This window comes from Pipistrellus hanaki (genome assembly GCF_964339955.1).
Source record: "Pipistrellus hanaki genome assembly, chromosome: 3".
Classification (NCBI taxonomy): Eukaryota; Metazoa; Chordata; class Mammalia; order Chiroptera; family Vespertilionidae; genus Pipistrellus; species Pipistrellus hanaki.
In genome coordinates this window covers 22,447,192-22,517,936 of record NC_140505.1, presented here as the reverse complement: position 1 = coordinate 22,517,936, position 70,745 = coordinate 22,447,192, and the positions used below count along the sequence as shown (strand labels likewise).

Genomic DNA, 70,745 nt, shown 5'->3' with positions numbered 1-70,745 from the left:
AGTTTCCTGTCTCTGCACTCATAAGACCTTTCTCTCCAAACATCATGTTCTTTAGGGATTTTGTACCTTAAAGAGTTGTGTCTTTCTTACACTTCTGAAAATTCCATAATTTCCCCCCAGATCTGAGGATCTCAATATTCTTTAGGCACTTTGAGTTTTAGACCTATATTCACTCATTCTCTGAACTCACCCATATTCACTCACCCCTCATTTTTTATTTATTTAATGATGTATTTATTTGCTTACACATCTGTTAATATATTTGTTGACCATCTTATATAATAAAAGCCTAATATGCAAATCAACCAAATGGTGAAATGACTGGTTGATGGGGGGGTGGGGTTCAGGGTGGGGGGGTGGGGCCAGTGACTGGGCAGCACCAGGCCAACCAAGGTGAGTGCCAATGGGCAGAGGGAGGGGATAGCAATTGGGAGGGGTCAGCGAGGAGTGACTGGGGGGAAGCGGGGTCAGTCTGCCCTCCTCTCCCTTTGGGGAATGGGCCTAAGCCATCAGTTGGACATTCCCCCAAGGGCTCTGGGACTGTGAGAGGGTTACAGGCCAGACTGAGGGATCCCCCCCTTTCCCCTTAAACCCCCCCCCCCCCGAGTGCACAGATTTTTGTGCACCAGGCTTCTAGTCTATTATAATGAAGTAAAAAAAGAGATATTTTATATGATTTTGTAAGAGAAATGTATTAGTAAAAGACAGCCTGCCTGGTGGTTTATTGAACCCTTGTGGTAGATTGCAAAAATGGTCACACTTTCACCCCCTTCTTGGATTCATGCCCTTCTATGCTCTAATTCTGACTGCCCTGCCATTCAGGGACTGGGCTTTGTCACATGACTTGCTTTGGCTGCTGTGAAATGAGCAGAGGCTGATCAGCACTCCTATAGTGGGATTTGTCCTCTCTTGCTATTTTTGGAACCCTGTGACTGCCAGCATTTGAAGAAGCCTGGGCTAGCTTCTGGTGATGAGAGACACATGGCCCAGGTGCCCCTGTCATCATGGCCAACAGCCTACTAAAGACCAAACATGTGAGTGACCCCATTGTGTTTTAGGGTACTAACTACCTGATACAACATTCCTTCTCATTATCCTCGAAGGGACTGTGATAAAGGAGGATCCCATATCTTTCCAACCAAAAATTTATTCTTGCTCCATGACATGCCCATATGTACAGTCCCAAATAATTCTTCTATAGATTTTTAAAATCATGTTCACACTTTCCTGAAAGCCACTTGCTCTCTTACAACCTCTGGGCATGAAATCAACAATAAATGTTGATTGGATTCCCTGTCAGAGATAAGACAAGACACAAGATGTGAGTAGTTACCACCAGATTCTGAGGTCTGGTGGAGTGGATACACCAGAGGCAGAAGTGAGTATGTGAGGGTCGGGGGGAACCTTCCGAGGCTCCCTCAGAGGGCACAGGCAGCTTTGCAGACTTGAGTCCACTCTGGCCAGTTCAGAGTGCCACAGTCACCCACCACCCAGGTGGATCCTGTGTCTTTAAAAAAGCCAAAGGTGGCTATCCTGCTGCAGGCCCCCAGGGGACAATAGCTCTGTTCGCCCATTCAAGAGTCCTTACTAAGTGAGGCAGGGTCTCAGTTTCCAGGGCATGAGTGTCTAGCTGAGGAGACTGTGCTTTGTTATTCAGAGGGGACAGTCCCAGACGGTCAGGCTGGAGCCTGCTCCTGGAGTGCTCTGTGACACAGTGGTCCCTGCATCAGTGAAGGGAAACTCTCAGGGATAGGGTAGTGTGCTTGGTTCTTCAAAGAAGGCAAAGAGGATGAATAGGGTGATGCTGGTAAGTAAACAAATGATACTGATAATGACTGGAGCAAAACAATGATAATAGCAGCCGTAATAGCTGGGATCAGGGTATGACAAGCAAGCTCTGTGAGTGGAAGTGAGGGGACTCAGCACTTCGAAGCTGGGTTTTTGCATGCCTGCCTTGGGCCGAGAAAATGCAGAATTTATATTTGGCACCTCTCTCTCTGACTCTCCCCTCTCCATCCGTCAGGCTTCCCTCACCCCACTCACCCTGACATTGAACACCCCATGTCCCTCTCCCCAAATGAAAGCGTCCCCATCCTGCCTTAATCCTTTTGGGGTCTGTTCTCTACCAACAACAGTTGAGCCCAGATAAGGGCAGCTCCGCTAATCTGTCGGTTACTGCGCGTGTTCCCGCCCCAGATAACAGAGCTCATTACTGCAGACACTTGGCAGGGCTTTCGAGAAGGCTCTGAAGCAGCAGGCCTGAGGCTGGAATTTCGTTTGTACATGAAGGTCACGGAGCAGCACTCAGACAGATGGGGTCTCAGAACCTCTCAGACCAACCGGCACAGAGGTGGCAGCTCAGCTTCCTCTGTGTGTCTGTCGCTGACCTCTGGGAGCACACAGTCTGATCGGCTGCAGTGGACAGGCCACAGGCTGTGGGGCCAAATGAATCTGACCAGGCCTCTCCTAAGCTCTGTGACTTAACCGTCTGACCCGACGTCTCCGGACCTCAGTGTTTTTCATCTGCAAAGTGGAAAAGGGATACTCCCCTTGCAGGCTCGCTGTGAGAATTAGAAAGAGTACATGGGAAACCTTTGCCCACTGTGGTCTCCCAAGGCGGTGCTCTGGGGGCTCCTCTTGGCTGCAGCCACGGGGGTGACAACGCAGAGGGCCCCGAGGTGGCAGGCCTGCGGGGTCTTGGGTCTGGAGCTCCAGTGCTGGTTCCACCCCTTACTAGGTGTGTAACTTTTTTTTTTTTTTAATATATTTTATTGATTTTGTACAGAGAGGAAGGGAGAGAGATAGAGAGTTAGGAACATCGATGAGAGAGAGTCATCAATCAGCTGCCTCTTGCGCACCCCCTACTGGGGATATGCCCGCAACCAAGGTACATGCTCTTGACCGGAATCGAACCCGGGTCCTTCAGTCCCCAAGCCGATGCTCTATCCATTGAGCCAAACCGGTTTCGGCTAGGTGAGTAACTTTTATAAAGTTGCTTTTCTGGGCTCCACTTCCTTTATCTGCGGGAGACAGTACTAGTCCCTATGTCGTGGGGTTGTTATAAGGATTAAGTGAAGTATTTCAGATATGTGATAGAGCTGGCACTGTGCCTGGGTGGCAGGAAGGTCAGAGAGGACAGGCCTTTGGGGCTGGGAAGGACTTTGCAGGCTAACGGCTGCGGGCAGAGAGCTCAGGGCTGCAGGGGGCCCAAGTTGCTGGGGGAGAGCAGGTGCCTGCCCCTTGCTCCTCAGCTCCAGGCTGGTCGCAGGGCCTGAAGGCTCCAACCATGTTGCTGTAGGAGCCAGAGCACTGAGGGCTGCAGGGCTGCCAGAGAGCTCCCAGGAGGGATTGCCAGGGGTGGCCAGAGAGGTTTGGAATGAGACGGAAGGAAAGGAAACTCGGCCTTTGTTTGGCTCCTACTGTGTGTGGAGACGGAACTAGACACTTTGATATACGTGATCCCATTTATCCTCAGGGCCTGACACCAGGTGTATTGCAGGGTCCACTGGGAGAGTGGGTGATGGGACACTTGTGTGCTGGACGCCAAAGCTCGCGCTCTGCCCGCCGCAGCAGAAAGAGCCGTTTCCCGGGCACCATGGCTGAGTCACGGCCTCTGGGTGGCTTTATTTTTTTTTTTTAAATTTATTTTTTCTATTTAATTAATTAATTAATTAATTAATTAATTGATAAAGGTATCACATATTTGTCTTTTAGTCACAGCACTATTTGTGGACCTTGCAGTTGTGAGGCACAGGACAATAAGCCTCATAAGACAGGTTCCTGGGACGCTTCGAGGTAAACTTTTGTGAACTGCATGTGTAATTTTTGTTCATCAATTAACAGACACAGGCGGGGCCGCACCACCTGACCGTAGGCAGAACCTGGGCTGCGGCCTTTACGCACGGACGTGGCCACTGAAACCGCAGATGCTAAGGCATCTCACTCCTCTCCCCCAGAAACTCTCCCTGACCACAATTCCGATGGCAGTGTGTTTTCTTGCATGCTTCACTTTTTCCTCCAGGAAGGGTACAAAGATCGAAAAAAACAAAACAAAAACCCCAACATAAAAATAAACAGCAAAAAACCTCAGTGAAGTGAGATGAGAATGGCAGCACAGGGCATTCTGGTTAGCTGAGGCGTCATTGTTGAATGTGGCTTTTCTTGTCGCTCGGTGTGGGCTTTTGTTTGCCTGTACAGCATGGAGAATTTGTCACCGAGAGTGACAGCCGGTGACTCTCTGGCTGAGGGGATCCTGTGTGTCTCCTGCTGTGTGAGGTCACAGTTAGTTCCCGGAGTGTCGGGGCCGTGGGATAAAGGGGCCCAGCAGGTTGGTCTGCCCCTCAGTGATTTCCTGTGGCCCTTGAAGAAGAGGATTTCAAGGGGCAGGGCCACCCCTGCTCTGTCTTTGCAAATTTCTTCTCAGTGAGCCCAGGCCTGGGTGATGAATGCAGCTGTAGGGCGGCCCCAGGCAGGAGGGGAGGGGCAGGAGGAAGCCATTCGGAAGAGGCCTCCACTTTTACCATCCCATCTCCAGAGAGCGAGGTCCTTCAGCACTAACTAGGATGCTGGTAGATATCCAGGTCCAAGGACCTTTTGTTTATTCACTCATTTATATTTCTTCCTTCCTTCTTTTCACTTTCCTCCTCCTCCTCCTCTTTTCTTCTCTCTTTCCCTCTCTTCCTCTCTCCTTCCCTCCCTCCAACCATGTATGAAATTGTACACGAGTTGGGGGGGAAATATACAAGACGAGGTCCCTGCCCTTTAAGAGCCTTTCATCTAGGAACATGGATGAGACAAATACACACATAAAGCAGGGCATGAAGCAGAGCATAAATTGCCACGAGCATTCAGAGATGAGATCTCACCAATCTGGGTCGGGAAGGGGGTGGCAATTGAGTTGAACCTGGAAGGACAGGGGAGGGGCTTTGAAATAATTAAGGAAACAGGATTAGCCTTTCGAGACACAGAAACAGCAGGCTAAAAGGTGGAAGGCGGGAAGCCTGTGGTTGTTCAGGGCAAGGTGGGCTGTTTGGTTTGGCCATGGAGTGGGAGGGAGTGGTAGGTAAGGCTAGAGGGATGGCCATGGAGTTAAGCTTTGCTGCAGTAGGAGTCAGGATCCACCCCAGGCTTCTGGGTAAGCGTGTGGCATGCCCAGAGCTGTACTTTGGGATGACAAAGCTGGCAGAGACAGTAGCATCACCAGGGCGTCTTCATGGCTCTTCTCAGATGCCCAGGGGGTGAGTCCACACCCACTCTCACTCCTTGAGCTTCTAGGGGTCCTTGCTGGAGCCCCTGTGGCCAGGCTAGGCCAGCCAGCCACTCCTCTGCCAGTTGGCATCCTGCTCTTCCTGTCCCATATCTTTCGGCAGTGGCCAATCCATGCCACACACGTTAAGGTGGAAAACCAGTGAGAAAGTACTGCCCGGTGTGGTCATAGGACTAAGGGATGGATAGCCTTTATGGGAGAAAAACATTGGCCAATAGAACTCTCAAAGTCTCTGAGAAGCAGAGTTTGAGGCAATTAAACATTGTCAGTGACAATGAGAGGGACCACTTGGTGAGTATAAAGGTCCCATTCAGGACTGTCCTTTTAAAAAAAATTTTTTTTAATTGATTTTAGAGAGGAAGGGAGAAGGAGAGAGAGATAGAAACATCAATGATGAGAGAGAATCATTGATTGGCTGCCTCCTGCAAGTCCCCTACTGGGGATCAAGCCTGAAAAACAGGCATGTGCCCTTGACCAGAATCAAACCTGGGACCCTTCAGTCTGATGCTAGTGAGAAGGCTCTAACCACTGAGCCAAATTGGCTAGGGCAGGACTATCCTTTTTAATGAAAGGTCAGATTACTTCTTATGGTACTACAATGAGTGTTGAAAGGAATTTTGTCCACAATAATTATCCCTCCCCATTCGGTGCCTTAAGTGGAAACCGTTAAGCATTCTTTTGGTTTAAGGAATATAAACTCCCAGCATGTAAATCCTGTCTCTGGAAAGAGTAACACATTGAGAACTGTTGAGTCCCTAACACCTCAGTACAAGTAGACTCCTTAGGTTAGCAAATCCTGATGATACTAGCTTCTGAGAGATCAGTGCCCAGCACTGGAAGGATACAGAGCATTTTTAAACAGTTAGCAAGCATCTATTGTGTGCAAAGGTCTAAGCTGGAGCTGGGGCTGGGGGAATAAAGATGAATACATCCTAGTCACTGTGCTGTAGACACTAAAGTGTCCTGCCACCCAGCAAAGAAGAAAAAAGCATTGCTACCATTTTATAGGTGATGAGGGCCAAGTATTACCTGGCAGACATTGGTATGCTTTTAAATGCATTATGTCATTTAAAGGCATTAATACACCCTTATAAGATAGCTACTAGGACTATCACTACTTTAGGCTGAGCAAACACGCTCAGAAACATATGTCAATAGTGTTAAAAATCGAAAGAGGAGGTCTAGAGGGATGCAAGGGGGTTGGAGAGGGGCTGAGTGCAGTGTTTATATCATAACTATGCAGTTAAGAAGTGGAAAGGCCATTCTAAACTGCTACCTTGGTAGTGAGATCAGTAGGAGAAAAGCCAATCAGACTCTGAGGCAGTAGAGCAAAGTGGATGGGAATCAGGGCAGACCTGAGTGTGGGGTCCTGACAGGGTGGCTAGCCATGGGAGGGGCTGTGACTTGTTCACCCCAGAAGCCTCACACCAGCATAGTGCTTGGCCCATGGGAGACAGTGCTCACTGGATTTGCTCTTCTTTTCTCATGAGTGAATTCGGAGAGCAGGACCCAAAGCAGCAGTTGTGGAGGCCTGTTACATTTGTAGGGTTAACTCACACTGAGCCCAGGTCACCTCCCAGATGGGCCTGCCATCCCTCACATATAGGAGAGGATCGACCTCGTTCCTTCTCTCAGATGCCAAGCTACATTGTGAAGCAGCTCTCAAACTAGGTTGAGAATAAAAGCCTCCCCTGGTAGGGCCTGGGAGGATGTGTATGCACATGTGTGTGTATGTGTGTGCACGTGTGCACTTGTGCACACAGCCAAGCTCTGTTGGTCCCTTGCAAACATGAAGGCTTTCTTTCCTCAGAGGGCTGGTGACAACCCAGCCTCTCATTTCCAGGTTGGAAAAAGAGCATTAATCTTCTTGACCTGCACCCCTATGCTCATAGCAATACAATTCACGATAGCTAAGATTTAGAAACAGCCTAAGTGCCCATCAGCAGATGAGTGGATTAGAAAACTGTGTTATACCTACACAATGGAATACTACACTGCTGTAAAAGAGAAGGCTCTCCTACCATTTGCAATAGCATGGATAGACCTAGGGAGCATTATGCTAAGCGAAATCAGAGAAAGATAAATATCACATGATCTCACTCATCTGTGAAATATAATGAACAACGTAAACTGATGAACAAAAATAGATCCAAAGATAGAGAAGCATCTATCAGGTTGTCAAACCTTAGAAGGAAGGCAGGGGTGGGTGGAGGCAAGGGAGAGAGATCAACCAAAGGACTTGTATGCATGCATATAAGCCTAACCACTGGAAACATACATTAGTGGGGTGAGGGAATGAGTGAAGGGGTGGGGTGGGGGAGCAATGAGGGGTTAAGGACACATATGTAATACCTTAATCAATAAAGAAAAAAAAAAAAAAGAGGCAGTGTCTTCACACCTCATAGCTGCACCCCTCACTGTCTCAAGAGCAGGCCACATCCAGTCTGCTCCTTGCCCCAACTCCAGCCTTCCCCAACCTGCAGTACCCAGCAATCTCTTCCCCAGCTAGCCCAGATGTCACCCAACTTGGGCTCTGCCTTCTTCCTGAAACCTCCAGCTAATTGTTTCTCTGGTGGTCGTCCTGGCCTCTGAGGGCCTTGCCCTCTTGTTGGGGAGTTGCCACTGTCCTACACAATTCAGATCTCAAGGGAAATGCCACTTCTTCACAGTCCTTCCCTGATGGAAGCCCTCCAGACAGAAGCATTTGTTTGATTTTTGTCTGTAGCACTTCCCACTTTACTAACACCTCGCTTGTGTGTGTGTGTTTTCTTATCTCACTCCATTAGAAAGTGAGGCAAGAAGAGAATGTGCCTGCCTGTTCCATATGGTGGCTCCATGGCTGAAACACTGCCTGGCACATTGTAAACCCTCAAAAAAATGTGTTGAGTAAACTGATGAATGAATGAACCCTCTTTCCCCCTACATACTAACCAATGCCTATTTGCTGGTGGGTTAGAACAGCAGCACCCAGCACTGTGAGGAGAGCAAAGGATGGAGCAGTGCAGTGAGGGCCAGAGGCAGGCCCGGGATTAGGGTTTGGGGTTCTTAACTCCACCTGGTGGGTGTCTCTGGGCAGGTGGACCAGTCTCCCTGAGGCTGTATGACTCTCCAGGCCCTTCCTCCTAGGATTCCAGAGCTTGGAGGTAGGAGCATTAGGGGCTCCCTGGCTTGGCCAATGGACCTGCCTTGGCAGCCGATGCCCTGCGTGCAGGGGAGGTGTTCCAGCGTGCCCTGGGGGCTGCAAGCCTCTTTATGGAACCAGTGGAACAGGCATCATTAGGAGAGGAAAGGGGAACAAAGAGCAACCTTCCCAATTATTAATAAGGCAGCAGCCCCATCCATCTTAATGAGACAAGGCGGAAAAAAAACCAGCCGCCAGGCAGCCAGCACACAATAGGATACAATAGAGACCTTGCTTTCTTTTTCAAAAGGAGGAAAGAAAGAGAGACACATAGAAAAGAAAAAGCAACACAGACTGGAAAGCGGTTCTAAACCATCCACCCCTGGCCCTTGAGGAAGGTGTCACCCTGATCTGCAAACCACAGTTGTTTGAGAAATGCAGATAGTGCATGGTCCTTTGCTGGGCCCCGGGGAGTGGGAGGTGGGGGTGGGATCACGCAGGGAGGGGGGGGGGCAACTTCTATGGCAAGTGGTGGGGGAAGTGGTACCCATCCTAGCAAGAGATTGAGCTCTGGGTGCAGTGTGGCTCAGTGTAAACATGAAGATTTCTACAGCTTAGTTTGATTCTAGCTTAGTTTGATTAGTTAAATGAGGCCCAGTCTAAGGATCTAAGTGGGAAGTTTGCTCTACAGCTTAGTCTGATTAGTTAAATGAGGGCTCCAAATGATTTGTTAACTTTTCAATTAAAGCTCCTCTCCTCCACCCCCACCCCTTCCCCACCTTCATGTTATGTTAAAATTTGAGCCCTGGATCTGTGTTCTTCTATTTGTGAGCTGTGAGCAAATCCCTTAATGAGTTACCCTCAGTTTCTTCAGAACAAACTTACCTTCCAGAGTCGCTGATAAGATTATATTGTGCTAATCATGGACAAACAATTACCCAAGTGTCTGACACAGGAAGGCGTTCAGTAGTAAATCTTAATCGAATCAGAGCCTGAACCTTATTTCAGCTGGACAGGTCTCCGGGAGGTGGGGGTATCTTGACTGTGGATCTGTCTGAGGTTCACATTGATTCCCCTGACCCGGCACAGGGCCCAGCACAGAGTAACTGAATGAAGGACTAAGAGGCCAGATGCTGATGCAGAGGTGAAAGACAATGCTCAGCACTCACAAGCCGATGCCCTCCGGGGGCCAAACTTAGATCCCAATTAGAGGAAGGATTCCTGCCAGTGATCGCTGCACTCTGCCAGGATCCTCATCAGTTTGGCGGGAAATCCTTGCAAGCTCTGCTGGATCCTGCACATGCCCAGACACACTCCCAGATGTCTGAACCGCTAAGCTCTCTCGGGGATGACACAGCTTGTCCAACGTTTCCTCAGAGCCAACATCCCCAGGCCTGTGCAGGAACTCAGGTGCTCTCTGTGGCACTCGCGCAAGCATTTTCACCCTCTCTCCCATCCTGGGACAGGGTCAGTCCATAGAGGAAAGGTGTGTTTTGTGTGGCAAGTTATTACGTGATGGATTCCTGCAGCCCCGAAAGAGTGGCTGCCAAGAACTCTCCTGGTACAACAGGTATATGACCTTCCAAATTTGCCCTCTTGGCATGGCCATCTTATGGATGGATTACCTCAGGAGGAGTTTGTTCTATGCCCAATGTGGCCAGGAGGGTGAAGGGGTCAGAGGTCAGTGTGCGTTCAGGGTGTTAGGAGCCTGGTGTCCACCAATGACCTACAGTGGGACCTTGAGCAGGCCGTTCAACTTCTCTGAGTCTGTTTCAAACCCTTCTCTCTCTGCTCCTTGGTGGAAACAGCTCAGAATCTCTTCTCTTTGGGGGATGTATGATGTAATGTAATGAAAAGACTGGGCCTGTGATCTCCTGGAGAGGGCAGGAGGCCCGGACAAAGCACACTGGGGTGGTGAGAAGTAATGGGGAGCAGCTGAGGAGGGCGTGTGTGTGAGGGAGAGTGAGGACACCCATCCTGTACAAAACCTTGCACGTAGTAGGAACTCATTAAGGATTTGTTGACTGATTGTTGGCCTACGGGCTCTCTCTCCATATTTCACTTCGGTGTGGTCTGGAAGGAAGATGTAGAGGATGACTCCACAGGCAGCATGACCTGGACAATGGGGGCAATTATCCAGAAAATGTGAGCCATCGCTCACCCCTCCTCCCACACTCAATCTTTGGCAATAATTACCTGACATTTCAAATGAAGCAGGATTTTTAAGAACGTATGTAATCGAGGTGAAGATTGGAGACTCATCCTGTTCCTTCTTCCTGAGAAAAACCTTTATGCTGTTCGATTTGCCCATCTACTTTCTTTAAAAATTAAGTTAGACTTTTATCTTCTTTTTTAAAAGTGCTATGTGGCCATTGTAAAAATTTTAGAAAATGAAGATGATACTAAACAATCAGAGATACTTAACATTTCAGTGTACTTATTTGCAGATATTTTTTAAACCTTTTTCCTTCTTCCTTTCCTTCTCTCTCTCCTTTCTCCTTCTTTCTGCAAAAGTTGAATCACATTATATGTTTGTATTCTATTTTCTTCATATGCCACTCATTTATTCATTCACTTATTCATTCAGCAAGCCTTTAGTTATTGAGTGCTTGAAAGTGTACCTGGGCACCGTACTTTGAGGTATAGTTGTGAATAAAACTCATACAAATCTCTACCCTTGGGAAGCTTACATTTTGGTTGTGGTGGTGATAGGGTGACAGAAGGTAAAATAAATGAACAAAATATGTAGTGTGTTAGGAGATCATAAGATGTAGGTAGGAAAATAAAGTAGCCAGATATAGCAAGTGGTGGAGAGGTCTGTGTACAATTTTAAATAGGAAAGATCTCACCAAGTAGCTGATGTCTGAGTCCCAACTGGCAGGGCAATAGTCTATCCTAAAATACTTCATTTCCAGTATCCAATCTTCTGGTGCTTAGACTTTCTCAAGGACACTTTCTGTAGGCAAATTCTTGTATTAGCCATATTAATAATGCAATAAATGAGAAGGAAAATGCAAAGAAAAGTGCTGAAAGTTTATGACCAAGTCCTGGGCCTTTTATTCAGAGTGATCACAGTGTGTCCATGGCAGAACAGAGAATGAGTTGGAGGAAGGCAGGGTGCGTCGGAAGTGATATTGCAAGTACTTGCTGGTCACAACTACACCAATGTGCTAGCTCTCTCATCTTTTTACATTAGCATACTGCATCATAGGACTAAAACAATCCCATCAGAACAGCTCAATTTCGCATGTTGGCTTTGCTCTGTTCCCACTGATCTTTGTCAAAGGTTATAATTTTCACTAACATTTGCACTGGGCTCTTCAATTTTCCAAAAGTCCTGATGTTTTTGTAGTTCTTGATACAGAATGGGGTGGTAAAGTAAAGAAAGGGTGGCCAGAGTTTCCAATTTGTATAAAATTTCAAAGTTTGAAAGAGTCTAGAGTCTCTCTGGTCCAATTTCCTCATAGTTGAGGACTGAGGCTCAGAGAGGTAAAGAGATTGGGAATGCCACTCAGTTAGCTCAGCTTGGAAAACTAGACTAAGTCTAGTGCTGCATGCACAGCAGCGGTGTCTCACACAGGTTGTAATCACAGCATCATTCCCTTCCAGCAGCCAACCTGGTTTTTCCCACGTAAAATTCCAAACAATAAAAATTGTCCTGCAGTCAATTACTGGTACCAGATTTCTCAAATTAACAACAACACCTGTCTTGCCTTTTTTCGGAACAGTAACTTCTTCACCTGCCTCAGGATCTGTGTGGGTTCTGTCTAGGGATGGGCAGGTGGTTTGGTGTCAGCCTGTTGGCACTGGCATTCTTTGAGTGTGGGTTCCAGGAAGTAGCCTGGTGTTGGTACCCCTGGGCCCATTAGCCAGCCCCTCCTGAGGCTCTGAATATGGACTTTGTCTCACGAGCTCCATTTCTCTCTGAGTGGACCAAAGCCAGTCATTTGGCAAAAATCAGCTCAGTTGCCACCATTGTTCTTAAAGAGGCAGAGCTGAATGGGCCGTGAGACTAATGTATTCTATTATGCCCCTCAGGCTGGCCTCTGAGTGTTGGGGAGAGGGCTGCATCCCACAGGCCTCCCTCCCCCATACTCCACTCTCCAGCCCTGCCCACCCTGGGCCCCAGAAAGGAGCTGTCCAGCCAGCACAGGGGCCAATGGGTGTCTCACCTCCCAGGAAGAGCCTTTGCAATCACCTGTGGGGAAGGCATCCCAACTGGAACCCTTGGATGGGAAGAAATGGTGTTGAGAGTGGCTGAGGGTCCAGTGAGGGAGCCAGGAATGGACACAGAGAGGCAGCATTAGCTATTGGGAGGGGCAGGAGTCCACGGGGATAGTCTGTGGAACCGGGCACCCTGCTCCTGCCCTGCCTCCCTCACACTTCCACAGCTCCACTCTGCAGGGCGCATTCACCCATCATGCAATGCGTGTCTGCTGCCCCTTCCCCTCTGTGAGCCATTTCCCACCAGGAACGTTCCTCCTCCAGAGGACAAGAAGGGTCACGGGATTTGATTTGAGCAGCCTGCAGACCTCTCACTCCAGGGTCAGCGGTGCCTGCACCAAGAGAAATATGATGTGTGAAAGATAAGGGGAGAGGGGTTCGGAGACAGAGAGCCTGGTCGCACACATTTATCATAGAGGCCCTTTTAAGCACAAAGAAGGGGTTTGTGTGAGTCCTGGGTCACTACCTCTGATTCTTGTGTTTGACAAGCTAGACCTCCACCCCAAACTTCCTCTTGTCTTGGAGCACCTCAGGGAAGCTGGGCCAGGGCAGGAAGGAGAGGGGGCAGTGTGGCCTGGCCGTAGCTGTCTTCCTTAACTAGACAGAGGTTTGGAAATGTGACTTCCCATCCCCGGGGCTTGGTGCGCTCACACTGCAGAGGTTTCTCTCCCTTTTGCACTTCATTAGTCCCTGTTTTTTTGTTTGTTTGTTTTGTTTTTTGTTTTTCCTCCCAACCACCCCCTTTTATTGATTAAAGTATACTTGTGGTTTTTCTTTCTTTTCTTCTTCTTTTTTTTTTGACAACTACACAACCTTTGGGAGAGCTATCAGAAGGCTGAGGGCCTACTTCTTAGCATAGTTTGGGGGAGGTGGGGGTGGGCAAAGTGATAGGGAGATGGAGCGAGCTGTCCCTCAATCTGACAGAATTGTTTGATCTGAGAATACGGGATGTCTGTGTGCCTGATGCCGTGACGAGTGAGGTGGGGTTCTGGTGGCCTTGCCTGGGGCTGTGTGCCTGGCCTGTCTGGTGGTTTCTCAGAGTTGTGGACAGCGGGTGGGCAGATGGATGCTTGAAGAGGAATCCCGGTGTCCTGACTAACTGGCATCTCAGCCCCAGTCCTTCCCACACCCACTGTCCCCAAACCTTCCCTCTGTACACGCTGCCCCCTCGGTCACCTCCAGCGGTATCTTTCTTCCCCACCTCTGTGATTTTAGGGTTTTGGGAATCCGTCTTAGATAGCTTCTTTCCCACATGACCCAGCAGAGACAAAGGTTGTGTCAGGAGAAAAGAGAGGATAGAATTAAATTCCAATCTGAAATCCCCCCGAATTGTGAGGAGGCCTTGTCCTTGGGGGTGGGGATGGAAATAAAACAAAAAAATCGGTGAACTTGGGTGAGTTGAAATCACACAGGATGTAAAGCATTTTATCCTCCAGAAAGAGTATTTTATTCTTCTGTCAAGGCGCCAAGGATAATGGTAATAAAAGAAAACGTAAGTGATGGCGGTAAGGATTATTATGACCATTTAGGAAGCAGCCGGTTACATATTTATGGACCGAGATGGCTGCAAACCCCTTCACACGAGGAGTTAATGTGGAACTTGGAAAGCGCTCTGAGGCTGAGTGGCTGTGCTCTGGGAAGCTGTTATTTATGGAGCTTTATACTGTGTATTAAGCAATTTGGTGGTCTAGACTCCAGTTACAAATAAAGAAAGAACAAAAGGGTTTGATAGACAAATTATGCTTTCCTTGGGGTGGGGGAGACTTGTCACACTCTAAGTGTTAGAGGGATTTGAGAAAAGGCAATGTTTGCACAGCGGCGGATATTAAATATGATAGAGTGTGAAATGGCTGGGAGATTACAGAAGCTTCCAGCTATACATACTGTTGCTTATGACACAGCCCGTGGGGAAGAAAGCAGGGTCTGTGGGCTCCTGGCTGCTGCAGCCAGCCTCCAAGGGGCTAAGGGGGCAGGGCTTCTTTGCTGCCTACCCGTTGTAACACTGCCCATCCTTTGTAACACTCCACAGTGTTGCTTCCTTAGCAGTTGCCTGTCCACCCTTTCTGCCTGAGAACTTGATTTCATTGCTAAAGGATTGTCTGAATGCCCTGAACGTGGGATACCTGAGGAACCTCCCTGACTCAGTTTCCTCTCCTGAAAAGTGGGGGTTCATAAGACCCTTCCAGTGGGATGCTCAGTTGGGTGATACGAGCAATGCAGGTGCACGTGTGTGACAAATCCACTGACACGTAGAAATAGGGTGTTTCACAACCATAGGAATGGAAACCGAAGGAAGATAGACAAACTTATAGACACGTGGAAGAGCTTCTTAGAATATTGCTTCTTGGTGACCAATACGCAAAGGATTCGCCTTGGAATCTTGTAATATGTAAATTGACCTGGGGTGGGAATAACGTTGCTCCCAGCTCCGAGGTGGTAATGCACATGGCGTGCAAACTGCAAAAGGCTGCAGGGAGGTGACTTCCCCTTCCCGGGGCACTGTGCCTCAGCCCCTCGGAGCAGGGCCTTGCGGATGGGGACTGTTATGCAGGCGGAGGGAGACTGGGCCCAGATGGAGACTGGGGGTGGGGAGGGGGTGGCGGGGTGGTGGGGTGTGAGATCACCAGACCCAGAGCGGGAAGGAAAGGTTCTCCTGAAGGGCCAAGGACTGTGATGATGGGCCCTCTTCCACTTTTCCCCCCAACACCTCATTAATATCCGAGTTTGTTCTCAGCTCCAACCCTTGAGGAAGGCGGCAGAGCCGTCTGGCTCGCCTGCCACGAAGGGTTAGGTAAATAAGCACATGGCTCCTGGGGGAATGTGTCTGCTGCCACCGCTGCCCCCCTCTCCCTCCCGCAGCAATCTCAGCAGATTTACAGGCCTCCTGTCACCGAAGCATGTGCAGCTTCACCTTCACTCCCAGATCACCAGGTGAGGGCTCCTGCTCTGTGGGGTTCCAGCGAAGCCTCAAGCTCTGAAACCAGGATGGCTTCTCCCGCCCACACTTCAATCCCAGGTGCTGTCAAGAGGCTCCCAGAACCCCCAGTTTCTAGACCCCAGCCCGTTTTTTATGTAGGATTGCATCAGGGTCTGGGGTCAGTGTCATGTATGATTTATTGGAAGTTCCATTCTCCTTTTGGAATTGGCCACTACATTCAGCAACCCATTCTTTACTGAGCAGCCTACTGGTGCAAGCTCTGGGATGGGAGGAGAGACAACACAAAAGTCGCAGACTCCCTCTGTCTTTGTAAAAGGCTCCAGTGATCAGCTCTCCTAGGTGGGATTTTCCTTTCCTGCAGACAAAAGAACTATGTGAGTGATTCGTGCTTACTGCCTTGGTTCTCAGGAAACTAGTGCAAAATCAATGTTCAAGTGTATTGTCTCTCTTAGCCGGATATTTCACATATCTCCTCCCTCTACTGCATGTTTATGCATTTTTTTTTGTGGGGGGGAGAGGATGGAGGGCCCTATTGAGCACCCACTGTATGCCTAGCACCACGCTAGATGCTGGATGCAGGGACAAATGAGACAAGGAAGACAAGATACTGGCTCTCCAAAAGCTCACAGTCATGTAGCAGATGCCCCAAAGCAAGCGGTTACAAAACATCGAGGCAAGTGCTGTAACGAAGGTGCTCTGGGTGCCAAATCAACTCTGAATTTTTATGAATTGTCCAAACCCCAGACAGCAGGTCAGGCCAGTTCTTGAGTCAGGGGGTGGGTCGGGATCAATAAGATGGGCATGATATTTGCACCTCCACAGAGGCTGAATGGAAAAGATGCCAGTCCAAGCAAGTACAGGCCTGTGCTCCATGATGTCACATATGGAATATCACTTCAAACATTTCACATTTTCCTAAAACCCTATGTGCCTCCCTGACACTAGCTATTGATAACTCATGTATTTTATTACGTGAGGTAGCAGGGTGGGCATTATAGCTCTGATTTACAGGTGAGAACGCTAAGGCCAGAGGGAGGAAGTGCAAGTCACCTAGCCTGTAAGCAGAGCCGAGGCCACACTTCATATTTGCTGACCTGGGCCAGGATTCTGTTATTTGCGTTGCACCAAAGCCACCACCACCTAGCCATAGGCAGGAGACCTCTCTGTACAACTCCTGATGGAGAGGATTCTGAGCATATCTTTGGAGAGTGTCATCATATCACTGGTGATGTGATAATGGAACAGATTACAAAGGCTCCTCCTTCCCCCCAGTTTTCCTAAGAGAGGGCAGGAAGGAGCTCTGTGGGTGGGAAGAGGCCACCAGGTAGGCACCTGGGAGGCCCTTCAGTGACCCTGCCCAGCCCGATAGTCAGCTCTGGGTGGCAGGGAGAATGAAGAATGCCTCCTTGAGCTGATGCTATGAAGCAACAGGCAGCACACACATGCTGGCATCTGGCAGTGTGGGGAAATCAGAACCCTTTTGCAATGAAAAACACAAGTTGCAAGTTGTATTTTGCCCCTGTTCTCATATTCAAGCACCCTGGTTTCTAGGAGCTCTGTCACATCAATAGCATGTTTAAAGAACCATTGTTCTAGAATTTTCTCCTCTAGACACACATGTCTTTGCCATTAGCAAAAAGGAGACTGGGCTTTGATGTGCAAAGGTTTGGCAATATGAAAAAGGACATCTCTCGCCCCCCTCCCCATAACACACACACACACACACACACACACACACACACACACAACTCCATGCAGTGCTAAAATACAAAATCTTCACCAGTCCACCATGGCTCAGTGGTTGAGCATCGACTTTGACGCAGGAGGTCACAGTTTGATTCCCAGTCAGGGCATATGCCCAGGTTGCAGGCTCAATTCCAAGTGTGGGGTGTGCAGGAGGCAGCTGATCAATGGTTCTCTCTTTCATTGATGTTTCTCTCTCTCTCTCTCTCTCTCTCTCTCTCTCTCTCTCTCTCTCTCTCTCTTCCCTCTTCTTTCCTCTCTGAAACTAATCAAAATATATTTTTAGAAAATACAAAATCTTCAGGCTCTTCTGCCTGCTGCCTTTGCACAGTATGTGAACTGACTGGTGGTTATCCTCCTAAAGTGCAGGTGTGGGATAAAGTCTGTCAGTGGGATTGAGACCAGGTCCTGCCTTTCCAGCTGGGCCTTGGAAGGAGCCAGAAACTGGGTTTAGGGTTCTGGGGTCTTATTTACACCCACACTCCCTGTCTGTCCTTGAGACAGTTGTGTCACCAGCATGGCCTACGAGGCTTCTCTCTGAGGCAGTAAGACCATGTGGGCATGGGGTGGGGAGTTGGGGATTGTGGGTGATCAAAATCAATTGGGTGTTGGGGGGGGGGGTGGTCAACCAGACATAGGCTAGGGAGTTCCATGGATGGGTTTGTGAGATTGACTCCTGACTTGAGACTCCAGGTCTGGTGGAGGTGCAGTGGCTTGGATATAATGGTGGACAGACCCAAGTTCTCCCACCATTTGGGGAAACTGTGCAAACATGAGTGAGAGGTCAGCCAAGCCTGGAGGCAGAGGTGAGAGGATGTTATTTCCTAACACAACTCTTTCCAAGGAGGGAGTAAACAGACACATTTGGCGGGACTGAGGGCCTGGCCGGAGGGGAAAGGACCCCCTACCTCACAGCATTTTTCTCTGAATGCCCCTTGAATTGAGACACAGTTGCCTGGTCTCCTGCAGTCTGTTCTCGGTGAGGAATGTCTTCCCCAGCTTCTCCGCTGAGCTCTACCAATTGTTTAGGGATTAACCCTTTGCCATCCAAACTCTAGCTTTATCTCTCTCCGTCTCTGTCCCTCCATCTGCACCCCTCGGGCTTCAGTGCACCTTTCACAAGCCTAAAAATGACGAAAATTGCATCTGCAGATGCGTTTTGCATGCACGGTGGAATCACAATCTCCGTATGGGCACGAGTGCTTTAAGAAAATAGTCTCGCTTCTTCACAAACTCAAGTAGCTTTCCTTGGAATCTGTCCATCCAAAAATTTGGTCTGCAGCGTCCAAAGCCAGATCCCCTGGAGCCTTACAAACAAGCTGGCTGGCAAGGCAGCGCCTCCTACAGTGTCTGCCTTAAGCAATAGGAGGATCTGCGGCCCATTTGCCCCTCAGAAGCAGGGTTTCCTGCATCCGGTGCCTCCTTTCACCCCCACTTCAGGGCACATGCAGTTCAGACCCGCGAACTTCCTAAGCCGCTCGCTGATGTCTCTTGTCCCTGGGGCCAGTCATAGCCACAATCAGAATTCCCAGGAACTCCGAGGCGGAGGGAGGCAAGGAGACTTCTCTTCCTGGGGGGCCAGGTGAGAAGGCCCGGCTGTGTTTCTGCTAATACTCTCCCCTTGCTGTCTGCTGGGACAGGGACCCTTGGTTTTGACTTGAAGTTCGTTCCTGGGCCAACCCTGAATGTAGCATGTGTGCCTGAGTGATGGATTCGATATTTACACACACCACCCTGATAAGTGCACATGTGTTTTTAATGTTTTGGCTTTCTACACTACAAACATGTCAATGTGGATATGCCTGCACACACAGACATGCTGTCGGGCTGGGACTTGAGTAGTTTTTCTCTTTTTTTCTTTTTCTTCCTATTCTTTTCTTTTTCTTTTTAAACTGCCCTCCCATAGCTAACACCTTTGCAAGCAATATTTCCCACCACACTGAACAACACTTACTTAATGCCTCCGGGGTTGTTGGAGGGCCACCATCCAGTTGTCCCTCCCAGAAAAGTCCTGCGTTTTGAAACCATCGAACAGCTCTAACCACGCACCTTCCTCGGGTCTTTGCCGGGAGCCCCCAGCCCGGCCCGCTGGGAATTGAAAAGCAGACTTCCGTGGCTTCTGCCTTCCCGAGCCCCGGTTTGTCCGGGGGAAACACGACTTGCCTTTTGAATTGCAACTACAGAGAACAACACCGAAGAGGTGAGCTGCTTGCCTGGGAGGCTGTTGTTTGAAATGAGGAAAAGGTGTTCTATTTCCCCTCCCTCTTATTTTCCTTTTTTCTCTTTGTTTCCCTTCTTTTATTTGCTTATTTAAAAATTTTTTGTGTGTTTAAAATAAAATAAAATAAAATAAAATAAAATAAAATAAAATAAAATAAAATAAAATAAAATAAAATAAAATAAAATAAAATAAAATAAAATTTGTGTTTGAAGGGGTGCTGACCTGCGTATAGTTCTAGGAAACACGAACCCCGCTGCCAGGGAAGCGATTGGCTGATGGAGCGGGTGACGGACGTGCTCCCTGAGAGCGGCCCGCCGCAGCCGCGCGCTGATTGGCTGCGCGGGAGGCTCGGCGGCTCCGCGGCGGGCGCACCGGGCACTCGGGTCCTGCAGCCTCGGGAGTCGGTGCCGCGCTCCTGGGAGCCCGGGCAGCACTCAGGCCGCGCGCTCCCCTCCCCGCAGCAGGCCGAGGGCCGCCCCCGCCGGGGACCGGGCCGGAGCTCGCCGTGGAGCCGGGGGTCCGGGTGGGGACGGCGCCTTTGGTCGCCGGAGGAGACTCCCTGGAAGTTCGCGGCGGGACGCGCGCGCGCGGGGAGACCGGCCGAGCCAGAGCCCCGACGCCGCGGGAGCGGGTGCGCGGAGCCAGCATGGGCAGCGGGCGCGGGGCGGCCGGGGGCGTGCTGCTGGCGCTGGCCGCCGCCGGGCTGCTGGCCGCGGGCTCGGCCAGCGAGTACGACTACGTGAGCTTCCAGTCGGACATCGGCGGCTCGTACCAGAACGGGCGCTTCTACACCAAGGCGCCGCAGTGCGTGGACATCCCGGCCGACCTGCGGCTGTGCCACAACGTGGGCTACAAGAAGATGGTGCTGCCCAACCTGCTGGAGCACGAGACCATGGCCGAGGTGAAGCAGCAGGCCAGCAGCTGGGTGCCCCTGCTCAACAAGAACTGCCACATGGGCACCCAGGTCTTCCTCTGCTCGCTCTTCGCGCCCGTCTGCCTGGACCGGCCCATCTTCCCGTGCCGCTGGCTCTGCGAGGCCGTGCGGGACTCCTGCGAGCCGGTCATGCAGTTCTTCGGCTTCTACTGGCCCGAGATGCTCAAGTGCGACAAGTTCCCCGAGGGGGACGTCTGCATCGCCATGACCCCGCCCAACGCCACGGAAGCCTCCAAACCTCAAGGTAAGCCCTCCCGCCCCGATGCCCCGGGCGGCTTGGGAGCCCGGGATTTGCCGGGCTGCAGCGGAGGATGCGGGAACGCCTTTCCCCGCCACCCGCATCCCCCGGCCGCCGCTGCACCCCGGAGTTCGGTCGTGCGCCCTAGAGATTGCTCTTAGGCTGTGCAGAGTGATTTCTCACCGCTTCGCCCCTCCCGGTCCAGGTGCATGGACCTCGGGGCTTGTCCTGCTGCGACGGCTGAGCCTCCCCCCTCCCTTAAACGGGGTCCCGCTTCTGGAGCCGCTCTTCTCGGGGTCCAGTCTCTCTTTTCCATACCTGAGACAAAGCCTTAAGCTCCAAATGAAAGGAGAGCCCGTCTCTCCTCCGGGAGAGAACCGAGTCCCCGTCGCAGTGTTTAACACCCCAGACAGGATGTGCCAGCAGGGAAAAGCCCGATACTGGAGAAAACCCAGGAAGGCCGAGAGCATGCTAAGGAGCAGCTTTATTTTCGTAGGTTCCATGAGGATTCAAACAAACAAACACACACACAAACAAACAACTTTTCCCTTAGCTAGTCCTTCAGCCCAGGAGCATAAGCTGCAGTTCTGGCTGAGTTAGAAAGTTTTAGAAACCCTGCATTTCTGTTTCCCCACCCCTTTCCAGGTAACACTTTGGGAGGGTTGGGGGGGGAAAGGATGGAAAAAGTCTCTTCTTTCTCATTCTTGCATACCCCCTGCTTCTCTCATTTACACCAATCCTCAGGTAATTAGAAAGATAAAAATGTAATTAGTTCATTGTTCACCTCTCCTTGGGGAGTGGGATTTCTGAGTCTTGCTTAACTGTCTCAGGGACCACCCGAGGTTCCTAGAAGTCCCTGCCACTTAAAGGGCAGTTCTTGAGCGGCGGGGGTGGGGTGGAGGGGGGTGGTGGGTGGTGTGTGTGTGTGTGTGTGTGTGTGTGTGTGTGTGTGGAGGGGGGAGATCTCCGAGAGGCAACAAAACAAAACAAACCAGCAAAACCCCCAACTTGGTGGCCTGACTTTTATAGGAGTGAATTCAACCCTGAATTCTTTGGAAGCAGAGTTGAGATTTAAGGATGTGGAGATAGTCTGAGATGGGGAGCCATACCCAGGTGTGCTTAGCATACGAGCTGGTGTCTGGAGGGCTTTTCAGGTGTGAGGCTGGCTGCTTGCTGATTTCACCCATCCTCATGTGATGCCATAAAGAGATGTTCCCCCAGAGTGAGGATGGGGGTAGGTATGGGGAAAGGGGCACTCTGAAGTTTGAATGCACTCACTTATTCTGGGAAGGGAGGGAGATCAGGCTGAGGTACTTGATGTTGGGTGGCATGGGTCCCGGCCGGTTGGAAAGGCAGCAGCCTGCCTGCAGTGGCAAAGTCTGGGCACCTCTTGCTCTCCGCTTCCTGGGTGTCTGCACAGGGTTAACCTTTGGGAAGTGCAACCCCGAGAGCTGAGCAATTACCTAGCGCAAACAAAGCACGTTGTGTTCTTCTGTGGAGCCTTCCCTGCAGCCCACAGCATTTTCCTTCTTCCCTTCCTCCGCCGCCAGCCGCTGGGGGATTAGCCCAGCCCAGCCCTGCCCGGGAGGCTGGGGCCAGCTCATCTTTCTGGGACAGCTAGTTGGTGGACATGGAGACCTTTGGGGGAATACTCTCTGGGGGGAGATGGGAAGGCTGGCCGGGAAGCCTACTTAGGAAGAGGAAAGAATCCTCCCAGCCGAACTCCAAAAGGCTGGGTGTCTTGAAGCCCTTTATTCTTTGGCTGCTGTTCCACTTGTCTGCTTCCTCTCGCCGGGCCTTTTCGTACATCTTCCCCTCTGCTTCCTCCATCCCAAGTAGTCACCTTCCCAAGACCAGCTGCTGAACAGAGAGGCTGTGAGAGGTCCAGTCAGGCGTGGGACCAGGGAACTGGTTCTCCTGCAGCATTTTTGGTGAGAGCCTCTGCTTTGAGAAGGAAGCTGGTCAGCCTCAGCACTACAGCCACTCAGTGGGAGCCCCACAGGGCTTCTCTGAGGCAGGATGGCCACTGGAGGTGGAAAGGCTGTGTGTGTGTGTGCATATGCATGTGTGTGTGTGTGTGTTTGTGTATTGGGACAGGCCAAGATGACTGCACTACTGGTCGTTATAACCTTATGGCTGGTAGCTCCCGAATAAGAACTGGTGCTTTTGGGTGGCAGTAAGTATATATGCACTATTTTATTGTTTTATTCTTAAAAATTAAAACAAGAGTTTTCAAATCATCATCAGATCTCTGCATGATTTAGCTGATTTCTGTTTACATACTTTGGGGTATTGGGCCTCCCTTTGTGGACATGTGTTATTAAAGATAAACTTAATTATGAGAAATGAGGCAAAATACATGCCCCCTCCCCCCACTTCCCAAAGGCCATGGCCTGAGCCTCATCAAGCATCTGTTATGGGAGAGGCGATGGCTCTTTCCCCAGGAAAGTCATTTCTAAGTCTTGCACTTACATTAGACCTGTGCACTCTGCTAAGTCCTCCCCACGCCCTGCCAGGTTTTACTGATTGAAGTTGTGTGTGTGTGTGTGTGTGTGTGTGTGTGTGTGTGTTGGGACAGGCTGAGATGACAATGAGCAAATACTTTTAGTTTGGTCTTGTTGTTGTTTAGGCATGTTGTGCAGTAAATCAGCCTGGCTGTTCTAGTCACAGATCACAGAGGCCACAGTGTGAGCGTCATGACCAAGAGCCTTCTACAGAGCCCTTCCCCATGTATCCAGGAGCTGCTGGGGAGAACTGCTGTGTGTGTGTGTGTGTGTGTATGTGAGAGAGAGAGGGGGGGGGCAGAGAGGTAGAGGAAGGGCTGTACTATGTTTGAGAGAGAGGGGGGTAGAGAATGTGCGAGGTGCATGTGTGTGCGTTGATTTTTAAAAAATCCACTTAATCCTGATTCCACCTTGGGACTTTCTCTTCTTTATCTATCAATAAAACACAAACGTTTTAGGTTTTGTTTTCTTTGCTTTAAACGTTACTTTAAATCCACTTTAAAAGGGGTTTTGTTCCACTTCTCAGATAGATGCCTGGGTGGATTTCTCCTGCCGAGGCCGCCTGCGGGGCCCCAAGGACAGTCGGAGGGGCACAGATTAATATTGCATTACACATTCCACCTTCTCTGGACCGAGCTGCTGGTGCTGCAGAGTCTGCTGCTGCTCCAGAGTTGGCTATAAGGAAAGCAAGATGGGGGGAAGCCACGCTGAACTCACCTCAGCAAGATCCTGCAGCCAGCCCTGAGCGATGCTGCCTGGCTGCCTGCTGGCCAAAGGTCACTGATGGCACGGAGGGAAGTGCCCCTGTGGGGAACGCAGTGTGTCTACACCACATGACGCGAGTGTGTGGAGCAGATGGAGACCTGGTGTTTACATTCTGATGGCCCTGGTCCCGCTACTTGTTTAGTCAAGGTTGTTTTCATAGAACCTTGCAATGTGATCGTTTCCACTTTTTTAAAAAATAAGGAAACAAGGAAAATCCCACAGCAAAGTTGATGCTCCCACTATAAGTAACAACGTGCCTTCCCATATTGCGGGACTTCCTTTCCCTGTTTTTCTCCCCAGGGAAGCAAGAACCATATGTAAGACGCTGGCTAAGTTTTTCCCTTGGTTTAGAAACACTACCAGTTTCAAATCTGATTTTGTGTGAAAAGCAAATTTCCAACATCTGGGCCAACAGACAGTCAGGCAGTCTTCTGCTTGGAGTGCGGCTATGGCTCCTGCTGCACTGAGAATCTGGATGGTGTTTGGCTCTGGGTACAAAGACCAGGGCATGTGGTCTCTGCTAGGCCATACAGGGACCCCCTGGGAAGTTGGGGGGTGGGCGGCCAGCTCTCGGCCGGTTGTGTCCTGGGAGCAGCCTTGATCTGGGAGAGCTGTGCAGCTCCCTGCCTACCCCCCATCATTTCCCTGAGCCATTGGGGAGCTCCCTGAGGAGGAGATGCTATCCCAGAAGCCATGGAGAGGGACAGGAGGAAACAGGATGAAGAGCCTTATATTTGAGCAGAGGTCACTCAGACCACATCCTTCCTTGAGGTATCTTTCCTTTGCTCCTTAGCTCCAGCCTGGCATGGCCTCTAATGCTGTGCCAAGGATGGAGTGCCCTTGGAACATGCTAATGCTTTCTTCCTAGATCATAGATAAAACACGTGGTTTGAAAGAAAGGTGACAGTGATGGTGAGGATGGTAGTGGTAGTGATGATGGTGGTGATGGTGATGGTGGTGAGGATGGTGATGGTGATGATCAGCCACTCTGCCCTTCTGGGGATTCCACTGTATCTCCTTCTCCCTGCCCTTCCACAGAGACAATTTATCTCCCCAGGATTCCTCTAGCATCAGCAGCATTTTGGCTTGGAGGAGGCCTCTAGCCCTGGCCTCAGATGCCTCTTCCCCTGGAGCTTAGCCACCTACCAGTGGCCCTCAGGTCGGCCATACACACATCTCTTCAAAGCACTTCTCAGTGCTGTGAAAGTGCCTCCAGGCAGTCTCTCCCATCCAGCTCTCTCCTCCCATTTGGCAGCTCTTGCTAGCAGTTGCCTTTTTAGAGAGGGATGTTCTGGGCCTGGGGTTAGGGTTCATATGCTGACTGAGTTTTTATTTCTTGGCTCCTAAAGAGCCGGTCAGATTGACCTGCTGTCTTGTTGGGAGTTTGGGAATGGGCAGGGGGTGGGAATTGGATGGGGGATATTTAAAAGGGGAGTGAGGGTGGGAGGGGGGGTGGAAGAACAGGAAACCATAACTGGAATAGATGTGTTTGGTTTATAAGTCAACTTTCCCCAGAGACCCACCATACCCCATTAAGCCACAAGTTACAGGTCTGGCTCCACCCAGCCCCAGATATTGTTGCTGTGAATAGGTTTGCCATATTCAATAGCTCTAGCCCCGAAATTTTCAAGAAGCCCTATGTCTGCTTATAGCTTTAGGTTGTGGGCTTTAGGAGTCTTCTTTTTGGTTTTCAGGTTGCCCTTCAGAAATTCCAAAAGACCTTTAACTACTTTCATCCTGGTCATGGGCTGATCTCTTTCCCAGGGAAGGCTTCTCTCTGCACCCATCAACCCCATCACTCACAGCTCCCTTTTCTCCTCCTCTCCCATTCCTAGGCACAACTGTGTGTCCTCCGTGTGACAACGAGTTGAAATCTGAAGCCATCATTGAGCATCTCTGTGCGAGCGAGTTTGGTAAGAAAGCATCCCTGGCTGCCTTGGGGAGGTTTGGCATTCCCTGCTTCCTCCCGGCCCGTGTCCCTGCTGAGCAGGGCCTGTTGATCCATCTTTTGGGGAGCGTTATGTTCTCTACCTCCCTTGTGGCTACTTCTCTCAGGCAGATGGAAGACTAGACAGGGTGGGGACCCGGGTGGTTGTTATTAAAGTCAAACTTTGCTTCTGTCCTATGTGGGAGGTCCCTGGACAGGTTTTTGGCCACCTCTCTAGGGAGGTAGACTTGGGGACAAGTGAACAGGAACTAGGGGGAAACACCACTCCTTGGACACTACCAGGAGGTACAGCGGGCAGCTAGGGCTGGTCTTCTCTCTGCACCGGCTCTTTCTCCATTCACCCCTAGGTGTCAGCATCACTCTACCCAGGATCTAAAATGGCTGGTGGCTGGGTGCCTTCCTAGGGAGGTGAGTCCACTGTCAGGGCATTCAGAGAAGGGGACCCTATGAGATCCTTCCAGGCAAAGAAAGTTGACACCCCACGGTATTGGGATTTAGCTTCATTTCCCCCAAATCACTCTGGGTTAGAAGGGAATTTCGAATCAGCACTTAGAGCCCGGGAGAAGGGCTTGGTGTGTCCTGGGCAGCTGATCTCAGGTGGCCTTTCAGGGATGGGCCCTGGTGGGGATGTGGTGGAAGATCCGTGCTCCAGACACCTTGGCATCCCTCCTCGGGGAGAAATAAATGTTCACTGCATCCATTTGAACGCGAACAGGGGGTTTCTCATGATGCCTGCACTGTATCCCTGAGGCTGGATTTTGTGCAGAATTCTTACCAGGAAAAGCAGAACGGTAGGTAACGCGAGTGTGCCCTTCCAGAATCACCTACCCTGTGTTTCATTAACCAAACATCATCAAGTACACGAAAGGGCCTCGTACTGGCAGAGTGCCACGTCTGAATGAGCTGCACACGTATGTGCGTGCACACACAAGTTAAAGGACATTGTACATATGACAGATGTGCCCTCAGGGTATTTGCCATGGTGACTGAAGACACTTTGGGGAATTGAGACCCTTTGCCATGGAGAGCTTCTTGGGAAGGGATGTGTTTTGCATACTTCATTTCTTTTTTAAAACATATTTTTATTGATTTTAGAGAGAAAGGGAGAGATAGAAAACATTAATGATGAGAGAAAATCATCGATTGGCTGCCTCCTGTATGCCCCACGCATGTGCCCTTGACCAGGATTGAACCTGGGATCCTTCAGTTTGTAGGCTGATGCGTTATCCACTGAGCCAAACTGGCCATGGCTGCATGCTTCATTTCTACACTAGGTGTCTCTGTCTGCCTCCTTCATCCTTGGGGAGGACAGTAGGACCTCAAAGATTTGGTCTATTCTGCATTTTGCTGTGTGTGTTTATCGCACACTTTTCCTCGTTGTCATCTTAAACGTACTCAAAAGAAATTGTTATAGAGGGCTGTGATTACCCTGCCATCTGACTGTAGTGACATTTGCTTCTTGATGGCCACACTCTTGCTTTGTCAGGAGGCGTTCAATGCCAGGCTGAGCCTGGCGGGTCTCCTGTGATAAAGCCTGTGGGTGTGCAGCCCCTCACTGCCTTAGCAACAAGCTTTTCATTCACATATGGGATTGGGATTTCTTCCCAAAGACGCCTTTGGATATGGAGAAAAAGGACATAAAATCACTCAGAAATCCTGATGAGAAGAAGCCTTTTGCTACATGGTTGGGGCCGGAAGAATCTGCTCACGTATGGCTGTGTTCCTGAAGGATCCTTAGGAGAGATGATGAAGGGGCCACTCTTGCAGATTTCATTGATCCTCTTTAGCTATTGTAAATCACCACACTTACTTTCAGAAATTGGTCCCCTGGCATTTCAGCAAATCCACGGAATCATATTAAACTCTGAAAGGTAATATATTAGCTGATGTGAATGCTCATGTGACTTTTATCAGGCTCAGCTCCTGAGGGAAGAGTGATGGAAAACCCTGGAACTGAGTGTGGAGGCGACTGGCAGGGCGTGTCTTCCTGGTATGGAGCTCAAATCCAGTGCATCTGATTATTCACTGATTCACGTGTCTATACATTAAATGTTTCTTGAGTGCAAAGCTCTGTGCTAGATGCCATATGAAAAATACTCACCTAGGATAAATTAAAATTTAACTTTAAGAAATTTTAAATCCCGACCAAACACTAATCAATGATTTTTTAGACACTATGGAGTCATTTTATAACGCACCAGCTGAAGAGAGGGGCTGTGGGGACTTCAAGGCCAAAGTTAATGCCAAGGTGGTCTGAGAAGAGATCCATGCTTATGCCCCATACCAACTTGAACTTGTCATCAGGCCTCCTCTAATCTCCCCCAATTACCGGTCAACATTCTGGTAACGGGGAGGGGGGGGGGGGGTTGTGGCAATTAGTGACACTGGAGACATTCCCTAGAGGGGAGCTGAAGAGTCAAGCCTTGGGAAATAATTGATGGTGTAGGCCCTGTAGGGTAAGAGTCTGGTGCTCAGGTAACTCACCTGGGGATGGACATCTTTTCCCTAATATGGTAGGTGCCTACTAAGTCAGCAAGCACCTGCTCACGGCTTCCAGGAAAGAGGGTTCTCTATCTTATGTTAATAACCAATCAGGTCTTGGTGAATCTGAGTGATTAGCTGTTTGGGACTGTGTTCTTATAGCTCGGAGATTATTTTCTTTTTGGGTTCATAGAACTTTTGACTTTCTCCCGGAATGTACAGGTCACCTTATCAAATTCACTTATTTCATAAATAAGGAATCTGACTTTCTCAACTGGACTTGCCTTCCCCTTTAAGAAAAGAGGAATGGCCGCTGGACTTGGCCATAGAGACGTTTATCTCTCCAGCATGGGTGTGGTATATGCCAGGCCTCTTTGATTTGGATGCAGAGAGACTTTTAGTTTTTTTTTTTGTGTGTGATGTTCTTCTAAGACAATAAGTAGGCTTCCCCCCTCCTCTCTGCAGGGTCTGAGCCTAGCTCTGCCCTTCTCAGCACCCTGGAGAATGCAGCCTGCGGGGAACTTGTTCTAAGCTGAGTTCATTTCAAGGAAGTGAGGCAGTTCGCTTACACTGATGGGATTCAATTAGGAAACAAAGACATTCAGCAATGTCAGCTGACACACAACAGAAAAGAAAAAGAACATTTCACTCCCTACCCCTGGGATCAAACTTTGCAGTGAGAGGCCCTGACATCTGGATGGGAAGACATCAGGTGGTTGGAAGGCTCTCTGTGAGCTCCAGGAACAAGGGGTGCATTCCTTCCGGGTCAGCACGCACACTTGCCCTCCTGCCAACACATTCGTACTCCCGCATAGCCTGCCACCCCTCCTCCTCCTCGGGCAGCGCATGCTTCACTGCCTGGTGTGCTTGGCCACCGGTCTCTCCACCCCTGCGCTGGACCCCCTTGGTCCCGAACACATTTTTTCCCCCCCAACAGGGAAAAGCATCAGTAGAAACACCTGTGTGCTGATGCTCAGGAATGCAGCTGGATCAGCCTGGATCAAGCACCAGATGGGGGAGAGCCAAACGTTAGGTGGTGCCGTTTCTGAATTCAAGTTGGTGGCCAGCCTGCGTGCGGTGCTCGGTGTAGGATGTCCTGGTCTGCTTCTTGTCCTCTCTGGTTTTCCAGCTGCATGACCGCAGGGTGCTGCTCCCTCCTGTTATGCAGGCCGATGTGGTATTGCAAGTGGCCACACTAATGATTCTGCTTTTAATAATCCAAGGTCCATGGCCGTTTCCAGGTCAGCATGTCCCAGGGATGTGAGGGTCTGACTTATAATTGCTGCCAGGTTAGAACCCCACCTCTGGCCACTCACTCTAGCTTCTCCAGAATCTGCAAACACCTTTCAGCTTTCTTGCTAGAAAGGTTTATGATGATGAGATAGTTCAGAGCTTTCTTTTACCGGCTTCCACAGTTTTCTTGAGCTTGTGAGTTTAGTTGACAACTTATTTTTTAAAATATATATATGTGTATATACATATATATATATGTTATTGATTTTTTTACAGAGAGGAAGGGAGAGGGATAGAGAGTTAGAAACATCGATGAGAGAGAAACATTGATCAGCTGCCTTTTGCACACCCCCACCGGGGATGTGCCCGTAACCAAGGTACATGCCCTTGACCGGAATCGAACCTGGGACCCTTCAGTCTACAGGCCCACTCTCTATCCACTGAGCCAAACCAGTTTCAGCAGTTGACAACTTCTTTAGCCCAGTATTTTCTCACTGTGGAAAAAGATTTCTTTGCCCCCAGAAATTTTCCTTGCTTTCTGGAAGGATCTCCTCCACCCCCTTCATTTATATGTTTCCTCATAAAGAGTAAAACCATACTTTTGCAACACTAAAAATGAGTCAAAGAGGAAAGCAAAAAAAAAATCAGCTCTCAGTGTAGTGTTTGGGAATGTTTCCTAGAAGAAGGATGTTTAAAGGTTCCCTGCACCTTCGCAAATCTGTTCTCACTCCTTTTCCAAGGTGTCTTGGCCGTGCTGCCGTTCGGAGACACAGTGTTTTCCGCGGGAGGGCTGTTTGATCTCTTGCAAGAGTAGATCCAGCCTTTCCAAACTGAGCCTGGAGTTTCCTCCCACAGAGGAGGAAAAGGGGCTGCCAGCAAAGTAATTGCAACATCTGTAAGCTGCTTGAGAGCAGGATCTGCATCTTGTACCGTATTTTACTTAATATAAGATGCCCGTTAATTGTGGGATGCACTATTGGTTTGGTACCACGAACAAAGGAAAACATAGCTTGTGTTCAAATGGAACGATAATCTGCCCCTTAGAATGGACAGAACAAGGCCTGCTTGTACTTAGAGCCCCTGGCACGGTGTCTTAGACATGGGGGCACAAGTAAATGTTTGTCCGATGGGAATATGAGTGACACAGGATGGCAGGGGTTTGGGAACTGGACTTCCTTTTTTAATAAAAGGACGAAGGCTCCTTTCCAAGTGACTGTGTGCCACTTGTTTATTAAGTCCAAGGAAAACCACATGTCTTGTTTGGGGTGACTGAGTGTATATGGAAAAGAAAAAGAAGCCCCAGCATTCAGAAATCTAGTTCAGTCAAAGCAAAATTAAATAGACGTGAGAGAAAGGAAACAAAGGCTTAAGGGTGTTTGCAGATACTGGAGAAGCCAGAGAGAGTGGCTGGAGGTGGGGGCAAGGGGAGCTGACAATCTCTAAAAGACATAATCCATCTATAGTCAGAAGGAGTTGTGGCATCTCATGTGCGAGAAGAGACGGGGTTGGGCGCTTTAAGTGCCTGGAAGTGTAATGCCCAGCTGATGGCCCAAGACCAGTCTGGTCTTCCCGGGCACGAGGCGGGCTGGACAGTGCACAGACCTCGCTGAGCCAGGAGCCTTCCAAGCCTCCGAGCTGGCCGGGCGAGTTGTGATGTCATTCCTGGCTCACCCACAGTCTCGGATAGGAGACTTCCTGAATAGGTGCCAGCCCTGGGGTCCTGGCCAGACGAAGCAGGTCTTGAGCAGTTTGGATTGAGGTCAGACTGGGAGCACCTTGCACTCGGAAGTCCCGCTGAGGAACGGAGGAAAAGCTGGGGAAAGAGCCCTCGTTCCCCCACGGGGGAGGGTGATGCATCCCATCCCCTCTCATTCCTTATCTATACCTGTCGCAAGAGGACAGTTAGAGAAAGCAAACTTCCACGAGAAGCACTTCTCTTTAGCATCTTTGAACCTGTGAAAGCGTGGTTAAGGGTGAGAAAGTACACAGAAAGCCAGGGCCCATGGGTGGGCATGGCGTTCTCTGGAACTGAGTTCAGCCCTCCCTCTCCCGCTAGATGAATACTATGCAACACTGGGCAAATCTCTCACCCTCTCCAGCTCTCAGGCTCCCTTGAAGAAGTGACAACTGATAGCCAGGGGTAGGTTCTGGTAAGGCGCAGATGAGCTGGTGGGTAAGGAACCCAGTGCTGGGCCAGGCACACGGGGTGGACTCACTGAACATTAACTGTGGGGCTCTCCACAGGGACAGCAGTAGCCCAGCAACCTGTCCCTGGCATTGGACGCCTCCCTTCCCGACTCTCACCAGAGGAGTGAGAGGTGCATCTCAGAAGCTCTGCTGTCGGCTTATTTATCGAAATCTTTCCTGAACTGAATTCTGGTTCCAGCCTTTCCTCATCTTTGCACCGTGCGGAAATGGTGGCTTTTCTTTGTACTAAGACATAGCGAGGCATGGGCTTCGTTGGTTCAGGATTGGCTGACACGGGACTTGCACCTCTTTGTGGTGAATTCTGAGTCTGACCTGGGGATGGTCAGTTGCCAAATGGTAATGTACTCTCCAACCTGTGATCCTATAATTCTCCGGGTGTGAGTAACCCTGCCCAATTGCCCAGCCCTCATCTTTAAAAAAGATTTATTGTGGTGAAATGTAAATAATATAAAGTTTACCATGAAAAATATATTTTATTGATTTTTTACAGAGAGGAAGGGAGAGAGATAATTAGAAACATCGATCAGCACGACCCCTACTGGGGATGTGCTCACAACCAAGGTACGTGCCCTTGACTGGAATTGAACCTGGGACCTTTCAGTCCGCATGCTGACACTCTATCCACTGAGCCAAACTGGTTTCGGCAAGTTTACCATTTTTATGTATACAGTTTAGTGGCATCGAGTCCATTCCCATTGTTGTCAGTCGTCACCCCCCTTCACTTTGGTTATTTTTCATCATCCCAAATTGAAACTCTACCCAAACACTAACTCCCCATTCTTCTCTCCCCTCACTCCCAGAAACTCCCATTCTACTTTCTGTCTCGATGACTTTGACTTTTCTAGGTACCAAATATAAGTGGAATCCTACAGTATTTATCCTTTTGTGTCTGGCTTATTTCACTTAACAAATGTCCTCTCTGTCATCTGATGTATACACAAACTATCATGGAGAAGGGGGGGAAGGAGGATTTGCCCTCCAATTCACCCCTGCTATCTGAAGTTTCTCTGAGACTGGCTGGAGGAAGAGGGGTAAAGGATGAGCTCGGATAGAGGGGCTGTTCGTAACCCACACAAGTGGTCCATTTCTTTGAGCGTCGTCTTGCTCATCGGTACCCAGTTGTCATTTAGATCTGCTGAGCGTGATGGTGCCTCAAGATCAGCCAGTGCAGGGCTCGTACCTAAAGGCTGCGGAAAAGAAGGCTCTGATAGAGAAGTTAGCCAGTTGATTGCCCAAGGCCACGCTGCCCTGCCTGGCATCCCTTACAGGCTTTGTTCCCATCAGCACATAGCTGGGTAGCCAGTCCAGACTCCATGCCCTTCCTCCTTCATGTTCTCTCACGCCCGTCACATTTCCGTCCTGCCAGGAACCGCAGAGGAAGCTCCCTGGGAAGGGAGGGCAGGGTGTTCCTTCACAGCTTCAGAGCTTGTGGGATATACATGGCTGATGTCTGTGCCTAACACATAGAAAGGGCTCAGCAGTCGTTGATTTCTTCCTTTGTGGAGAGAAGCAGGCAGTACAGTAGGATATAAAGAACACATGCCTTGGGACAGACGGGCTTGGATTAAATCCCAATCCATAAACTGAGCAACCTTGTAGAAGTCTCTCAACCTCCCCGAGCCCATCCCCTCACTAATTAAACGTGGACGACGACTCCGGTGTCACTATGGGGAGAACTGAATTAATCAAGAGTGTATAGTTCCTGGGATATGGTGGCTGCTCCGTCCCCAGTAATGTTCTCTTCTTACTCAAAAAGGTTGTTTCAGGATGGAAATTAGCCCAGGTAGGAAGAGCCTGGCACTAATGAAATCATCTGGTTGGCAAAAAAAAAAAAAAAAAAAAAGTTAGGACACGGAATGGAATGTCCCGGTTAATTCTCTGGTTAAAAGAGGATTATGCTGAGGAAGCCTTTTAAAAAGCGTATTTGGAAAAGCTTTAAAAGTTTTATACAACTTCAAGGTGCTGTAGTTAAAAAAGCAAAACCAAACCAAAGCAGACAAAAACACACACACAAACCCTGCCGACCAGCAGTTTTAGTCAGGTGCCACCCTTACATCATCGTAAAACTGGATGTCCTTAGACAGGCAGGCCCGCAGAACGCAGGGAGCTTGGGCTGAGGGTAGACCAGTTTTAGGACATGCTGACCCACGTTTTTTCTTTGCGTTTTTGTGTGTTATTTAGAAATCTCATTCCTCATATGAGCTTTTCTACTTATAATTTATTGGGGCCTGTTTAAGAGGGACAGACCTTGTGTCTTGAACTTCCCTTTGCCCTCCCCTTTTCTCAAGCAGTATCTTCAGGGCAGTTTTTAATTTCTTTTCCAACAACTGCCCTGCGATGTTTGATGGGAACTCCTTTGGACTGAAAAACAGGCTATGTGGAGAAGCAGCTGAACATTTAAATATTGGTAAATGTTATCTTAATTTTGCAGAAATGAGCCAGAAACTCCAGTCTGTATTTTTTTTTTTTAAGGAGAACAAATGGCCACAGAAATGTCAGGCCCTTGCCCTGCCTCAGCGTGCTCGGAGCAGCCAATTAAACATGCACTGGCTTTGAAAGGCCTCTCAAAGGCCTATAGATTGCGCTCGAAATCTTTGTTTAGTCTTTCAGGAACACTGTCACATGGATGATTTATCAAAGAAAGTTGTTTATGTGGCAGTAAAATAAACTCCGGGCCTGTTCGGGCTAAGATTTCCCGTGCATTTCTACCAAGGTAAACACCGCTAACAGGCAGGTTGCAGGTTCCGTGTGAAAGCCAGACACATACAATAAATATTTGAGCTACAGCTTTGCTGGGTAAGAGGACGGGCCTGTCACCAGCGCTGTCACTCTCCGCGAGGACCTGGCGGTGCAGCAGCCTGGACACCTGGCAGCGCCTGTGTGCGCGGGAGCCAGCCCTACTGCGCGGGCCTCCCCGGGCCTGAGTGCCACTTAGTGCTGGCACTGGGGACTTCCTGGCTCGGAGGGGACCAGCCTCAGACGGCGTCCCTCAGCATCGCACACACAGCCGCCGGTGATGAGTTATGAGGGACCTGAACCAGAAGCGGCCGGCTTAGGTTTCTTTGAAAATAGACATTTGTTGAACCAAATTGGCAGGGGACTGGGGCGTGCTGAGTGATTTGGGAGCCGGGGCCAGGGCACGGTGGGAGGGGGAGATCCTTGTGAATTCTGCTGAGCTGGAATGCTAGTGCCAGAAGGGCCAGCCGAGGGACTTCCCCGGGCCCCCCGGCTTTGCTCGCTGGTGGTGGTCATGAGAGAGCCACTTGGGAGTCAAGAGTGCGGGTCCTGCCCTGTGGGTGCTGTGGCGAGTGCCCGGGACCACCTGAGTGATGAGTGAATGAACAAACAGGAGGGGATGATGGAGAAGAGAGGAAACAAGCCTTCTCCATCTGTGAATGGAAGCTGTGGGGGTCATTGTTCATAGTGACTTTCTAGGGAGTGGCCGCCGAGTTATAAACCACTTCTTCTGAGTCTCAGAGGCTGGAGCTTCCAGAAGACTGTTCCTCGTCAGGACCGAGTTTCCTGGTGTTTGTGGGTACCCGCCATCACTCAGGTGCCACCCTGGGCCCCCCATGCCAACCTTCATGCTGGGTCAGGGAGAGGAACCAGGACCCTGGACGTTCGTGTCTGTCTGATGAGGACTTTTCAGGTTGGGCTCGTGTGCAGGGCATCTGTGCTCAGGGTTTGAGTCCCGAGAATAAACGGCCTTTCCAGGCTGGGGGTGCGAGGCCAGGCTGCCTGGCAGCGCTCAGAGATTGATGTGCAGGTAACAGAGGCTTCCTGGCTTGCAGATATTTAGGGGAATAAAGGAGCGCTTTCTGCAGGGCAGGCATGAGGGAAATCATTTACACATTCTGAAAGGATGTCTGTGCGTTGTACAGAGATGCCCACAATGTGCTTTGGCAACGGGGAGGCATTGGGGACCAGCGCCCTGAGCCGTGTTCTGGCTCCGCCTGGCAGGATTCTGAGCAGGGTTTTGCCTGCCTTGTTTTTTCTAGCCCTTCCATCAGCATCTCCCCAGGACACTTCCTCTACCTCCCATGTGTTCTCCTCTGTGTGAGCTCTTTGAAACTTAGTTCGCCCTGGTGTGTCTTCCACAGCAGATCCACTCAGCTCCTGGGAATGGCTTTGGGTCTGCAAGTGACCCCGAACTCTGTGCCTGGCAGCGGAGCTAGGAACAGGGGCCTGGAAGAAGCACTTTAGACCCTCAGAACAGCTGGCACCCAGGAGAGTCCCCTCACATGCCCTCCACAGGGGGCAGCAGTGCCAGCTGCCATGAATACTTGGGCCTTGGATTCAGGCACTTGGTCTATGGCAGAGGTGGCCCCGCTTCCAGGCTTCCTGAGTTCTCGTCACCGAGCGGAGGGACCTGTCCTGCCAGAATTTAAGAATCCGGTGGATGAGGCCTGCCTTGGCCGTGCTCCTTTGTCTCTGTTCCTGGTGACTTCAGATGCTCCAGTGCAGCGGTTGCTAACCGGTGGTCCGTGAGGTGAGGTCCATGAAAGGTTGGCGACTTTTGCGTTAGTGCGTGGTCCCAACTCTCTGGCCTGAAGAAGGAAGGGGTTTTTTTTGCTTTTGGGGGGGCGGGGCGCTGGAGAAATTCAAACACGTTTCCTCGAGGAGAAAAGTAACCTAACTCAGGCTCAAGGTTAATGGAGAAAGTAAAGAAAAGCATTTCTGGTGTCAGGAGACAGGCATTGGAAAAGAGCGTGAAGATTCAAAACAGATAATAATCCTTAAAGTGACAAAACTTAACGCAGCTAAATAAATGCAGGAAAGAAAGTCACATGTTCTTTCTGACTACCGACTCAGCGTCCTGTGTAAGGGCCAGTCCCAGCCAGAAATGCGGGGTCTCGAAGGCTGACTTGAGGTGTGAAGAAGAAAAGTTGGTCTTCTGACTCACACCATTGTCTGTGTACCCCGCTGGCACTGGGACCCCTTCCTATGAATGGGCAGCAGTTGGAATGAGCAGGCGAGGTTACCCATGTACTGTGTCCATGGGCCTGAGTCAGAGAGGCCACCTGGCAGGGCAGGGCTGCAGGAGGGAAGGGTTCTGTCAATAAGAATTGTCTGCTTTGGGCAAGGTGCTGGGAAGTGGAAGGGTGACACAGGGCCGATGAGGGCAGCCTCCAACCCCCAGAGAACCCGCAGCCCCCTCCCCCCACAGGGAGCAGGGCTAACAGGAGAGCTACACTCTTTGTTCTGAGATTCAGAGGTGCAAGGTGCCAAATGCCAGCCACTCAGCCTCTCGGGTTACAGCTTCTTCACTCTTAAGCACGTATTCACTTAAAACAGGTGTATAATGTGTGTGTGTGTGTGTGTGTGTGTGTGTGCGTGCGTGCACGCATGCATTTTCTGTTGAAAATCTATCTGCAAGAGGTGCGCATTCTTGCACAAATTTCATTCAACAGACGATCGTTGGGCTTCTACTGAGTACATGGCCCTGCTTATTCTTTACACCTGAGATGCTGACTTTGCGATCAGCACCCAAAGAGCTGCCAGTTGTGTGGACGGGAATGTTTGTATCCTTCTCCCCAGGGTCTAGGAAGAGGGCCGTCCCTAGTCTAAGCCAAAGAGAGCAGCCACCTCCTCCCTCTAGGTGGTGCTCTGAACCCTGAGTTGAGCCCTTGGCAAGGAAGGTAAGACCTTAGTTGGCCAGAAGATGGGTCTTATCTGTACACAATTGTCCTCAGCCTCAGCCTCACCCTCACCCTCACCCTCAGCCTCACCCTCACCCAAACGTCTCTCCTGCCCCAAACATCTCACCCCTGCAGCCTGAAGTTCTGCTGTTAGCAAGTCGTCATCGCAGGATGAGAGCACCTTCTCTTTCAGGAGTCCTCCTGCTCCCCACGCAAGGGCTTCTTTTAAGAGGCTGTGGCTACAATACAGTCACATCCCTTCAGGGCTCAGGGCAGTGCTCGGCCAGGGGTGGGCCAGCGCTGGCCACCCACTTAAAGGAGCTCCTGAACTCGGGCCTGATGAGGTCAGCACGCGGCCAGGGAAGGGGCCCATCTGCTGCGGTCGGGGCCCCCGAGAAACCTTTGTTCTGGGTGTTGGGAGCAGGAGCCAGAGCTTGTAATCAGCTCCGAGTTGGGTCACCACAGAGCTGGTCATTACCAAGAGCGGTCGCCATTAGGGGCCGTCATAAACGGCCCTGACGTTTCTCCCCAGACCTTGTTAGTGGGCCAGGCGGGCAGCAAGCACAGCGCTTCTCTAGCCAGCCCTGTAATCGCGGGCCTGGTAATGGCATTAGTCAGGGCCCCCGAGGGGCTGGATCAGCTCAGGTGTTAGGGGTTTTTTGGAGGCGGGAGCCAAGAGAGGCTGTGTCTACAATAAAGGAGGAGAGGAGAGGCCTCCGTTGGGGTACATATGTGGTTTGTGTGTGTGTGTTTATGTCTGTGTAATGGGGAGGTCTGAGCTGTGGGTGTAGCCGTGTGATTATCTGCGTGCTCACGGCACATCTGCCGGCTAAGCACAACCATGGCAGCCAGCTGCTTGCACAGCGAATGGGAGCGCACCTCTTACAGCTGCCCTGGCCTCGCAGGTGCTAAGTCTCCCCTGGTGGGGTCAGAGGCTTGTTCCTTCCCTCATGGCTTCAGAGAGAGGCCCTCCGAACATGGCCCCGATTAGAGAAGCTCATAAAGATTTTTCTGCAGCACGTCTTTATGCAAAACCTTCTCGTCAGTCTGGGGACACTGCTACGGCCTTGGTGCTTTGTTTATTACTCCAGATACCGACGTGGCCTATTTTGTTTAGTGTTTGCAGCAAGTCCATTTAGAACGGCTGGTTCTCTGGGCAGGAGTCACTTCCTTAGCAGATTCCAGTGGTTGCAGGGATTGCCATAAAGGGCATGCTGTAATCCCATGGATTTATAAAGCAGAGTGGAAAGAACATGCATGGGTCAGGAGTCATGTGGACCTAAAGTCAAGGCCTGGTTCAACCATCTGCTGTGTCAGCTCAGGCAAGCCACTTAGCCTCTCCAAGACTCAGTTACCCACCTGTCACAAAACAAAGGCAAAAATCTTCCGGGCAAGGAGATGTGATGTGATGGACAAAAATACAGATTCTGGAGTCCCGGGATCCGATTTCAGCACTGCCACTACGGCTTTGTGACTCTGGCCGGTGTTAACATCTCTGAGCCCATTTCTTTAAGCACATTAAGGGGTCACCCTAGGGGAGCTCTAAGGCTCCTTCCAGACCTGAAGTTATATGGTTTTGTTCCACAAAAATTCTGTGACGTGGTTCCTTGATAGAATATCTTTGTGGGCCCCTCCCTGTTTCCCGGAGTGTTCACCTGGGACCCTTTGGCCTTTGTCGCAGGCTCCTGTGGAGAAGTCATTGTCTCAGTGTGCGGGGCAAGGGAGTTGGGTTACAATGCAATTGTAGATGAGCATTCGCCTACAGTGCCTGGGGGTATGGACATCCTGGACAACCATCGTTCCTACATCTCAGCTCCTTGGACTGGTCCCACATTTGGGGTCCTTCTCCTCACCTTGTCTCAGGTTCCAGCTCTTCCCTGTGTTTACTGAGAAACCCAGGGATGGAGGGCATAGGCTCTTTGCCTGCATGGGTGGAGGAGGTATGGCCTGATGAGGAGACAGTTTGGAAGCATGGAGCAAGTGACTTCTGAGGAGCACTCTCTAAACCTCACAGTTAGATTTTAATTCTAGCTCCACAATTTACCAACCATGAGAGTTCGGCCAAGTTTGGTTCTCTGAGCCTCAGTTTTCTCACCTGCCAAGTAAGGATAATGGTGCATACTCCCCAGAACTGGTGTGTAGACCCCACAAGATCCTATTGAAGTGTTCCGGAAATGACAACGTGCAAATGCACATCTAACAAGTGACCCTGTGGCAGCTGGTCACACATGCCACCTTCCAGCTTTGTTTGGCATCTCCCAGGAAAGCAGAGGCTGTCAGCATGCCTCCCAAAGCATTTATAGCCTAAGCACACACTTGTATTTTCTTTAAAAAAGGAAAAATAAAAGTTTTACAGATATACTAAATCTGAACCAGAGTCGTAATAGCGATGCTTCTCTCAGAGGAGCTTACAAAGAGTTTCATAGAGGGAATAAACGGTGATGGAAAAAATAAAGAAAAAAAAAAGTTTCACAGGTTATTCAAATACAGGCTGATGTAACTCCTAAGCATCTCCAGGCTCACAGGGAGCACACATTACCTGAAGACTGAGGTCCAAAACCATGGGGTAGGAGAGGAAACCGGGAAAATCAAAACTATGGGGTCGGAGAGGCCTGCATCTTGTGCCAGCCGGGTCTCCAAAGAGGGACCGTGGCCATGACAGGTCCTGGTATAGGTGTGTCACATCTGGGAGTGACCTGGTGACTCCACTGCCACTGGTACAGTGGTAAAATGAGTGGTCAGCCTCCCTTTGGCCCATGGTGGCCGATGGCAGGTATTTTGTGCACAGGAGCTGTGAGGTGTCAGAAATAGCTGCCAACCATCGTTCCTAGACCTACATCTTGCACAGCCGGGATGAATGTTTCCCATTTTCCAAGGGGCCTGGCGATTCTCCCCATATCTTCCCTCAAATGGATAAGTCTCTGTGTCAGAAGCTGCCTCCCAGGGCTACGAGTGTTGGGCGGACAGCACTGAGACTTTCTACCCAGCAAAGGGAAGACTTGCTCTGCTTGGTTCCGGTAGGACTGGCTTGCTGAGGAAACGAAACCTTGAGCAACAAAGGAGTAGGGTCCCCACCACAGGAGCTATTCAAAGGCTGGGTGGGCTTTTGCCTGCGGTACCCAAAAGGCCTACATTGGGCAGGAAGCCAGAAAGCACGGCCCTGTGGTCCTTTCCGACCCTGCAGATTCCACGGCGCGCTGATTTATGGAGCACCTGCCGTCTGCTTTCCCCCCGGGAGGTGGCTGTGTTCGTGGGTGAACCTTCCTTCTCACGAGGATATCGGAGTATTTTCCTGAGGAAGGTTGAGGAATAACCTGGGGCCCCCAGCTCACTAGACCACCTGGCAGCTTGGGATGCCACCTCTGAAATGTGTTTCTGTTCACTTCCAATCTCACGTAAGACCCACGCTTCAGCCAGGAAAAGGCCAGCTCCTGGGTGTGCAAGAACAGGACCTCGAGTTCATTCCTAATTGCATGTCTTCGCGATGAAGACCAGGTGGCTCGGAGCATTCTGGTGGGCATGACTCTTGGGGAGTGGTCCTTCAGTTGCAGGGAGGAAGTCCCGCGGGCATGGAATGAGGTGTGGGCTGCAGGCTGGCCTCCTCCTCCTGCTTCCCCGTTCTGCCTTTTCCTTCATACAAGCAAGAGCATTTTGTCTACCCCCCACTCCCTGGTATCAGTTTTCTTGGTGACTAAAAAAAAAAAAAAAAAAAAAAAAACACAACCCTTTTTGCCTTCACAGTTGTATAACTATGTGTGATGGGGGAGGGCAGTGAGAATGCTGAATATGAAGCTGCTCCTTCACTGGAAAAGGAGAAGAATCAGTAGATTGTGCTGTTGATTTTTCTACGTGACTGACAGCTCTTCGCCCGTAGCCTTCTTTTCTTATAGACTTAATGTGTCTCCTGGCAGATTTCCTTGTGTGAATGATTACTCAAGTGAGGAACAGACAAGCCCAGCAAAGAGCTCAGCACTTGTCCTTTCTTTCCCGCATCGTCCCATAAGGTCCCCTGCCCTGATGCTCTTCGGGAGTTGGTATGCGTGTGAGCTGAATCTGGTCTGAGCCAGCGGAAAACTCTCTGGGCCCCTGCCTTGCCCTCTGGATTCCTGAGAAAGAAACCAGGTTGGAGTTGGGGAGCTGCTTGTTGCTTCAGACCGGAGGTGCACCAGTTTCCTCCGAACATTGCACACAGCCCCGCAGGCTACCTGTCACAATAAGCCACAAATTGCATGCTGTACTAGGGGTGGTTTCCCAGCAAACCCTCCATTTATGACAAATCGTCACTATGGCTGTTCTTATCCGGTGCCTCTCTATGCACATCTGTCTATGAAAGACCTAAACTGGTACCAACGCTTGCAAAGCACGTGCCTGCTGACAAGATGCCTCCCCGCTTAGCAGCTTCTCTGAAACCTTCAGATGGTAGCCATGAGCTTGGGCATTTGGTGTTCTGAAGTGACTGTGCTGCTGCTCTAGCTGTGGTCAAGGTGACATTCATCTTCCACCGTCCCCTGTCTGCGGCTGTCACATCAGCCCCTCTAGGCTGAGACAGTGAGGGATGCCGGGAGTCCATGTCTTTAGCAAACCCAGGAAGGACCTGCCCAACCTCTGGGACTTCTTCAGATTGGTACTAGGGTGAAGCTTGCTGGTGAGGCTTGTGTGGGGAGGTGTGATGAGTGTCCTCTGGCAATACCTGAGGCTGCAGGAGGAGGGGCACCCCTTGCTCCCTGAGTGGGGCAGAAGCCCATGCACAAGGTATAGGAACGCTTAGCGGATGGCCCTGGGGAAAGGACCTGGGGAGCTGGGCGCTGACAGGACTGGACCATGGAGCTCCAAGCCATTGCTTCTGGACCATGTGTCTCCTGGGAGTGTAACTGTCTTTAGTAGGAACGGGGCATTAAGGAGACCTGCCAGCTCTGGAGTCAGGAGTTGGGGAAACACACAGAAAGCATTTGTCACCTGCATGGTAGGAGTTGGGGGCAGGACACCTGCTTCCTGCTAAGGTCTGTCTCGGTGGTACTCTGAGTCTTTGTTCATCCTTCAGACTTGATGTGACTCCCCTCTGGGCCTGGGGCTGTTTGTTCCTCCCTGGGGGTGATCATGGCCTCCAGAGCCAAGGGGAAGTTGATTTGTTCATTGTCTAATGTTTGTTTATGTCACTTCTTAAGTGGCTTTCCTGAGAAGGAAGAGCACAGAGTGGGAACGTATGTGTTCCCATTGCCTTTACTTCCCTTGCACCCACTGTCCCCTTAGGTCCCGGGACCTCTGCCTGTTACTTGTGTGCGAGGCTCCAAATGGGTGGAGAGAAAGACAAGGTCAGTGGAGGTCAGAGGACCTGGAAGCAGAAGCCAGGACATCCAGCCTTAGGCTGCTGCTGTCCAGCACCCTGAGCAAGTGCCTGCTGAGCTTGGTAGAGGTGCTAACCCCAGGAAGTAAAGAGGCGACCAGCTCTGAGTTGGGACTAGGGGCTAACTTCCATTCACTTTTTAGATTTTTGGCTTCAACCAAACCTACCCCAGGCCAAGACAGATGTCACCATCGAGAGACCAGCCTCCCCTCCACCCTGTTTGGTGTCTGTTGTAATCCAACCAGATGCAGATCTCTTCCAGCAGGGCTTGGCGGGTGGGAGATAGGAGAACCGGATGTGCTCTGTCACCCCTTCCTGGAACTTTGTAATCATGTCCTGGAGGTGGTGGGTGTTTGTTGTGGCTCAGGCTCCCACTGAACCTCAGTGCCTGCCAAGCCCCAGAGACAGGCAGGCTGCCTGGGCGACTGGGTCTTCTGAGTCTCCCTGCTGTTTACACAAAGCCTAGAAAGACTGAAATATGAAACAGAAAATGAAAGTGCAGAAAGTTGGTAGATACGTAGAGTCGGAAACATGGATCAGTAGGAAGAACTGTAATATCAGGGGTGGGTGAGGCAAGGCCTATGGTGAAACCTGTTTCTGCTGCAGGGAGAATCCTGACAGGGGTGGAATGAAGGACTTGGGACATAAGCTTCTTTTTTGTGTCCTTAGCTTGGTACTTTCCAGAAGTCTGTGATGGCTCAGAGGGACGAGACGTTCTCTGAATCCTGTTATTCCAGAGTGCCCTTTCCCCTGGCCATTGCTGGACCAGGCAAGGAAGGTTCCAAGGGGAAGATGGTCTGTGGCTTGGCTGGAAGGGTGGGCAGGAAAAGTATAAGTTTAGTCGGAACGTACCCTCTGCCTTCAGAAGGATCAACTAAGATGTAAAAGAGGGGGAAGAGCCGTGGCCAGTGTGGCTCAGTTGTTTGGAGGAGTGTTGTCCCACTCTGGACAAGGGGTCAGGGCTCACCCCAGGCCTCTTCGCCCATCTGTCCAATGGGAGCACACCTGGCACTCTGTCGAGCTTGGAGTGTGTCACATGATTTTTGGGGTGGGGGTGGGGCTGTCTTTGAGTTTAGACAGTTTCACAGCCAAGACTGGACTCTTGTACAAGTGTGCTCACTCTAGTCCTGGGCAAGGCTCCATGTGAGCAAGGTTCCCGGGTGGTGTGAGAAGACTGGGGTAGCAGTTACCACCTGAGGTGGGGGGTGCTTTTCCATTGTGTGAATGTCAAGACAGAAAGGAAATAGGAAGATTTAGGAAGGTTGCCAGGGCTGGGATGGAAATTGAGATTAAGTGTTCCAAATGGCTACACAGAGACCCAGGGAAGTAAAACGATTTACCCCGGTCTGCACAAAAACCCCAATTCTGCTGACTCTGGACTTAAGAGTCCTTTCCTCTGAAATGTGCACGTCTTTGCTGTCAAAGCTTTTGTTTTCCCAACTTTGTGAATCCACCACTGAGGTTTAGGGGCCCTATAGACCTGCCATTCTGAGAACAGTGCTAGACAGCTCGCGCGAAGTTCGCTGGTCCTTAGACATGCCCATGTTGGCCTTGCTGAACTCACCCCGAGTTTCTGTGAGTTTGGAGGGCTGTCCTGGGCTGCCGGCATGTTTATACCCATTCCGACAGAGCCCTCAAGCTGGACCACTGTGAATAGCCCCGGTGACAAATCAGAAAGCCCACCGTATCCCCACCCCTCAAACTCTGAACCAGTGTTCTCAAGTGTGGTCCCCAGATCAGCTGCATCAATATCACTTGGGAACTTGTTAGAAATGCTAATTCTTTTATTTCCCCCCAATATATTTTATTGATTTTTCACAGAAAGGAAAGGAGAGGGAGAGAAAGCCAGAAACATCGATGAGAGAGAAATATCAATCAGCTGCTTCCTGCACACCCCCCACTGGGGGGTGCAACCAAGGCACATGCCTTTGACTAGAATCAAACCCCAGATCCTTGAGCTCACAGGCTGATGCTCTATCCACTGAGCCAAACTGATCAGGGTAGAAATGCTAATTTTTGGGCCCCATCTCATTGCTGCCAATCAGCTCTCAGGGTGGCTCATCCTGTAACAAGTGTCACCTACAAACAAGCCCCCAGGTGATCCTGATGACACTGAAGTCTGAGGACCCCTCCCAACAGCATCTCTCAGAGCCAGGGGTCGCTGCTGGCTTTTCCTCTTCATTGGTTGCAAAGCCCACTCCCCACATTTTTCCTTCCAAGAGGCCTTCCCACACTCCACCTTGCCATTTGTGTGAACAGTAGGGGGTGGAATGGAGAGGAATGGAAAACAGTGACCCCGCGGCAGGAAAACTGTTTGCCTTGGCAGGTTCGCCTAGACCTGGAGCCAAGATTCAATCAATCCTAGTGATTGACTTTATTTAAGCGATTCTCTCATTCTCCTCTGCCTCCTGCTTGGGGAGGTGGGGAAGAGGGATACGGAGCTTACAGGAAGGAGGGGCCCGAGACTCTTCTTTGTTCGTTCCACTCTGCGGACCAGGCCCCTGCTGCCAGCCCTGCCAATGCACACGTCTTCCCAAATAAAACCACTCCAGGAGCTCTTTGCTCTTAAAGTGGGGGTTTTCGTTTTGCACCATTAGCTTAAACCAGCGGGGACTTAAAGCAGTCCATGAAATCATGCAATTAGGCAGCGGCATCCTGGCTGGCTGACCTCAGTGCTGCTGTGTTGAGTGTGTGTGTTAGGGAGGAGCCTATAAAATTGCAAATTCCACTTTCCTACCCCCCCCTCGCCACCTCCTCAAGATGTCGGGGGTCCAGAAAACAGAACATCAATAATTTGCCCAACATAAGTACTCAAGGAGCATTTTTTTTTTTTATCTGCTGTTTTTGTAAATGAGAGGAAAAGTAAGCTGCTTTCAGTCTTTTGGGGGTGGGGTTTGTTTTTGCTTTCTTTTCTTTCTTTTTTTTTTTGTAATGCATGTCCTGCAGTCAGTAAATGCATGTAAGTATGCAGCGTGTGGTTTGTGGTCAGGGGAGAGAGGCCCGAGTTATTGTGACTGAGTGAGAGCTCTTTTCTTTACTAAACGAGTTAATGGTGCCAAACATTGGCTCCTGCTGGGCACAGAGAGGTCTGTTAAGCCTCCATTGCGGGGCCTTTGTCAGCAAGACTCATTTGGCCCTAATGCCTCAAAGCCAGTGCCACGGTGCCCAGACCCTCTGCTGGGGGTTGGAAGGAGGCTGCAGTTTGTCACAGCCCAGTCTCTACCCAGCTGTTACCCAATCTCACAGGCTCAGTTTGGTTTGGGGACCATGGCACTTTCTGACTCAGGGACGCCCACCAAGAGATTTGTGAAAATGGGGCAGGAAGCAGAAAATCAGGCCCTCTCTGTTTTAAGGCTCAAAGAGGTCCTGTTATCTGAACAGGCCTTTTCATCCGGAGGCTCTATGTGGGATAAGGAGCATGAGCCAAGGCCGCAGAGCTGATGCCCGTGTGCCCATCTGTGGGCTTCTCCCGATCCAAGGGGCTGGTAACAGGCCACTTCGTACAGAGTCTGCCAGTCTTACCCACCTGCTTCTCAAATCATCTATTTGGGGATGTCAGCCCTCTCTGCAAGAGAAAGCAATTGAGGAAAAAAGCAAGTCACTAGGAGTCGGGATGTGTGCTGTTATCTGCTGTGGGAGGGCTTTTCATGAGCAGCCACTAGAGGTGTCCCCAGGATCTTCCTGGACTCCTTCATCCCCTCTTGCTTTTCTGCTTGGAGGAACGATGGAGAGGCTGGAAGCAGGTTTGAGGGAGAGATAGAAACATCAATGATGAAAGAGAACCACTGATCGGCTGCAATCAAGCCTGCAACCCGGGCATGTACCCTTGACTGGAATAAAACCTGGGACCTTCCAGTCTGCAGGCTGACTATCAACTGAACTAGGGCCCTAGTTGGTTTTTTATCTGAAAAGTGATTAGATTGATTAGGGTCAGCCCCTTTCTCCCAAAAGCACTTGAAAAAGCAGGATTCTTATTCAAACACAAGCCTTAAAGAAGCCCTAGCTACTGCCAAGCTTCTCTAGTTGAAGGGACAGTGGAGGACCTGGGAATGTAATCTTTGTGTTTCTTTTCAGATCTCACATTTTATGATTCATGTATATTTTAAGTTATTTAGAGACTATACACTTTTTTAAAAACAATTTTAAGGTTTTTGCTTTATAATAAATACAGTTATAAAAGTCAAATAGTAATTAAAAAAACAAACAAACTGCAGTCCTTTGCCCCAGGCCTTCTACTACTAATTCTCACAATCTAGAGGTAAAATTTTAGTAATTTTTTTGTGATATTTAACATGGTTTTTCTTAATTTTAATTTTTAGACATTATTTATTTCCTGTTATTGAAGTTAAACATTTACTTGTTTTATAGTGTCTCTCCACTTCTCCTGAATATAATTATATTACACTAGAGGCCCCGTGCATGAAATTCGTGCACTCTGGGGCAGGAGGGGGGTTCCCCCTCAGCCTGGCCTGAACCCTCTCACAGTCCAGGAGCCCTCGGAGGATGTCTGACTGACAGCTTAGGCCTGCTCCCCATGGACATCCTTAGTACTGATGCAGAGGCAGGAGAGGCTGGCCAGCCATGAGGTCAGCTTCTGGCTGAGCAGCACTCCCCCTGTGGCTCCTGTATTGAACATCTGCCCCCTGGTGGTCAGAGCACATCATAGTGACCAGTCTTTCTGTCATTAAGTCGATTTGCATATTAGCCTTTTATTATATAGAATTGTTGGTTAAGATCATATTCAATGTTTAATTCATTCTAATTATTTTACTATTATCTGCAGCTGAGCCATGTAGTGTACTGCATTTATAAGTCCTGTACACCTTTGTGTTTTCTCTTGAGTTGCTAATTGCCTCATTTCATTTTCCCAGTTCTAATGTTTGTATTATGAATCCAGCTCCAAACTTTTCTGCAAGTCTCTCCTCTTGTTTCAGTCTGGACTGGCTGAGCTTTAGGCCTGCACATAGTCGTTCTGGAAAAACCATTCTGACTTCTATTGCTTTTATTTTAAGTTAGATCTTTGGTTTTCTGAATTCTGTGTCTTCTTGTTCTGCATTTTCTACAGAGTACACCAGGGAGTGGTTTCCTGAGAGAACACATGTGGGAGATAATTTTTCTTTAATCATTGAATATCTGAAGATGTCTTTATTCTACTCTTACATCATGATTGATAGGCTCCATATATAACATGGGGATTTTAAAGACATTGATCCATTATCTTCTAGCTTCTAGTGTTGCTATTGATAAATCCAATGCCATTCTGATCCCTGTTCTTTTGTATTAGACATAGACTCTCTTTTTCTCTGTTCCTCATTTCTGGAAAGTTTTCTTGTATTATTTCTTTGAGATTTTCTCCATTCATATTCTTGGTTCTCTCTATAATGCCTTCTATTCAAATGTTAACTCTTGCATTGACCCTCTGTCTTATCTTTCTTCTTTTGTTTTCCATTTCGGTGTCATTTTGTTTAGCTTTCTAGGAAATTTTTCCAGCCTGACCTTAAAGTACTTATATTGCATTCTTTACTTCTGCTCTTACACTTTAAGCTTCCAAGTACTCTTTCTGTTCTCTAAACATGTCTTTTAATAGCTTTCTGTTTTGGTTTTATGACTACAATATCTTATCTAATATTATCTTTGTACAAGTTGTTTTTTTTTTTTTTTTTTTTAATGCTCCCTACATTGTCTATGTTATCTCTGATTTATTTATTTTTCCTGATTTGTTTTGTATGTTTTGGTCTTCCGTAGTTCACATTTAGAGGTTTCCTTCAATGTCCTTGGATCCTTGGCTGGCCATTTGCATTTAAGAGTGAAGCACTAAATTGGAAGCTCTTTGTGGGACCTCATTTTGGTTTCCTGTGGGAGCTGTAGGTCTTTCCTTGTGGGCTTCTAGCTTCTTTAGATGGAAACCCTTCAGTTCCCTGACTGGGGGATATAAATATAATGTTCTAAGACCTGAGAGTCTCACTACTCCCCATGCAGCATCTCACTACCCTGTCCTCCTGTCTGGTGTAGCCACGGCCACTGTTCTGGTTCAGACTTTCTGGCGAGAAACAAGCTCTTGACTGCTGCCAGTGAAGGCCAGTCACCTGGCTTTATGGCCCAGACTCATAGATCTGAGAGTCCTTATACAGACTTTTTACCAGTTCCCCTGTTTAACACAGCCTCTGTAATGGGGTGCAGAAGCACCCAGTGCCCCCGATTCCTAAGGGTTTCTGGGTCCTGCAGTGAGGATCGACTTGTTCCTTGACTGGCAGTGAGGTTTCAGCGTTCCCTCTCCCTGTTAAGCCAGGTTCCACCATCCATTTGCTTTCTATTACACTAAACGGTGATATGTTCTTGCTTCCTTTACCGTTTTCCTCCATGTGTTTATAACTTTTTTTTTCACTATAATTTTAAACTGACTTCGGAGAGGAGTGGAAATGATTGCGTGTGCTCGGTCTGATGTGTTTGGCTAGCAGTGGCCAGTGGTAAATCCACACAAACATTCCAGAAGCTTGGTGGTTGTCAGTGTGGCATACCTTCCCTTTCCACTTCCCACTGGTGCTTAGCTCTCTGGAATTCACCCTCGCCCCTTGGGATTCTGGCCTCCCACAGGCCCTCAGGGACCGCCTGATTGCCAAGGCGCTGGATGGAGTCTCACACTCGTTCTTAAACTCTGCAGCCTTTGGGTCAAGGAGCCCTTTCTCCCTTCAAAACACCTTCCCCTGGTGCTTTCTGAGACACCGGGCTGCCTGGTTTCCCATCTGCCTGCGACAACTTTTGAAATAACCCTTCTTCCTCTCCCCCTGCGAAGGTGTTCTCAGGAGTTTCCCCGTTCTCTTTTCTGTCCTTTACTCTTCACTGTAACTACTGTCTGCAACCAGATGAGTCACAGATCTGATTCCTAACAGCCCCACCCCCACCTTTCCCATCAGATTTTCCTTATATCCTGGCAGTAATTCCACCTCATTTGTTGTGTAAAGGACTAGCTAACCCTTGGCTAAAAGTTGCCCTACATCCAAGTGCCCTGTCTAGGTAGCTGGAAGAATAGTGGCACCCTTGGTATAAGCAGATCAGGAGGAAGAGATGGTTTTGAAGGTGGGTTTGCCTAGAGTGTAATGAGTTTCCTACTCTCACTTCAGCCTCAGAAAGATGGTCAAGCCTCATGGGAAGCATACCAAGGAAGTGTGATTTGGGAGAAAAAAAACATGGGTTGGGTGACTGAAACGGAACGAAGCTTTAAGGGATTCTACCTGAATAGAAAGTATTATTTATTTTAACATTTCTGAGAAAGCCCCTAATGGTAGCCTTAAATTTGGGGTTTTCTCGAGTTCTAGGTGTCTGGATTCTTGCTCGCAGTGACTGGTGAGCTGAAAGGTGGAGTCATAGTTTACTCTTGAAAGATGCTAAGTTGTTGCTGCAAATAAACAACAACAAAAATGCCAGAGAAGTGTTTCATTTTGTTTTAGTTTGGAGTCCAGCTGTTGCAGGTAGCTGAGGTCAAGGGCCTGAGACCTTTGTAGCATTCTTCCCCAGGTGAGTGGGCTCACCGGAGGGCAGAGAAGAAAGCAGTGTGGGGATGCTGGAGATGAACTTTGCTGGCTACTCTCCCCCCAGTATTCCCAGCATGGTGCCTCCGGATGGTAGTGCTGCTAGGCCTGCAGACTTCACTCTACACTTTGCAGATGGAGAACAGACACTCAGAAAGACCGAAAACAGATTTTTGTGGTCACACAGTTAAAACCCAGGACCCAAGACTCCATCACACCAGCTGCTGCCTCCTGGGCCGCCTCCTCCCTGCCTGCCACTACCAGGTGCATTGCAAACTGAGGACACAGCCCAGGCGTAGCTCCCGGGGGCCAAGCACTGTCAGCATTGGGGGCCTGGGTGGGGAGGAAGATGAGATCGGTCCCAAACGGCTCCTGGGCCAGCATCCACCCCTGTCCCGGCAGCCCCTGGATGAGGCATGGTGGGGGGTTGCCCACGTAACCACAGGCACAGGGAAATCAACCGCGGACGGCTAATCGCCTATCCAAACATTGCTGGTAATCTGCATCCCTAAAATAAACCCTGGAAAGATGGAAAGATGTTAGTAATTTCTGGCCAGATGTGCCTCCTCCTTCCCTACTTTCCCCACCTCAAAAAAGGAAAGTGAGCCAAATGTCAGGGAAGAAAGAGCCTAATGCAGAACAGATTTCCATCCTCTGATTTCCCCTCTCCCCGTGCCGTCCCCCCACTTATGTAAACTGAATTCCTTTACACGGTCATGGCAAAGGACCATTAATTTTTGATTTGAGTCGTGATTAAAGGCAATACAGTCAAAAGAGTGAGATAATTTCCACCGAAGCAATGTCATTTGAAACCCAGTCACGGTATAGTAGGAACGAGCGGAGGTCTTTGGGGTTAGGCTGGATTCTACTTCTGAGTCTCTCTCTCTCTCACCAACGGGGGCCGCGTGTTTTATTACTTAACTGGAGTCCTCTCCCTGACTGTAGGAAATAATAATGCAGATTCTACACATGGATGCTGTGAGCACTAAACCGGAAGCCACACCGATAGCACCTGTCCTGTGCTCACAGAGCGCCATAGGGTGAGAACTTAAGAAAGGGTGGCTCACGTCCCTGTAGAAAAAAGAAGGCGCCTGCATTGCCAGAGGGGCGTGCCCCCACCTCTCCTGGGGATGGAATTGCTCACTCACTCAGAGGGCAATGCTTGGTTTCCAGCCTTCGACTTTGGGAAGTAGCTGGAGACTCATCTCACACGTGGGGCCGCCTTTTGGAGGGTCTTGTGAAAGGAGAATGGTTCTGACTGCCTTGCCTCCCTGCAGTGTTCTTTGCTGCCTTTTTGTGTGGTTTCTCCTGTTTCCATTTACTCTGTTGGGGCCTGAGCAGTGAGTTTCCTCTGGCTGGTTCCTCACTCAACCCCACTGAGCACATTTTCTTTCTTTCTTTCTTTCTTTCTTTCTTTCTTTCTTTCTTTCTTTCTTTCTTTCTTTCTTTCTTTCATATTTTATTGATTTTTTTACAGAGAGGAAGAGAGAGGGATAGAGAGCTAGAAACATCAATGAGGGAGAAACATCGACCAGCTGCCTCCTGCACACCCGCTACTGGGGATGTGCCCGCAACCAAGGTACATGCCCTTGACCAGAATCGAACCTGGGACGTTTCAGTCCACAGGCTGATGCTCTATCCACTGAGCCAAACCGGTTTCGGCAGAACATTTCTTATTTAGCAAGCCACAGACTAGAACAGTCGAGGTCTTTTCTCATGTGAGCCCCAGGTACGAGGGCTGGAAGCCTACAAGGGAAGCTTATCCAGGTGGGTGCCTGTTTGGGCATGTCTGGGGGTGGGGTGGGTGTTTCTGCTGCTTTCTGTTCTGCACTCCCCCCTGCTGGTCCCACTACACTGTTCACAGTGGGGGTGGGAGCCACGCTTAGTCCGTGGAGCTGGGCCGTGGCTGGTTCAGGCTGCGGGGAGAGCTAAAGGAAGGAACTTCCTCCCATGTGTGTGGGGAAGCCTGGACCAGCCTGGGAGGTCAGTGCTGACCCTCAGCGAGAGAGCATTCTGCTGCCGGGTGCCCAGATCCTGAACCTTCTGCCACCCTCGGGAGAGAGGCATTTCATAAGCGACACCCGGTCTAGGCTATTCCATGGGGCTAAGCAGGCTGCAAGGTCTGGAATCCTTTTGTAAGGAAAAGAAAGCAGTGGGGCCATGACTTTGACTCATTCATTAAAGCTTGTCCCTAGGACATTTTCTTCTCTCCTCCTTATTCTTGGGTTAGGCCAAGGGTATGCTTTTTAATCAACTAAATATTAACTTTATAAAGCTGCCACGAATGCAGTGTTTCCTTTGCCACAACAGTCTCTTTCAACCGGGAGGAACTCTTACCATTTCTTAAGTAGGTCATTTTGAAATGTGGGTGAAACTGGGAAAGGAGTTTGAATTCCTTCTCCTTATTTTCTTGGTCCATTTCATCAGTTCTCTAAGTTTCAGGTTCATTATGAAGAATTTTGAGCCCTAACTGGTTTGGCTCAGTGGATAGAGCATCCGCTTGCGGACTGAAGGGTCAGTCCCAGGTTTGATTCCAGTCAAGGACATGTACCTTGGTTGTGGGCACATCCCCAGTAGGGGCTGTGCAGGAGGCAGCTGATTGATGTTTCTCTCTCATCGATGTTTCTAACTCTATATCCTTCTCTCTTCCTCTCTGTAAAAAAAAAAAATCAATAAAAATAATTAAAAAAAAAAGAATTTTGCAATCAAAGAGTCAGCATGGGCAGCACAGTGATTAAAAGTGCATATTCAGACATGAGTTTCAATTTAGGATTAGTGACTTTGAGCAAGGTAACCCCTGTGCCTCATTTTTCCCCCTCATCTGTTAGTTGGGGGAAATAATGGCACCTTCCTTATAGAGTTGTTAGGTTTAATTGAGGAAATGCATGGAAAGGCTCAGCACACTCGTAGGCATGCCCTATGCTTTTATAATTGTTAGCTCTTGTTACTTAGTTCAGATTCAAGTCATTCCTCATGGCTTGTGGGTGGGAGCTTTGTGTTATTAAAAAGAGGGGGCTGAGTAATTTTGAACTCAGAAGAACTCAGAGGATGTACAAATAGTCTGGCGACTAGCATCTAGAAAATGATTTCCAACTCCTCTGGGAATACCGGGGCTGGCTGGCCTTCAGAGCAGAGTGGACTGTAACAGACATGCTGTGTTACCACACTGACCGCTTAGAGAATGCCGTCACACTGATTTATCTTCATCCAGGGACCCTTTGCAGCCATCACTAAAGTATCTGGTCCACACGTTAGCATTAAAATAATGTTAACTCGGGGTCTATAATGATAAAGAAGAGAGAAGGTCAAGTTGATGGACTTTCCCTTCCTGCAGAGGGATGTGCTGAGAACAGAAGCAGCCCATGTACTAGATTAGACTTTGATTTATCTATCAGGACTTGCTCTAATCTACCAGGAAGTTTGGTTCCGTGTGGGTCTACTCAATAGGTTGAATGAACATTCGTGGCAGCCGCTGGAGGCTGATCAGTGATTGACAAAACCTCAGTGGTACCTGCTGTCAAAACTTCTTAAAAGGCTCTGGTGGGGGCCCTGATTTCCCCAATGCTGAAGTTGGACATTAATGTCTAATGCACTTGAGCATAACAGTTTGAAACACTTTCCCTTGTTGGAAAATCTATACACATAGATTTTGTTTGTCTTACTCAGAGGACATAACATTCGAGGAATTTTATGACCCTTGGATGTTAAAAAAACACACAAAAAACTAAACCAATAACATAAAAACAACACAACCCTCAGGGTTTCTCTTTAACTCCAGAGTCTAAAGCATTAGATTATATGGATTATATTTGATTATACGATCCCTTCCCTCTCTCAAAGCATTGTGTGATATTCTGAGTCACTGAGTTTTAAGAAAGAGAAATGTGTTTTGGTTTTGAAATCGTATTTGAGACTCCTAGCACCTTGCAGCAACTGGTAGGCACCACAAAACCAGGGGGACAGAATCCGTTAACTGAGCCGTTGGTACTTATTTATAAAACTGTCTCCTTTTGCCTGCTGTTTGCCTTTCATTCCACCCTCCTCTTCAGCCATAGGTTTGGGTTATTGTTTACATGAAAAGCTGTGTTCTAACATTCTCTCTCCCCTTTCTTTCCCTCCCCTCCCTGCCCTCACCCACTCTAGCACTGAGGATGAAAATAAAAGAAGTCAAGAAAGAGAACGGTGACAAAAAGATCATCCCCAAGAAGAAGAAACCCCTGAAGTTGGGGCCCATCAAGAAGAAGGAGCTGAAGAAGCTTGTCCTGTACCTGAAGAACGGGGCCGACTGCCCCTGCCACCAGCTGGACAACCTGAGCCCCCACTTCCTCATCATGGGCCGCAAGGTGAAGAGCCAGTACCTGCTGACGGCCATCCACAAGTGGGACAAGAAAAACAAGGAATTCAAAAACTTCATGAAGAAGATGAAAAACCACGAGTGTCCCACTTTCCAGTCGGTCTTTAAGTGACGCTCACGGGCAGGGCGGGTTGGGGCGGGGGGGCCCTGGTTGGGGTGAGGGGCGGGGCTGAGCAGACAACGCCGAAACTCACTGCTTCTGTGGGTAGAGGACGTTGTAATCCCATTGGCTTTCCTCTTGCAGCATCCCTCCTCTCCCCTCCACACCCCCCTCCAGCCCCAGTATAGCCAGTATTTAAAGCCGCACGCCCAGGTAGGGAAACCCTGTTAGATTAGGAAGTCTTGTCTGATCTCCAGTCTGGAGCCACATGTCACTGAGTAGAAGGAGGTGCAAAACCATTCAACCAGAGACACACTCACTAAAAAGACATAAAAATGTTCCACACCAAAAAAGGGATTAGGCAAAACATAAGAGACAGCAGCAAGCACTAAGGCCCACGGCTTTCTTTGTGTCATTACAAATTGCTTGTGGGTCGATGAGCTAATCGATTCCTTTGGAACTAGGCAATTCTAACTCCTGGGAAGACATGTTGCTTTCGGTTCCAGGGTAATTTCCTGTCTGCTTTAGGCAGACACGGACACCCACCACACTTACAACTTCAGATCCGTTCCAGGGAGCAGGAGGTGCAGGGAAGAAAAGCACAGCACAGTGTGTAGCAGTGAAAACAAATGGAGCCATGTCCGCCCTGCTTCCCCCAGGGGATTGCCTTTTGCTACGAATCAGCCAGTCTCAGATGCCATGGGAGTGACAGCTGACATCGCCTCCGTCAGGATCGAACCCCCACACACGGTGAGGGCAGCACGGGCTGGTCTTTATGTGAGGAAGGGAAACACTGTGGCACCAGGCCCACGGCTGAGAGAGATGACTATATTCAGACCCAGAGGCCTTGGCTAGTGGTTTTTAAAAAGCATAGATAAGAGAAGAAAAGAAAAATTTAGAACAGTCTAGCAAATGGTTAGTCCTGGTGAACTGTAATTGGGTGAAGAGATTAGTGTTCTAATGTCATCTGTTCATTTCACATTTTCTTAAAGAAGGACAACTGAAAAAACCCAGTTGCTTTTCAAAGAATTTTTTTTTTAAAAAAATCTACACTGAGCATTTGAAAGGAGTGCTAAGACCAGGGTCTCATGCATCTGAGGCAGCTTTCTGGTGGAGCGGTGCTATCGCTCAGCATTTTGGGTGGGAGGTGGATGTAACTGGTGGATAGCCGTGGGTCCTCCCTCCTGAGGAGTCTGGATTGCTCCGGCCCCAACACAACGCTCTTCAAAACTCACAGTGCTTCCCGTCCCTTTCTTTCCTGTGAAGAAATGGATTCCTTTCAACAGGTCAAAGACATTCAGAACAGCCAGGCTGCCTGTGCTCCTGCAGTAACAATTTTTATTTTTATTTCTGCAGAGGGAAAGTTAAGCCACAAGTGTCTCCTCAGTCAAGGAGAGAGTTTCAAAGGCAACCTACCTCTGCAGTTTTTTTCTGATGTCCCTAGGCATTTCTCAAAACCTTCTGTTTAATAAACGATGTGCGTAAACCTGTTCACTTAAGCAACGTCATTCCTCTGGTTCAGTGTATAGGAAGCAGTTCTAAACAATCGATGCTAATTTCTTCCCCGAGCCTGATTCTTAATTGAGGACCTGAGCAATTGCCCCTCTGGGCGAGTGGTTATCCCAATGTGGTGCTGCAGAGAGGCCGGCCAGTGTTGCCCGCGCCATCCTGGCCCAACACAGAAACAGTGGGACATGCTGTTAACGTCCGAAGACTCCAGACTGAAAAATCTGCCTGCCAACCTCGTTACCTACCTGAGGGTTATCCTGATGTCATTAACCTCTCACAATTAGGGATCCCATCATTTTAATACCTTTTTTTTTTGGTTTTCTCCAAACTTTAATCATAAAGTGTTGGGGGGATCTTAAATGATTTGCCTGTAATTTTGAATAGTTTTGAAAAATGTGTGTGTGTGTGTGTGTGTGTGTGTGTGTGTGTGTGTGTATTAGTTAATTAGAAATATTCTACTTTCCTATTGTCAACTGAAATTCAGCGCAATTTCATGAGTGCTTGGATCTGGGTCTTAGGTTTGGTTGATTAGCTCAAGAGTTCACGGAACATATGTATCTGTTGTGTCTGCTCGTTTCGACAGCATAGTGCAAAAGGACCCTCATTCCAAGGCAGCGGCCTTGGGTGAGGGACCTGTGTGGGGTATTCGCAGTTACAGCAGGGAGATTATGGGAGAATAATAGGTGGCCATGCTGTGCAACCCTTTAAATGGGAATTCTCAGGTAGAAGGTGACATTTTTAGAAAAAGTCCAAAGTAAATTGGAAATATGAATTGCAGCTGGATTCACCCCAACCACAGTGTCCTAGGACTTTGGGGTTTACTGTGGATTTGAGACACCCCCCACCCCCCCCCCACCTCTATACAATACTGATTTCAGGACGTAAAAGGGCTGTGGGCCCAAATCCGTATTATTATCCTAAACCTTTGATTTGCTCAAGAAAGGCCATAACAAAGCCAATGTGCAGACTCATTGGCTTGGTCATCCGTTCCCAAAAGAGGAGGAATGTGTGTGATTTGGCAATTATTGCTAGTGCAAAGGTCCTGTTTGTACAAGTTTCAGATAATCATTCTTGGTAGAATCCTGTGAGGTCATTGGCAGTACTCAGCTCAATCTTTGGAAAACATTAGTAATTATCTTAGAAGATAGGAAGGGAGGTGAGAATTCCAGGAACGTTTTACTTTTAGAATATCCAGTAGGACACTGAATTAGCACCAACGTGGAATCCAATCAGAGCTCGGTTTCATTTGCATCTATAAATTACAGAAACCCCTTTTCCCAAACCTAGAGGCTGTGTTTCTCCTCAAACTCCTGGTAACTAGCTGCCCTGTTGTAACTGTACAGATGTGGTGGTATCAGACGACCTGTTGAGAACACACCTTCGGTCACGCCCACAGCGTAAGGTACTGGCCATCCAGACCTGTCACCCGCAGATACATAGGAACACAGATGAAATTTGTTTCCTCTAGTTCCTTCCCGTAGCACTCCTCTTTTAGAGTCTAAATCTTTTATAAAAGCTTTGAATACTGTGAAAATGTTTTACATTCCATTTCATTTGTGTTGTGTTTTTTTTAAACTGCATTTTTACCAGATGTTTTGATGTTATCACTTGTGTTAATAGTAATTCCCGTATGTGTTCATTTTATTTTCATGCTTTTCCTGCCATGTATCAATATTCACTTGACTAAAATCACTCAATTATCAATGATCATCTGAGCTGTGACTTTTTCCCCCCGATAGTACATCACTCATCCTCTTCCATGGCATTCTTACCCCACTCCTGATTTTCTCAGTGATGTTTTCTGGCCTCAGTGTCACGACTTGCAAGGAGTAGCTGGGTGTGGGTGGGCTGGAGAAGCTCCTGGGGGCACCGCAGGCCGCCCTCACCCCCACCTCCCGTTTACCATCTGCTCCCATGAATGACTCCCAGGTGTGTTTCTCCTGGTTGTGTGTGTTTCAGATCAGAGAGAAGGTCAAATACTTGCTCTACAAGAATGTATTTTTCAACCCTGCCTGAGTTCTTTTCTGGTTTCAGATGCTCTTGCCCCTCAGACACTGAGACTTTAGAGGGACCATTTTAATGTACAGATGGAGAAGCTAAAATGAGACATGGTAAGAGTTTGGGCATTGCTGGAATTAGAACCCAGGACTCCCAAGGGCTAGTTTTGTGGGGACAACACTTGACTTAGCACTGAACTTCCCCTTTGGACGCACAGTGTGGCCCTGACCAGGCCCAGGCTGTTTCCTATTAAGTTATATGCTTCTTGCCTAAGGAGTTGTTCAGTGCAACTTCTTACTCTGTAAGCAATTACAGTGACAGCTTCAGTTGATGTCATCCCTGATGAACAAGGCATTTCCAAACCTCAGGCTGCTGGCAGTTTTACCTACAAGTGAGCAAATGCTCCATCACACAAAACCACACCTAAACACAGAGACGCCATTTTCTAGGCATGGTCTGGGGATTGTACAAATTCCACTGACGTTGCACTCCAGTATGGAAAGATTTTCTCATCTAGTGTACCTGACTGGTGAACTAGTGATACGCTAACCCAGCCAAGGCAAATACTAGCATTTCCTTTCAGTTCCCCTGTGATTAATAAGAAGAAAAAGGTCTTGTAGGCTGGGTGTGGATGGCCCATGGTTTCCCAATGCCGTTTGCATTTTTGTAAAATAAATCAGCAAAAGAGTGAAGCTGCCCAGGAGTTTGGGGTGTCCAAGGGGTGCTGGAACCTTGTGTCTAAGATGCTGGTCCCACCCAAACAGTAACCTTGCCTTCAATCTCTATAGCACTACCTCTCTTCAAGGAATCACACCGGTGCTCACCTACTTAGGGGCAGAAAGAGGTGAAGGGCCAATCACTATGTTATCCAACTTAGGCTGGTCTCTCTTCTAATGCCACCTCCCTATCATGAATTCAGAGGTGCCAACATTTCATGTTTGTTCCCGAGAAAGGGAAATCTGTACCCATCATCCAATAGTAATCAAAGGGCGTAGGGAGAATCATTCTTAAATCTTAGTATCATTGAGGGGAACTTGTTAACATGCAATTTCTGGCTCCCACCCTCCAGATGTTTGGATTCTATCTAGGTTTGCCATGGGGCCCTGGACTCTGCACTTAGAACTAGCACTCTAGGTTATCCAGGTGCCTGAACTCCACTGGGTCTTACTTTGTAAAACATGCAAGTAGGACATAAGTGGCTGGGGATGACAGATTTTTGGAGGGCATTTTCTTTTTCTCTATCCATACACTTCATATTAGTGCAGCCCTTTCTGAAGTGTTCTGAGCTACTCTTACTAAGTATCAGTTAATAGAAGTCAGATTCAGGAGGGAGAGATTGAGCCTAACTCCTTTATCACTGGGTACATCTAGTTCTCCAATGAGTGTTTCAAAAACTTTAATATGCATGTGAGCCCTCTGGAGACCTGGTTACAATGCAGATTCCGCTCCATAGGCCTGAGGTGGGGCTGCAGTTCTGCATTTCTTCCTTTAAAAAAAAAATGTGTATATATATATATATATATATATATATATATATATATATATATATATATATATTGATTTCAGAGAAGAAGGGAGAGGGAGAGAGAGATAGAAACATTAATGATGAGAAAAAAATAATTGATTGGCTGCCTCTTGCATAACCCCCCTGGGGATAGAGCCCACAACCCTGGCATGTGCCCTGATCAGGAATTGAACTGTGATCTCCTGGTTCAAAGGTCGATGCTCAACCACTGAGCCATGCCAGCTAGGCTGGAGTTCTGCATTTTGCATGGGCTCCTGCTGTGGGGAGAGGCTGACCTCATCGGGTACATTTGAAGAGCACACTGAGTAGCAGGCTCTAAGGGGCAGGCAAGAAGGGCTGCCAAGGCTCAGTAGTGTCTTTGCTCCCTCCTGTTACAATAAAGCCATTTTTGGAATGCCCACATAGGGCCTATCTCCTAAGGAATAAAAATATTAACCATGTTTTGGGTTGGAAAGAAAACCAAATTGTGGAAGGGTTACTGGAGAGATAAGACCTTGGTTCTTCTTGAAGGCAATATTTCAATTAAGAGACAAAGTGCAGCAAAGCAAGCAAGAACTTATTGGCCAACAAGCTGAGGATAGTAAAACAAGAAAGGGCTTAGCACAGAGAAGCATCAGGAGAGCCTAGGCTGGGCTGCTTTGGCTCACTAGGAGGTCAGAGAAAGAGGGCCTTTAAAACAGGGTCAGCGGGTTAGCCTGGGACAAGCTGCCACTGCCCATTGCTCCCCTGGTTACAAGTCTCTCTGGGACTCTCAGAAGGGAAAAATGGGGAAAGGAAATGGCCCAGTGTGCTCCCCAGTGGGGAGAACATGCGCTGGATCCTTTGCTTTGAGGGTATTTATCTCTCTCTTGCAGGTGGGACTCTTGGGGAAGGTTCTCAATAGACTATTCATTAGCTCTCCAGGTGTGTTCTTTCAGGGTTGTGGTCTCACTGATTGGTTAGAGTCAGGGCACGGGATTATTAGTCAGTGCAGCTGGTCCTGAGGCAGCCACTGCATCACTTGTTTGGTTTTGTTGCTTTTCTGGGCCTGGAGCTGAAATACAGCTGAGGCCTAGATATTATCTTTAGGGAGGAAAAGGTCAGGAAGTCCAAACTGAATGACCAGCGGCATGAAAGGTAAGGAAACCTTAAACCGCATAACCAGCTTTAAGCTAAGGATGGGGCTCACCCTGGGAGCAACATCCTTATTGTCCCAGTTTTGCCCCTTGCTTGGCACCCGGGGCTTTCGGTCCTGGTGAGTGTCTGCATTGGTTGTTGCTCTGCTCATGTGTCTCTAACTGCCCATTACAGAAGAGTCCTGGTTAGAAACCCAAAGCTGGGTTCATTGTCTCAACCCACCCATTTGATATCACTTTTGTCCACGGCCAGAAGGGCTGGTTCTTTTCCCTCCATTTATGTTGGAAACTCACAGATCCCTTCCCTTTAGAATCAGGTCTGTGCCCTTTACCAAACTCCCTCCAGCCCCCTGTCCTGGACCACCAACTGATCCTTGGCGTTAACCAACTGGTGGTTTTTACCTCGACCGCTAAAGCAATATCAGACTTTTGACAAGAGAATTGGGACTTTTCATGTTCCATTTGTTCACATCTGGGCAGTTTCAAGCTCAGGTTATGGGAGAGGCCAAGACAAGGGGGGTGGGGAGCCGAAGTATTTGGAGGGGAAATCCCACCTCTTTGATAAATTGAGGACAGCCTGCCAAGCAAGGCTGATTTAGCAGGGGAACAGGCGTCAGGAATTTCTGTCAGCGAAGGTGGGGAAGGCTGCCTTTTGTAGGCTTGGGGAAGATGGGTACCAGAACCGGCTCCAACTAGGAGCAGAAAGCTCCCGTGTCTTTATACATCTGCGGACTATTTAGATAAGCAGGGGCTGTGCTTAATCATGGAGGGAGTTGTTTGCTTAAATAAAGGGAGGGAAAGTTGCACGTGTGTGCTTAAGAGGAGAGAAAGAGGAGGTGGGAGGAAGGAGAAAGGACCCAGCAATTTTCCACGGCTGAAAGCCCACCACGTGGTTTTAATTAGGATGACTTGCCTATCACCTGGATGCCAGAATTCGTGGGCAGGAGCCGGGGTGAAGGATTTGGAATTCTCAGGTTCTGTCCATGGGGCTCAGCGTGGCTCTGCTGTGGGCATCTGTGAGCTCCAAGAAAAGGTTCCTACTGGTTCTTACTTCCCTTCCTGGGTGTGCCTGCGTCCTGGGCTCTCAGACTATGCGCACGCAGGAGGCCTGTTCCTTGGCTAGCCAGGTGGGGCCCTGGGCCAGCTCTTTGAGGTTTCATAGATGTTAAGACTTGAAAAAAAGCAGTTGAAACCCAGAACCTCACATTAGGTTTCAAAAAAAACAAAACAAAACAAAAAAAAAAACAACGACAAGGATTTGCTGTTGAAATGTGTGGTACATGATCCCATCTCTGTGGCACTGTTTACTAATTTTCACCAGAATCGCCTGTCACTGTTTGGCCCTGCGGATGGACTGGTGGTAGGAGGTGGTTTCAGGACCTCCGTTTCTCCTTTCGCTGTCTAGTTCTCTGGAGAGTTCCTGCAGATCATGGCAATTTTGACTCTTTGCCTAGAAAAGGAAGCCCATAATCTGAAGGAATAAAGGCATAACAGGCCGAAAACCAAGTGCCTATTTCACAATGTGGACCCGGGACAGCCAGGGTGGGTTCCTCAGAATTAACTGGATTCCTCTGGGGTCAGCACAGCCTCCCAAGGCTGGCAGCTCGGGCCATCTGGAACCTGAACTTGGTCGCTGGCCTTGGCCAGTGAAGCAGTGACTTCCAGCAGCAGGATATCCCTCTAGCATGGCAAAGCCGGTCCTGACCTGGCTTTGGATGTAGAGGAGAGGATGTAGAGGAGAGGAAGAAGGGGAAGGAGGCAGCTTGTGGATGGCTGGAGGAAAAATGAGCACCAGCCTGTAAACTGCAATGAATGTCAGCATGAATCCTTCCTACCTCTGACCCCGACTTGCCAACCCTGACTTGTATAAGCTCTGCGTCCTCTCACAATTCTCTCCAGTTGCCTCCTCATTGCAGTGCCAGGACTGCCAGCTCCTGTGACATGAGGACTGAACTGGACAGATGATGCAGGCATCCCAGGGTCGAGGGAGGCACTGCATAGATATGCACCAGAACCCAGACTAGCATGTATTTCTACCCATGAGCTGGCAAGAAAGAGCTCCCCTTTCAAACCCTCAGAACTGGCCTGACCATGCCGTGCATCTTGATGGTGGGACAGGACAGCTGGTGTGTCCTGCTCAGTGTGCCTCCTAGCACACCTGCAACCTATTGTGCTGAGCTGGAGAGCACCGCAGGCCGCTGGGAACTGTTCTCTCCTGGTCTGGACGCTTCCCAGCAAGCCTCACACCGAACCTTCAGCAGGTCCAGAGAAAATCCTCTCCTCCCTTCTGACTCACTGTTTCCTCCCCGCCTAGTGGACGGAAATGTGTTTGTTCAGGAGAAGTGGTTTCAACTGCCAGGGAAAGGGATCCAGCTTTCCATCAAGTCAAATGAAATGCATGTGTTTCACAAGGCACAGACACGCGTGTCCGTGCGTGCGTGCGTGCACACAAGGTCACCTGCGTGCCCAGGGAGGGTCAGAGCTCCGCCCCAGGAGGACTCTTTGGCCAAAGTGCAGATGACTCACTCGGGGTCAGCCCTGGCTGCTCTCCGTCTTCACAATCGCTGTTCTGTGTTCAGATGATTGTGAGTGGCGTGGGGCATGTTTGCTCTCATGTAATTGCTTGTTTCCTACTGAACTTTCCATGTCAGACCCTCTCATTGTTCTCATTATCGCTTGCCTCATACTCCGCCTGCCAGGGAAGGCCCCTCACCATGCCTCTGGCACGGTTGGTATCGATTAGGGGGCCCGGTGCAGGTTCCCCTAGCAGGCGGGCCCTCGGGGCGGCTGGGCTGTCGGGAGCCCGCCGCAGGAATCCGGGGCTGTGAGCCGCAGCTCCGGCCTGACCAGCTGGGGTTCCTGGTGGCTGGGCCAAGTATCAGGACAAGGGAGACTTGACAAGGGCCTGGCCTGCCTCCTGATTTCAGATTAGGCTGAACGCGGAGTGCATTTCGCATCCCTAGTCCAAGTATTCCAGAGGAAATGTGACCCTTGTGTTTCTGATTCATATGCACTCAGCTCACTAAAAATGTTGATTTACAAAGGGTGAGTGATGTCCAAACAGTCCTCCAGGGCCTCTATCCGGAGCCAGCCTTTCTTCTTCTTCTTTCTTAGGGCCTGTTTGTGAGGAGGGTAGTTGGGAAGAAGAAGAAGTCAATGATTTTTGCCTTTGAACTGGGGAGTTGCATTCCGTCAGGAATAAAACTTGGACCGAGAGGACGGGAGCACAGACCTTTGGAATCAATTGGGCTCTATATTGGACAGAGTCATGTGCTTCTAGACCTAATCAGAACCACCTGGACTTCCTCACGGCCCAGTCACTTTCCAGGCAGCACAAAGCATTTGAACTTGACCTGTGCTGAAAATGAGCCAGAGGACATAAAAAGAAAGACCATCGTCTGTTTACAGGAATAAACGTGTGTCTATGGAGAGCTCTTGAAATTCTGGGATAAACACCCCATGTTGCCTTCACCCGAAATTCCAGGGACTGCCTCCCATGGACACTGTTACTCTTTCAAAAAATCAGTCTTTCCAGGAACTTGGGGTGCATGCATTTTCTTAGGGGCTGCACATAAAACCTGTTTGGAATCAGGCAAAAGGATGATGACATACTATAAATTCAGTCATAAGTGCCTTTATGGGCCACCAAACATTTTTAGGAAGCTCTGGGCTTTTGCCCATTTCTTATTTCTTTCAGGAGAGAAACTTTAAAAAAAAAAAAATGTATCCCTGGACTTGTGTGCCACTAGCACATCTCTTTCCAGGGTGTGGGTGTACGTCAGGGTCAGCATGTTGGCATTGGGGTGTGTGTGCTTGAGTTTGTGTCAGTATCTATGTGTGTAATTAGGCTCCAAAAATCAGGCCCCTCTTCTGCAAGCACCCACCATATGTGATGTACAGTGGGATGTTAAAATGTTAAATCTTGTGGTGCCAAGTCTGTCTTGTGTGGGTCACTCTTGTTTCTGGAATGCTTTAATCACTTCAGCCTGTTTGTAGACACTGTGAGATACATCATACATTAGAATACCTAATGCTAGCCCTAGCTGGTTTGGCTCAGTGGATAGATCATTGGCCTGTGGACTGAAGGATTGCAGGTTCGATTCCGGTGAAGGGCATATGCCCAGGATGTGGGCTCAATCCCCGGCGGGGGGCATGCAGGAGGCAGCCAGTCAATGGATTCTCTCTCATCATTAATGTTTCTATCTCTCTCCCCCTCTCCCTTCCTCTCTCTGAAATCAACAAAACTATATTTAAATAAAAGAATAGGTACATTAAAAAAAAAAAGAATACCTCATGCTAATATTATACTTGTGTACTGCCAGTTCTGTGTGTCACCCCGTCACCACTGCCATTGCCCTCAGCATTGTGCCTTGCACAGGGCTGGTACCTGAGTAACTGGTGTTCAGAAAGGGGAGGGTGGGAACAGTTGGACTTCAAAGTCTTGCCTACCAGAGCCTCTGGAAGACCCTCCAGGGGAAAGGAAAGTTACTCCGAAGGGTGAAGAGGTTGGGCAGCATTCCTGTAGCTTGGCTGTCCCTGCCAGGATGCCCCTTCCTCACCTCCTATTGGTACTGTTGGGTTGAAGGTGTCATCAATGAAACAATCTTTTTTTTTTTTTTTCCATTATGAGAGGAAAATGGTGAATTCGTGCCATCAGATTCAAATGTGTTAAATGTTGGTCTGACTTCACAGCTGCTGACATAGCAGCGAAATTAGGGAAAAGATGGTTTTCCAGTGTTTGTTTGGCAGAGGACCCAGCAACTGACAGTGGATCAGAACAAGGGCTCATAAAGCCCAGAGCCAGGACCTGAATGCTGAGCACTTTCTCATCAGATGCTTTCAAGTCTTATCTTTCTGAACAGTTAAATGTCTGCATTTGGCTCACTCCCCTTGGGACCATTTATTGACTTTTTAGAATGATCCCTTCTGGTACAAGTAGTAAAGATCTGAGCTGGCCAGAAAAATCTGGGACATTTTCTCCTAAATAAGTGGTTCATTTTGGTTCTTTTATGTGGTTCTTAACTCTTCAACTTTCCTTGGGTAGGACTTGAAAAAAACATACTCAGAGGCTGGGGAAAAAAACACCACCAGCATCAAAACAAAACCCAACCAGCACCAACAGAACAATGAAGCTAAAATAAAATCCTGCCCTGGCTGGTGTGCTCAGTGGTTAGGGCATCGGCCTGTGCAACAAAGAGTCTTAAGTTCAATTACCGGTCAAGGGCACTACCTAGGTTGCAGGTTCCTTCTCCCATCCTGGTCAAGGAGTATATGGGAGGCAACCAATCAATGTGTCCTCACATCAATATTTCTCTCTCCCCTTCCCTCCCTGCCTTTCACTCTCTCTAAAAATCAATGGAAAAAATATCCTTGGGTGAGGATTAACAAAAATCCTAAATTTAACATGGGCCTGCAAAGAAAGGATTTCTGATAACCTCATACATAAACTTGGACACAGAAAGCAACAGAAAGAAAGGGTTTGTTTAAGTTGGCCCATGCCTGTTCCCAGGGCCGGTCTGTGATACTGGGATGCACATTGTATTCACTGGTGTGGAGTTTTAACTATCACTTAATGGTATCTGGAGAAGGACCATTGGCTTAAAATACTGTTCCTTTCAGGAACCATAAGAAAATAAAAAGATAAATTAGACCACATCAAAATGAAAAACTTCTGTGCATCAAAGAATGCAATCAACAGAGCTGAAAGGCAACGCATGAAGTGGAATTTACAAATCATGTATTTGATAAGGGATTCATATCCAGAATGTATAAAGAGCCCCTACAACTGAAAAAAAAAAACACCCACCCAGAAACCAACAACCCTATTAGAAAGTGGGCAAAGGACTTGAATAGACATTAATCCAAAGAAGTTACAGCAATGGCCATGAAGCACATGAAAAGATGCTCAATATCAGACATCATTAGGGAAATACAAATCAAAACTACAGTGAGATACCACCTCACACCCATTAGGTTGGCTCCTGTAAAAATACCCCCTGAAACAAAACAACACTTGCCAAAAGAGACCCCCAGAAAGCAGTAATCACTGGCAAAGATGTGGAGAAATTGAAAGCCCTGTGCACTATTGGTGGGAATGTAAAATAGTACAGCTGGTATGGGAAATAATATGATAGTTCCTCAGAAATTAAAAATAGAATTTCCATCTGATCCAGCAAGTCCACTTCTAAGTATATACTAAAAAACCAAACAACAACAAAAAAAACCTGAAGGCAAGATCTCAAAGAGCTGTTTGCACACCCATGTTCCTAGCATTTCCCCCCACAATAAACAAAAGCTAGATGAGTAGATAAACAAAGCATAGTCTATTCATAAAATAGAACGCTATTTAGCCTTAAAAAAAGAAGGAAATCCTGACACATGTTACAACATGGATGAAACCTGAGGACATTATACGAAGTGAAATAAGCCAGTAACAAAAAGACAAACATGGTATGATTATAGGAGGTACCTAGAGTAGTCAAATTTATAGAGACATAAAGTAGAGTGGTGGCTGCCAGGAGCTCAAGCAGGGGGAGTGGAGAAATGCTTAAAGGTTATAGTTTCAAGGTTGGAAGATGAAAAAAGAACGAGAGATCGGTTGCACAGCTGTGCACTTAAAAATAGTTAAGATGGTAAATTTTGTTTTGTCTATTTACCACGATTATAAATACTGTCCCTTTTATCCTGGGCATTTCTGGGACAGAAGAGGTTTTCCAAAGTTCAGGAAGATGTGAGTTGGAAGCTCTGTGTGCAGCAGACCCTCATTTCTGAATTACTTCTGCAGCTTAGGCCCCTTAAATGGAAAAATCCCCTCATAGAGTGTTTTTTCCACCCCCTTAAGCTCACCACACTGAGGAACATGAGGGGAAAACAGCTACACCCAATCCAAAGTGATCAGCACTCTTGCAGTGGCAAGATTTTCCAACCCCAGCAGGCAAGCTCCTCATTTCTCTCTCTCTCTCTCTCTCTCTCTCTCTCTCTCTCTCTCTCTCTCTCTCTCTCTCTCTCTCCTTCTCTCCCTCCCTCCTTCCTTCCCTCCTTCCCTCTCTTCCTCCCTTCATCTTTCTTTCTGGATCACTGGGCAGTACAAGGGTTGAAAGGAACTGTCCTGCCTGACAGAGACAAGGAGGAGGGACACAGAGCCCTTCAAAAGGAACCACTTAGCAACCAACCATTTTCCCTTCCTGCGCTTGGGATTTCCCTGGTCCATCAGGGCCTTCACCTTCCTGGCACCTGAGTCAGGAAGAGCAGACAAATAGCTGTTTACCTCTGCCCAGCCTGCTCCATGCAGACTCAGGGAGTGGGTTCTGCTGTTTTCTAGCATTGAGAAAAGTCAGCTTTACTGGGCAGCATGTGCCAGTTGTTATGAAGGCTGCAAAAAACAAATGGAAATAAATCCATCCCAAGTACTTTAGAATATCACATGGAAGGTAAAACACAGGCATCAGTGACTACCAGGCAGGGAGTGAGGTGTGCAAGAGGAAACGTATGATGGCTCCTGAGAGGTCCCCAGAAGATTGCAGGTAGGAGACCTCTTGGGAATCATCATACTTCCAGGATGATCAAAGAGTGGGGCAGCTGGCACTGCAGTTGGGTCTCAGAGAAAGGTTAGGCCTGGATATGCCAATTCAGGGAGAGGGCATCCCAGGCCAAGGGAATGGCAGGAGTGCCGAGGGAATTCAGAGCTGGTGCTGGGACCCACTGAAGGTGGATGTTTGGGAAACCAACTGAATCAGAACTTGCTTCCAGGAGACCAGCAGGGACCACAGGCTGGGTCTTAAATGCCTGTGGGTTTTAACCACTGGCTACTTTGAAAGTGCAGTGGCTGCCACTAATTGACCCCAGCTCGTGCTCCTCAGACATAATCTATAGACTGGCTACCACTGATACACAATGAAATAAGTGCAGAAATTGCAATTTAATGGAGTAATTTTGTCTGTCAAATCTAATAACACAAGTTTTGAGCTTGTTGCATGCTTTGCTTTTATTCAATATTTTTCTAATAATTTGCTTTCATTGTATTTTACAAAATACAGTAGTTTTGTGACAGATCAGAAAGAAAGAAAGGAAGGAAGGAAGAAAGAAAGAAAGGAAAAAAAGAAAGAAAGAAAACACCTACAGTAGTTTTTCATGTCAGAGAGTTTTGGTAGTACCCTCCTATTGGTAGCACCCTGCCATTCTTCCTGGAACAGGCTCCATTCTGTCAATGACATGTATTTGAACCTCACAGGGTTTGCTGAGGTCCATCTGAGGTCAGACACCTCATCAGTTCTCTGTCCATGGGGACCACAGATAGCATGTGCCATATCTGCATATCTGTGTGGGAGTTCCACTAGGAGGAACAGGGATGCAGCTCTAAGGTGTCTGTGGGAGCAGCGCTGACATTTTGGACCCTTTCCCATGGTGGACGCTCATGGGTGGTGAGGCAGATCTGGACTGAAGCCCTGCCATTGGTCTGTAGGAAAGACTACCAGTGTGGACCCAGGAGAGGCCCAGCAGCAACCTGCTTTGTTTGAACCTCAGGAGTCCCATCTCTTTCCCATAAACTATATTCACATGTTATATATATAACACAATGGCATAGTATTAGAAATAAAAACAATTCAAAAACTTGGAAGCTGGATAGCATGCTATTAAACAATGATTGGGTTACCAAAGAGATCAAATAAGAAATTAAAAACATCCTGGAAATGAATGACAATGAAAACACAACAATACAAAATATATGGGACATAATTAAAGCAGTCTGAGAGGGAAGTTTATAGCTCTACAGGCTTACCTCAAAAAACAAGAAAAAATGGTAGTAAATCATCTAACTCTACAACTTAAAGAATTAGAAAGAGAGCAACAAGAAAAGCCTAGAGTCAGCAGAAGGAAGGAGATAATAAAGATCAGAGCATAAATAAATGACATAGAGACCAAAACAACAACAACAACATCCCCCCCCCCCCCCCCGCCAAATACAAAAGATCAATGAAAGCAAGAGCTGTTACTTTGAAAAGATAAATAAGATTAATGAACCCCTAGCCAGGATCACCAAGAAGCAAAGAGAGAGAGGACCCAAATAAAATCAGAAATGAAAGAGGCGAAATGACAACAGACCCCACTGAAATACAAAAGATTGTTAAAAAATACTATGAACAGCTATATTCCAACAAACTAGACAACCTGGAGGAAATGGACATATTCCTAGAAAAATACAACCTTCCAAAATTCAATCAGGAAGATTCTAAAAATCTCAATAGATAACTATGGAAGAAATTCAAGCAGTCATCAAGAAGCTTCTAGTGAACAAAAGCCTGAGGCCAGATGGCTTCACAGGGGAGTTTTATCAAAATTCAAAGAAGAACTAAAACCTATCCTCCTCAGACTATTTCAAAAAATTCAAGAGGAAGAAACACTTCCAAGCTCATTTTACAAAGCCAGCATTACCCTAATACCAAAACCAGATAAAGACAACACAATGAAAGAGAATTACAGGCCAATATCCCTCATGAACATAGATGCCAAAATCCTCAACAAAATTCTAGCAAATCGACTCCAGCAGAGCATCACAAAGATCATACACCATGACCAAGTAGGATTTATCCTGCAAGAATAGTACCATATCCACAAATCAATAAATGTGATACATCACATAAACAAATTGAGAGATAAAAATTACACAATCATATCAATTGATGCAGAAAAAGCATTTGACAAAATCCAACACCCTTTCTTGATAAAAACTTTCAGTAAAATGAGAATAGAGGGATATAAGGTGACCAGATGCCCCTCTTTTGGCAGGATAGTTCCAATTTTTAACAAT

General features: G+C 48.6%; 1 protein-coding gene across 2 annotated transcripts; it reads left to right on the top strand.

Moving 5' to 3' along the window:
• Window positions 1-19,877: 19,877 nt before the first annotated feature.
• SFRP1 (secreted frizzled related protein 1) lies at window positions 19,878-58,003 on the top strand. Of its 2 annotated transcripts, XR_014794506.1 has the most exons (4): window positions 19,878-20,691; window positions 25,790-25,867; window positions 54,480-56,118; window positions 56,215-58,003. XR_014794506.1 is itself a non-coding variant. In XM_084877782.1 (3 exons), the coding sequence occupies exons 1-3, from the start codon at window positions 20,160-20,162 to the stop codon at window positions 54,800-54,802; spliced, it is 933 nt and encodes a 310-aa protein (XP_084733908.1). In that variant the 5' UTR covers window positions 19,878-20,159; the 3' UTR covers window positions 54,803-58,003. The 2 variants fall into 2 exon arrangements, 1 of the variants encoding a protein (XP_084733908.1); XM_084877782.1 differs by having other exon boundaries at window positions 54,480-58,003.
• The last annotated feature ends 12,742 nt before the right edge of the window (window positions 58,004-70,745 follow it).

What these genes read in the sequence shown, in the direction of transcription:
- SFRP1 (XM_084877782.1), top strand. Translation starts at nt 20,160, where the DNA reads ATGGGCAGCGGGCGCGGGGCGGCCGGGGGCGTGCTGCTGGCGCTGGCC. An exon ending in GGAAGCCTCCAAACCTCAAG is followed by an intron (nt 20,692 to 25,789) that starts GTAAGCCCTCCC and finishes TCCCATTCCTAG; the next exon opens with GCACAACTGTGTGTCCTCCG. An exon ending in TCTCTGTGCGAGCGAGTTTG is followed by an intron (nt 25,868 to 54,479) that starts GTAAGAAAGCAT and finishes CACCCACTCTAG; the next exon opens with CACTGAGGATGAAAATAAAA.